At 51.3% G+C, this 70,451-nt stretch overlaps 2 protein-coding genes across 2 annotated transcripts; one reads left to right on the top strand and one right to left on the bottom strand.

Annotated features, from left to right (window-relative positions):
• The first annotated feature begins 9,005 nt into the window (after positions 1-9,005).
• Positions 9,006-17,605, top strand: LOC141936016 (uncharacterized). Its single transcript, XM_074852750.1, has 6 exons — positions 9,006-9,951; positions 10,268-10,338; positions 11,217-11,307; positions 15,455-15,523; positions 15,929-16,869; positions 17,396-17,605. The coding sequence occupies exons 1-6, from the start codon at positions 9,006-9,008 to the stop codon at positions 17,603-17,605; spliced, it is 2,328 nt and encodes a 775-aa protein (XP_074708851.1).
• Positions 17,606-26,642: 9,037 nt separating this feature from the next.
• On the bottom strand, positions 26,643-68,366 carry LOC141936014 (olfactory receptor 14A16-like). Its single transcript, XM_074852749.1, has 4 exons — positions 68,291-68,366; positions 33,687-34,279; positions 33,276-33,278; positions 26,643-26,786 (listed from the first exon to the last, which is right to left on the bottom strand). Exons 1-4 carry the CDS (start codon positions 68,364-68,366, stop codon positions 26,643-26,645), a joined length of 816 nt encoding a protein of 271 aa, XP_074708850.1.
• Between the last annotated feature and the right edge of the window lie 2,085 nt (positions 68,367-70,451).

Here is a 70,451-nt window from a genome sequence, read left to right as displayed (position 1 = left end):
TGCACGTAGAGGAGAGCATTCCCCCATGTTGAGTCAGCGATCACTTTCCACTTTCCTTTTAACCAATGTTTTCTAACAGAGGTCCATGGTCTTCCAAGTCTGCACTGATTACCAGGGCCTAAAATTGTGTCCCTTCCTCCAGCTCTTTAGAGGAGACTTCATCCTCCTGCTATCCTTCATCAGGAGGTTCGTTGATGCTGACCCAGAAGACTGTGCCCTGAAGAGTCAGTGATCCTCATAACAGTAAACCTGAGTAGACCCAGGCCTGGGCTGTGCTCCATGTACAGCCTGGGCTTCAGGCCCTGTTGGGCTGAGTGTATCCCCTGGTCAGAAGTTAAACTTGATTGTAAAAGCGAAGAGTGCAGGAAGCTCCCACCTGCCACTGGCGATCAGGCCATCTGCATGTCCTGACCTTTATACAAGTGCAGCAACAAGTGCCCATGTGAACATCCTCTTTTTGGGGCAGTAGAAGTAAGAAAACACTTGTAAGAGTAACACTGTAATTTGTAACACTGAAAGAGCTCCCAGGAGCAAAATGAAATGATTCAACAGGTGGGATCTGCACGGCTCGCTGCACCAGGATCAAAAACATGTCCTGGTGCAAAACAACATCCAAATCTGCTGCTGGCCTGTGAGGGATTCTGGCAGATGTGACCTCACAGCTGCCTTCACAGCCATGCACCTTCTGCTGGCCCACGAGATCCTGAGGCACAGCTGACCTCATCACAACATTCCACAGCAAATCCTCTTCATGGCCCACGAGGTGATCAGATACAGGTCACCTCACGTTCCTCTTCCAACGCTTCATGGCTGCTCTAGAATCCTGCAGTCCCTGTGCTTCCCCCAAGGGCCAAACAGTCTAAGTCAGGATTAGGAAAGGGGTTCAGCGTGAAGGGGTTAGAGTGTGGGAACAAGGGCTTCAGAGGGTTAAGTGGTAAAACCCAGGCTTTTACTGGGGCACACTGGGATGCCCTGGAGTGTCATGGCCATGGGAATGGAGGGTCTGAGACCAGCAGAACTCGTGGTGTCTGCTTTTTTCAATCCCCCTTCTGAGAGACCATGAGACTTCACTGGTCTCTGGGATGTCCCCAGTACCAGCAAGGGATGGGAGGACCAGTGTGCCTTCCAGTTCCCCAGACTGGATGCCCTCCAAGTCCACCCCACTACTTACCACCACGCCATAACCTGCATTGCTTCAAAGAATGCCTAGGGAAGAAGAGCAAAGGGGTGGTCTGGACTGGGTCTTGGTGGGGCTGGGGGTGAGACTCAGATTTCCCCAGTCCCTGCAGGCCCATGGCTTCCCCCTGGTCTGAGCAGGAAAATCCCTTCTGCTCTGCCTGGCCCCATTCCTCCAAGTGTCACCTGGCATACCTGTCCATGCAAGGACCAGGGGTGGGGATGGAGACAAGGAGAGAGTGAGGAATTCATGTCCTTCAGAGAGGATGGGGTTGAGGTGGGGGGAGACCCAAGACAGGGCACTGGGGTGAATTAGTGGACACCAGGGTACTGGGCTGGGGATATTGCAGGGACAGGACTGTGTCGAAAGCGAGTGACGATTAAAGGAATTCAAGTGGAGGGGACACGGTGACCTCAAGCACAGTGGTTGGTGGGGTCAGAAGGAAGAGGACTGCAGAGGACAAAAATGACAAGATTGGGAGAGTGTTTGGGAGTGGGGGTTCAAGGAAGGGGATCTGGGGACACTGCTGCAGTGGACAGGATGAAAAGCAAAAGACTGAGGGGGAAGACGGAAAGAAAGGCATCGGGAGGGATCAAAGGGAGGGGATTTGGGGACCCCAGATAGGACATGAAAGAGATCCCAGGGATGAGATGTCTGAAGGGACCAAAACAAAGAGATAAGGAGGCATAAAAGGGGTGGAGGTGGGGGCATCAGGACAAGAAATCTGTGGGGATCCTCTCAGGGAGGAGACGGGTCCAACAATTCTAACAGGAACTCACGCTGTGGGCACAAGAACATCAATTGTAGGGGAAGGCGGGGGGAAGAGATGGAATTGTGGAGGGGAGAAAGCTGCATTGCTGGGGGCTGGAGGTGCAGGGGAGCCTGCAGGAGCCCCTGGCTTGGGAAAGGGAGAGGCCAAGGCAAGGGGTTTCGTGCTCATCACTACAACTTCGTTCTGCAGGAGAGCTGATGTCCTGCAGCCAAGACCCATCCCCAGCCTTAAGCCCCTTCCCATGGCATTGGGGACTCCCCTGAGCATCTTCCGGGGTACACAGCAGGATGGGGAAGAGCAGGGACATGGTGAGCACTGCGACCTTCATCTTCTGTGGTGACTGCTGGGTGAAGCTGGAGAAGGTGAGGGCAAGTTTTATCCCTCCCAGGACTCCTCCTTGCATACGCCCAGCACCCGCCTCAAGAGCACCCAGGGCAAAGCCAGGCTTAGCAGAAACACCATCCCTGGCCACAAGCCCAGCCCCGGCACAGAGTCACCCCCACATCCAGCATGGATTCAGCCATTTTCCCTGGCATCAGTCCAGCTTCCTGCATGGGGCAGCTGTACATGGAAGGGCCGAGGCACCTCGGGGTGGTGATGAGGGGTGGACAGAGCACCCCTGACAGCTGGACAAGTTGTGGGGAGCTGTGCCAAAGGTTTACAGAAGCCCAGCTAGACGACATCCATAGCTCTTCCCTTGCCCACTGATGTTGTCACTCCATCTTAAAAGGCCACAAGGTAGGTCAGCCAAGGTGAAGCCACACTGTCTCAAATCACTTCCCTGTCCTCTGAGTGCCTCAGCACAGCTTCTAGGAGGATCTGTTCCATGATCTTCCCAGGCACAGAGCTGAGGCTGACAGGTCGCTAGTTCCAAGAGTCCTCCTTTCTACCCTTTTCAAAAAGGGGTGCAATGGTTCCCTTTTTTCAGGCACCAGGGATTTCCCCTGACTGCCAGGACTTCAGATGTCCTGGAGAGTGGCTTGGTAACTGTATCAGCCAATTCCCTCAGGACTCTGGGATGCATCTTGTCAGGTCCCACAGACTTATATATGTTCAGTTCCCCAGGTGGTCCTGAATCTGACCTTCTCTTACAGTGGGAGGGACTTTGCTCCCCCAGTCCCTGCCTTGTGGTCCATCCACTCGAGAGGTGTGCGAAGAGAGGTTGCAGTGAAGACTGAGGAAAAAGTCTTGTTAAGTACCTCAGCCTTCTCCCTGTCCATTATTTCTAGTTTTCCAGTCTTGTTCACTGAGTTGATACAAGTTTTCTGACCTTCCTTCTCAGGCTGATGTACCTGTAGAAGCCCTTTTTCTTATTCTTTGCATCCTTTGCCAAGTTCAGCTCCAGCTGCACCTTGGCCTTCCTGACCCCATCCCTACATAACCTGTCAGTGTCCCTCTACTCATCCCAGGGTACCTGTCCCTGCTGCCACTGCCTGTGCATTTCCTTCTTGCCCTTTACTTTGACCAGCAGGTCTCCACTCACCATGCCAGTCTCTTGCCTTCCTTCCTGATTTCTTACACCTGGGGACGATAGAGGTTATTCTTCCTGCCAATGCAGGACTGGCCACTCTCTCCTTCTAAAACTTAACCTTTCTGTTGGCCAAAACCCAGAGTTTCTCAAAGGCCTCCTGGACTGAAGCTCCATTTTTCTGGCTGTCAATGTTTGTGTGCAGGTGGCTCACCCTGATTGTGGTGAGGCATCAACACAAGATCACAGGATAAGAAAGTGCAGGACACCACAGATAATAAAAGGAGTTGCTGGTTTTGTACTGACCAAGGGAGGAATCAATAAAAGCCTGTTAGAAACATTCTAGGAGGGCAGGAAACCAGCAAAGCCAGGGGCAGTGTGGAAAGAGCAGAGTTGGGCTGTTTGTAGAGGAATGTAGGAGGATGATCAAAGAGAAGAACTTGGGAGGGAAAAGAAGGAAAAAGAAAAGCAAAGGTTAAGCTCAGACATGATGAAAACTGCATCAGAGGTTCCCTGCCGAGTAGTCAATGACTTCAGTGGGACAAAATTTAGGAGCTGATTGCTACAAATGTATGTCTGCTCCCTTCCATGGTCATGGGGAACGTGAGTGCTCTCCCAATCATCATCAAGGGAAGAGCTGTGGTGGAAGGAAATGCACCGTCACCCATCCTGGAAGGGACCTCGGGAGGTCTGTAGGCCAAGCACAACCACTGTCAGTGGAGAAAGGAGAAACGAGGTTTGGGCTGTTTGTATGCTGGGCTGTGGGAGTGGGAAACATCGGCCTCTATAGACACGTGTCCAGTAGTGATCTCTCCAGGAGCTGATCTTAGACTCTGCACCTGTCCAGTAGCTGGTCCTGGGATCCCGTCATGCCTTCAGTATCCCCTAACACAGACAAACACACACAAACACGCAGACACATGCATAGAAACACAAAAATTTATTTCTCCATCAGAGAGTAATGGAACATCTGAGGCTGGAAGGCAGCCAGATTTGAAATTCTCTGTGCTGCCTCTTCATGCTTATTTTTGTCAGGTGCTCCTTTCTCTTCCATATGCACCTTCTCCAGTGTTGCTTCAATTCTTGCATATCTGGTGGTGCTATTCTGGAGCTTGAAGAGGAGATCCTTGACCATCAAACACCTCTCGCCTCTTCTCTTCAGTGTCATATCCCGTGGGATTCTGCCAAGCAGGTTCCTCAGCAGGCCAAAGCCTGCTCACTGAAGTCCTGCTCTTTGCCGCCTTCTGTTCTCTCAGGAGCCTCAGCTCTACTTTCTCACCCCTGAATGTTACATCCCCGACCAGCACTTCCTTGTTTCTAAGTATGATTGCCTGCAGGACACCTCCCCTCACTGCCTGCTCAGTCACCCTTGTCAGGATGATGTTGTCAATTAACTCCCAAACCCTCCTGGATGACTTTCACTGTGCTGTGTTGCCCCTTCAGCAAATATTGGGAGAGTTTAGGAGTGCCATGAGGTGCAGGGCTTCTTCCAGTTGAATGCAGAAGGCTTCATCTACTTCCTCTTCCTCATCTGGGGGTCCATAGCAGACATCCACCCACCACAGTGTTGTCCATGACCCTTCAGCTCAGCTGACTCATCCTCCATCCCCAGGCAGAGCTCCACACATTCCTGCTGCTCTCTCCCATAAAGGGAATCTTCCCCTCAGGGTCCAGCCCCATGGCCTTATCAGTACCAGACCCCCCAGGACCCCACAGTTTCTCCAGCAGAGGGGATTTGTAGCGCCCTGCAACTCCTCATGCTGTTCTCTTGTGAGAGACACCCCAGTCAAGATAAACCAGCTGCACACAAATATTAAATGCTGAACAAACTTTTCTACATTCCATCGGAACCTTGACAAAACCTGGGATTTCTCAAACTTGAAGTTTTACAAGGAGAAGTGACTAATCCTACATCATTGGGAGCAGGGGGCGAACAGCCTCGTACATCAGGACAGGCTGGGATGTGACCGACTGAGCAGCAACTCTGAGGAGAAGGGCCTGGGCACTACGAGGGATGCCCTACGAGCCAGGAGAGGATGGACACGATGAACAAGGGCAGCTGCCTACGGGGCTGCATTTGGAGGAGCGTGGGCCACCCCGACACCCTGAGTTACCATCCCCCTCCACTCAGCACTGGTGTGGCCCCACACACATGGGTGTGTCCCAGGGTGTGGCTCCCCATTCTGGAGAAGTAGGGAGGACCTGGAGAGTGTTGAGTGAAGGTCTGCCAAGGTGGGGTTTGGGACCTGGTGCCCATGAGCTGTGTGGGGTGGCTGAGGGACCTGGAGTTATTTAGCCAGGGGGTGTGGAGGCTCCAGGCACTATAGGAGTAGCCTGAGAGTCACTGAGGGGGGATTTCAGAGATGATGGAGCTTTACTTTGTTGAAAGATACACCGTGAGAAAGGACTAATGCCACAAAGTGCAGCTGGGGAGGCCCAGAATGGACACAGAGAAATGTCACTCGAAGGGCAGTGCTGTGGTGTAACAAGTCACCCAGAGGGAGACTGGAGCAGCCCCAGGCTTTGTGTTTCAAGGAGCAGCCAGGGAGGATGGAGAGATCTCAGTAAAGGAAGGGAGATGCTGAGGTGAGAGCAAGGTGTGGTAGGAGGGTGGGTGACTACAGCCTGCAGAGAAAGAGGTGCAGGTGTGGGACACGGTGGGACAGCCTGTGGTGGAGATGATAGAGGGATGAAGAAAGTCTGAAAATCCCCCAGCAGAGATGAGCTCTTTCTGCCCTTGGCTCTGGCTGTTGTCTCTGCCACTGATGTCTATCAGGAAGCACCTTCCCCTTCCAGCACTGGGTCTCATGGCCTCCCCTTCCCCACCCAAGAGCCTGGGAGGTGTTGGACCATAGTCCTGCCCTTGGCATTGCCCATCCCTATATCACACTGCCCCAGGAAGAGCCCTGATCTCTGTTTGAGGGACATGTTGCCCTGGGAAGGGAGATCCAAGGACTGAGTATCAGACCTCGGCATTAGTCTTAATGTAAAACATCCATGTTTATTCAGAATTTGTTCCAGCTTGATGTGTCCTTTGTTTACCTGCCATCTCTGCCTCGAGTTTTCTGCTCTAACCAGCCCCTGGGGAGGCTTTGTCAGTAAGGGTCCTCAGTGGGAACAATTAACATTCCAAGGATCTTTTGGTTTGCATCTGACATGGATGTCTTCAGAGGGATCTTCAACTTCCTATGGCTGCCTGAGGTTCATGGACTCAGCACCAAACCCACCTGAGGGGTCATTAAAATGCCTTGGGCTGATCCTCTGCTACAGAGCTGGGCCGGGCTCCTGGAACAGAGGGAGCTCAGGGCAAGTGGTCAGCGCTGCAGAGAGCCAGCTCTGCCCAGGAGCAGCTCCTCTGCAAAGCGCAGCAGGGCTGAGGGCACTGCCTGCAGGCACCGAGGGCAGAGGAGCTGGGCACAGAGAGGGGAAAGGCAGACGGCAGTGGCAGGATGCTGAGAGCTCACTGGAGGAGAAATCTTCGCAGCCCTTGACACAGTAAGTCTGTGGGTGCAGGGCAATGCAGCTGCAGGTGGTGGAGGGATGTGGTGAAGCCGGCACAGCCCCAGGAATATCCCTGGTGTCTGGAGGAGGAGGCCGTGCTCCAGAGCAGGGCTTCCCTGCTGCACTGTCAGAGGGACAGGCCATGGCGGCTGCCTTCTCCCGGGGACGGCTGCAGGGGTGTGCAGGCGGGGGTGCAGCCAGGGGTGCCCAGGGCTGTCCTTGAGAGCAGGGTCCCTGCAGCCCAGGGGCTGTGTGCTGGGGCAGGGACTCTGCCGCCTGCCAGGGTCAGCACTCAGCCTGCCCGGGGAGCTGCCCACAGCGCTGTGGGGAGAAGCTGTGTGGGGAAGGAGAGAGCCCCGGCAGGGCAGTGTCCTTCTGCTGTGGAGAGGGTGCTGTGTGGGTCAGGGCTGCTCACAGCTCCACATCACTCCTAGGACATATAGTGAGAGCCTTTTTGAAGAAGTACATCAAGGCAGTATTTAACTGACAGGGAAAGAGTCTGTGCTTTGTGTTTTCCCCTGTTCATTGCCTGAGTAGACACAAGGAGACGGGAATTTATTTCTCCATTCTGGAGAAGGCACTGAGTCCCCAGTTCTCCTTAGCAGTTGTTTATCCTGCTCCTAAGACTGTGCACACACATAGAGATGTCCCTGGGCAGGGCCCTGCTGCCAGGAGGGGTCTGCAGGGCAGAGCTGAGCACACAACGGGTGGGATGGGGGCTGTGAGCACTGACAGGGAGGAGACTTAGGGACAGACAAACAGGTCCCGGGTGTGACAGCTCCAGGCAGCAGAAACATGGGCAGGATTGTGAGGGAGTTGCTACCAGTAATGCTGTGGGAGGATGATGACTCTTTGCCATCCCCTGCAGTGCAGACACCTTCACTGAGCAACTCCCTGGTCTCCTCTCCCACCCAGCAGAGCCCCCCGCCATTAATGTCACAGGGACATGGTGATGAGCTGCCCTCCCAGCAGCCTGACAACAGAGGAGGAGAAATGCTCGAGTGCCCAGTGTTGTCTCCCTGTCCTGCCTTCCTTGGCATGAGCACTTTGGCGTGTTCCCCTCTTCTCCCTGCTGCCCTTCTTACTGCTGCACTCACTGGTGTGGAGGGGGAGGCCTCAAGCACAGCTCAGACACTGGTGCTGCGGGTTCTCTCATGCCGATGGATCTGAGGAAAAGCATCTCAGTCCCCTGCTTTACTCTGGGGCTCCAGCCACTGTAGTGGGTGGGGTGGGCAATGACCTGATCCCCCTTCATGACATCACAAATTTTGGTTCTTCGCCTCCTTCCCTTGGGGGTCCTCCTTGGCTGCAGGCTGCCCTCCAGAAGGGCGCAGCTGCCCCAAGGCATTCTTTCTCTAGCAACCCCCTGGAGAAGACATCTCAGTGCTAAGGACGTGGAAATGCTGCTGGGATGCATGCGGGCAGCTGTAAAGACACCTCTGTGTCCCTGGCTGGGAGGGGAGAGCTGAGATCCTCTGCTCTCAGCAGGGTCCAGTTTCTTTTGCAGGGAACACCTGAGGGCGATTGTCCTCTGGCTCAGATAGGTGCAGGCACAAGGCAGCTGTGGATAGGACTGATGGACACAGCGGCTGCCCTCACTCTGCATGAAGATACAAGCCCTTTTTCTTTAAGGACTCACAAGATTCCACCATTGAGTGAAGCAGAAATGCCAAGGATCTCTGCCTTAAAAACACTCCTCAGGTGGGATGGGGCCACTAGAACAGACTAAACATAAGAAATCCCTACAGCTCTGCTCTGCAGTTGGGTGAATAGGGGGGATAAATATTAATAAGTCTTTGTTATCAGAAGGGGATTTGATCTGAGATGACCCCATGTTCCTATTTGCCTGCTGTTGTAGCATAGCACTGACTCCTCCAGAGCCCACAGCAGAGACCCCTGCTCCCCTGGGTACCCTCAGCCAGCTGGAACAGAGCTCATGAGGTGGAACTGCCAAAGGTTTTGTGGAAGAGGTGAATCAGTTTTGAAGGTTTCTGCAAGAAGTGGAGTATCTTTTCTTCAGAGAAATCTGACCTAACTTCTCACTGATTTTTCCAACATGTACAGGTCCTGATGTCCACTAGAAACAAATGTCCAACGGCAGCTCCATCACTGAGTTCCTCCTCCTGGCATTCGCAGACACATGGGAGCTGCAGCTCTTGCACTTCTGGCTCTTCCTGGGCATCTACCTGGCTGCCCTCCTGGGCAACGGCCTCATCATCACCGCCATCGCCTGTGACCGCCACCTGCACACCCCCATGTACTTCTTCCTCCTCAACCTCTCCCTCCTCGACCTGGGCTGCATCTCCACCACTCTTCCCAAAGCCATTGCCAGTTCCCTCTGGGATACCAGAGACATCTCCTATGCAGGATGTTCTGCCCAAATCTTTTCCTTTCTCTTCTTCATTGGAGCAGAGTTTTCTCTCCTCACCATCATGTCCTACGACCGCTACGTTGCCATCTGCAAACCCCTGCACTACGGGACCCTCCTGGGCAGCAGAGCTTGTGTCCACATGGCAGCAGCTGCCTGGGGCACTGGGTTCCTCAACTCTCTCCTGCACACGGCCAACACATTTTCACTACCTCTCTGCAAGGGCAATGCTGTGGACCAGTTCTTCTGTGAAATCCCCCAGATCCTCAAGCTCTCCTGCTCACAATCCTACCTCAGAGAAGTTGGGCTTATCATGGTTACTGCCTGTTTAGGTTTTGGATGTTTTGTTTTCATTGTGGTGTCCTATGTGCAGATCTTCAGGGCCGTGCTGAGGATCCCCTCTGAGCAGGGACGGCACAAAGCCTTTTCCACGTGCCTCCCTCACCTGACTGTTATCTCCCTGTTTGTCAGCACTGGAATATTTGTCCACCTGAAGCCCCCCTCCATATTGTCCCCATCCCTGGACCTGGTGGTGTCATTTCTGTACTCAGTGGTTCCTCCCGCAGTGAACCCCCTCATCTACAGCATGAGGAACCAGGACCTCAAAGATGCCCTGAGGAAACTGTTTTCATGGCTGTTCCTCTATAAGCTTCCAATCACTCTTTGCAAATGACTGTCAGGGCATCTTATTGCAAGCCTGTAGTTGCTGTTGTTGCTATTATTATTATTGTATATTCATTAGTATTTTCTTCTCATAATTATCATTATCATCAGTGTCCTTAGAATTTTGTGGTAATCTGTGGTTATTTTGTTTCTACCCAAATGTTTAGATTCAACTCACTACTACTGAGGAATTTATCTCCTCAGTCTCACCTCCTGCCTGTATACATGTTCCTCTAACTCTGGGCCCAGTCTGACTCTCCCACCTCATCTCTGGAATAATACGGTGCAGTGCCCCAGAGTTGGGTTCCTTTCCCAAAGCTGATGCCAAGAACCGCATGAGCAACTGCTCCCCACAAGCTCCTTTTCCTCATGGATCCAGGAGAAAAGAAGTCAGTGATGCCACACTGTGACCTATTTGGCACCAAGGGTTGGATTTAAGACTAACTTGGTTTCTAATGAGTGTAGATTGTGAATGGACCATTCACCATGGGGTGACTCTACCTCAGGTGAATACCTGAGGTCCATATCCAGAGCTGTCCCACACGTGACATGTAGTTGATGTCTTTAAGAAGGGGAGTCTGGAGCTGCCTGGAGATCCCAGGGGATCTGCAGGGACCGTGTGTCCCTGGGGTGGGCAGTGACTAGGACCCCACAAAATGAGAAATCGGGAATAGTCCCCAGACACACCCTTGGCTGGACTCAAACAGCATTTTGTCTGGGAAGCTGACCTAAGGAACAGCCTCATCCCAGCTTCTTTCCATGGTCCGTAAACTGTGACACACACCCTGCAGTACAAGTGGAAGATTTGTGGGTGGGGTTGGCAACTGAAATGACCCACAGTTTATCCTTTGGTCTGGCTCTTGCGATGTTCAGAACCAACTGACTCTGAAGGAAAGTAAATCTGGACTTGGTGATTACAGAAAACACATTTAAAACTCTTTCTTGTTTTGCCAGTTGGAGCAACAAAATTCTTGTTAGTGTTTCCCCGTGTAAAGGCAGTATGGGAAGTGCCTGGAATCAAATATCCATGCAGCTTGAGATAACAAATATGTTCAGGAGGAAAAGGGTGTTACAAAGCTCCACAAGTGAAGTGGTTAAACAAGGGAAATGCCCTTGGAGGTTTCTCTCTTTTAAATTAGCCAATCCCACCTCTCCAGCCTGTGAAGTGTATGTATGTTAGTCATTGCAAACTAGAAAACATAAAAGCCAGCAAAAAAGGAAGCTTGTGATACTGGCACCCTGTGGTTGTGCCTGATATGATTCTCAGGATCTCCTCAGAGAAACAGATGAGAAGGTAAAGAATGTGCAAAAGAACATCCAGAAATTGAAGGAGATGGAATTTACCAAATTAAAGAACCGTCTTAATAAAAAGAGAGGAAGATCTTAGGGTCAACAGACATAGGCTCTGCTTACATATTCAACAAGTAAAGGTGGACATTGAACAAGTACAAGGTTTAGAAAAAGAACTAAAGGTTTTAGAAAATGAGCTCAAGAAAACAGGAACAGCAGAGCAGCATATAGTCACTAACACCAGTGACAATAAATGCAATGCATTCCCTGCAGTCTGGGAACTCAAGGGTAAGTCTTGGTCAAGATCCATAGGTTCTACTGGGAAGGCCCAGGTTCCTGTGGGCTGGCACCATGGATCCTGGTACCCTTGCCAGCAGATTCTTGGGGATGACCCACAGATGAAGAGGCCATTGGGAACCCAAGAAACTTGGCCCTGTTATTAGCAGGCACAAGAGCATCCAAGAACACTCTTGGGTCATCTGGGGTAACCTCAGGCTGAATAATTCTGGAAGAAGCGACCTCATGTGGCTGTGACAGAGCCCATCATCTTGACCCAATTTGTGAAAATGTCACCTTCCAACCAGGGAAATTCAAGGGAGTCATGTGAGAAGACCCATCAGGTCAATCCCCATATTAAGGGAAAGGAATATTTGTTATGCTGTAGATGCAGAGGGCAATAAGCATTGGATTGTGCCTCAGAATATTCAAGGAGAATCTCATCAAGCTCCTCCATGAGCTGAGGCAAACACTCTGAGCAGAGTGAAGGACAGTGAGTGCTGGCCTAACACGAAGAAGGATGGAGATCTCTGGGGTAGGAGCTGTCTGTCTTGTGCTGTGACCAGTGCAGATTACACTGGAGTAAAAGCCCCAGCCCAGCACCAACAGAGTGGAGGCCACAGACACAACACCAGATTGATTTGGTGGGAGCTCTGCCAGTGACAGCTTGAAACACCAAGTGCATCTTGGTAGCAGCAGATCCTTTTAGTGAACGGACAGAAGCCCCCTTGCAAAACCAACATGGTTGCCACCTCTGCAGATCTCCTGTTGAACGCTGTTATTTCTTGCTGGGGTCTGCTCCACAGCACTGAGTCTGATCTCAGCACCGACTTTGTGGCAATAATTCTGCATGAGCACTGCAAAGCCTGAACGCGACACGTCCCACCCTGGCTCTGGCAACCCGTGGGGCAGGGGAGAGGGAAAGTCCAGTGAAGGGGCTGGGTTTGTCTGTTGAACGTAGGGTGCAGCAGCGATGAGGAGTCAAGGGAGTGAATGGAGACAGACAGGCGAAGGCACCACAAATTGTGATGTTGATTGTGAGGCCACTCCTGTTACAGGATCCTGGTTGGCCAGCAGTTGGCCCCAGCAATTTGGTGACAAGACATTCATTACAAAACTGCTCATCCCAGCAGAGACAAGACAGGGACAGAGAGGAAGAGGAGAGGCAGGCTGAAGGGAGCTGGCTGGACTGAAGATGATTATAAGGTCACTGACCTCATAGGTGCTGCCAGGCTGCAATGTGGTGCCCCTCAGCTCTCCCTTGTTGGTTGATGGAAAGCCGACTATAAGCCAGCAACATGCACTTGCAGCCCAGAAAGCCAACCGTGGCCTGGGCTGCATCAAGAGAGTGTGGCCAGCAGGTTGAGGGAGGGGATTCTGTCCCTCTGCTCCACTATTGTGAGACACCACCTGCAGTGCTCTGTCCAATTCTTGGGCTCCCAGCGTAAGAAGGACATAGACCTGCCCAAGCAGGTCCTGAGGAGGCCACGACAGTGATGGGGGGACTGGAGCACCTCCTCTATGAGGACAGGCTGAGAGAGTTAGGGTTGTTCATCCTGGAGAAGAGAAGGACCCAGAGAGGCCTTATAGTGGCCTTCCAGTACTTCAAAGGGGCCTAAAGGATCACAGAGGAGGGACTCTTTATCAGGGACTGAAGGGATACGGTGAGGGATAATGGCTTTAAATGGAAAGAGGGGAGATTAGATTAGATAGAAGGAAGAAATTATTTATTGTGAGGGTGTTTGGACATTAGAACATGTTGACAAGTAAAGTTGTGGATGCTCCCTCCCTGAAATGTCTCTAGGCAACCTATTCCAGTGTCTCAGCACCCTCATCATACAACATTTCTTCCTTATAACAAATCTAAATCTACCCTCTTTCAGTTTAAAACCGTTGCCCCTTGTCCTGCCATTACAGGTGTTGGTAAAAAGTCTCACTTTGTCTTTCCGGGCCTATGACCACTATGTTTTCATCTGCAAAAACCTTGGAGCGTGCCCAGACATCTCCCAAGATGGCATTAAGAGCCCTCAAGAACATGACCAGTATGGAGAGGCTGAACAGCCTAGGCTCACTGGTGTGGAGACTCCAGACAGAATAGGAGTAGCCCGAGAGTGCTTGAAGAGAGGTTTCAGAGATGGTGGAGTTTTTCTCTGTGTGTACAGTCTCCTCTTCCCCAGCTGCACTTTCTGGCATTATTTCCTTCTCCCGCTGTTTTCCACTATGAAGAAAAAGTATTCATTCCAAGGCCAGTGTTGCGGTTTAACACATCACCCAGAAGGAGTCTGGTCAGTGCAAGGCTTTTGGAAGATATCAAAAACCAAAACCCAACACTTCAAGAAAGAGCCAGGGAGAACGGTGAGATATCAGTAAAGGAAGGAAGATGCTCAGGTGAGAGCAAGGTAAGAAAACTGGGTGGATGACTACAGACTGCAGGGGCACAGGTGATGCAACACAGTAGGACAGCCAGCGGTGGAGATGACAGAGGGTTGTGGAAAAGCTGAAAATTCCAAACAGAGTCAACCTCCTCCGGACTTTGGCAACGGCTGGTATTTCTGCCACTGATGCCTATGAGGAGGCACAGTCCCCTGCAGCACTGGGGCCTCATTGCCCCCTTGTCCCTACTCAGGAGCCTGGGAGGTGTATATCTCCATCAACCACTGCCCCAGGAAGAGCCCTGAGCAATGGGTGAGGGACAGGATCTCCCTTCCCAGGGGCTGGGGATAACGGCTTGGCCCTTTGGTTAATGGGCTCAGGGCTTGGCCCTTTGGTTTCATCAAACACATGCAGGTTTCCTCAGCATCAGAGCCACCTTTGCTTTGCTTTTCCCTACCTGCCATCACTGCCTGCACATTTCTGCTCTAAGTGGAGCCTGGGGAGGCTTTGTCAACAGTGTCCCTCAGTGGGACCCATTAAAGCCACAAGAAACTTTGGAGTTTGAATCTAACTTTGACTTCTTCAGAGGTTTCTTCAGCAGCATCTCAGTGTCTGATGTTCAGAGACTCATCACCAAACCCACCTGAGGGGTCATTAAAATGCCTTGGGCTGGTCCTCTGCTGCGGAGCTGGGCCGGGCTCCTGGGACGGAGGGAGCTCAGGGCAAGTGGTCAGCGCTGCAGAGAGACAGCTCTGCCCAGGAGCAGCTCCTCTGCAAAGCGCAGCAGGGCTGAGGACACTGCCTGCAGGCACCGAGGGCAGAGGAGCCGGGCACAGAGAGGGGAAAGGCAGACGGCAGTGGCAGGATGCTGAGAGCTCACTGGAGGAGATATCTTCACAGCCCTTGACACAGTAAGTCTCTGGGTGCAGGGCAATGCAGCTGCAGGTGGTGGAGGGATCTAGTGAAGTCAGGAATGTCCCTGGTGTGTGGAGGAGGAGGACGTGCTCCAGAGCAGGGCTTCCCTGCTGCACTGTCAGAGGGACAGGCCATGGTGGCTGCCTTCTCCCGGGGACGGCTGCAGGGGTGTGCAGGCACGGGTGCAGCCAGGGGTGCCCAGGGCTGTCCTTGAGAGCAGGGTCCCTGCAGCCCAGGGGCTGTGTGCTGGGGCAGGGACTCTGCCGCCTGCCAGGGTCAGCACTCAGTCTGCCTGGGGAGCTGCCCACGGCACTGTGGGGAGAAGCTGTGTGGGGAAGGAGAGACCCCCAGCAGGGCAGGGTCCTTCTGCTGTGGAGAGGGTGCTGCGTGGGTCAGGGCTGCTCACAGCTCCAGATCACTCCTAGGACATTTCTGAGAACACATTATATGGGGAATGTCAAGGCAGGGATTAATCAAAATATAAGGAGCTTTCTGAATTCTGTGATTTCATTTTGATGCTTTTGTGGTATTTGGTGGGAGAAATGGAAAAGGAGTTCTCATGCTTGAGCAGTTTAGCTCAGAAGAAGTCAGAGGGACAGAACAGCTCCCCTTACCCTCCATTAACCTGCAGCCCATCCTCTTCCCTCGCAGGACTTGCTCTGTTCTCCCTGGCTACAGCAGAAATCCTGAGGGATTCTGACATCCAAGAACACTCCCCAAGTGAAATGGGGGGAGCTTCAAAAAGCCCAAAGCTCTCTAACAGCTTTCTGCCATCCTCGTTCCTTAGCACTGGGTGTGCAGATGCTGACAGGCCCTTTTGCATTACAAACACTCACATATAACAAAGTCTAACACCAGCTCTGGCTCCTGATCCCAGCATTTACACAAACCCACTGCTGCAGAGCAGGGCTGACTCGTGGGCAGCCTGCAGGCAGAGGCCCTGCTCTTCATGGTGCTTTAATCCAGCACCAACTGGAGTTCCAGGAACAGAACTGAAGAAAATTTTCCTAGAAAAGGAAAAATGGGAGCGTGGGTGCAGTAGGGAGAGGGGTGTTGTGAAATGACATTGATTTCCCTCAGAAAAGTTTCTAATGAATTGTCACTGTTTATTTCCTCCTCTGATAGTCCCCCATGTCCAGTGGCAGCAGATGTCCAACAGCAGCTCCATCACTGAGTTCCTCCTCCTGCCATTCACAGACACACGGGAGCTGCAGCTCTTGCACTTCTGGCTCTTCCTGGGCATCTACCTGGCTGCCCTCCTGGGCAACGGCCTCATCATCACCGCCATCGCCTGTGACCGCCACCTGCACACCCCCATGTACTTCTTCCTCCTCAACCTCTCCCTCCTCGACCTGGGCTCCATCTCCACCACTCTCCCCAAAGCCATGGACAATTCCCTCTGGGACAACAGGGACATCTCCTACTCAGGATGTGCTGGCCAGGCCTTTCTCTTTCTCTTCTTAGTCATAGCAGAGTTTTATCTCCTCACTGTCATGTCCTATGACCGCTACGTTGCCATCTGCAAACCCCTGCACTACGGGACCCTCCTGGGCAGCAGAGCTTGTGTCCACATGGCAGCAGCTGCCTGGGGCACTGGGTTTCTCTGGGCTGTGCTGCACACGGCCAACACATTTTCAATACCTCTCTGCAAGGGCAATGCTGTGGACCAGTTCTTCTGTGAAATCCCCCAGATCCTCAAGCTCTCCTGCTCAGACTACTATCTCAGGGAGTTTGGGCTTATCATGGTTGGTGTCTCTTTAGAATTTGGGTGTTTTGTTTTCATTGTGGTGTCCTATGTGCAGATCTTGAGGGCCGTGCTGAGGATCCCCTCTGAGCAGGGACGGCACAAAGCCTTTTCCACGTGCCTCCCTCACCTGGTTGTGGTCTCCCTCTTTATCAACACTGGCATGGTTGTTTACCTGAAGCCCCCATCCATCTCGCATTCATCCCTGGACCTGGTGCTGTCATTTCTGTACTCAGTGGTGCCTCCAGCAGTGAACCCCCTCATCTACAGCATGAGGAACCAGGAGATCAAGGATGCCCTGAGGAAACTATATGAATACATAGTATTATAGTATTAATAAGGTGTCCATCCTCATATAAATCCCAGGTATTTTGTAAAATCCCAATTTATCTTTTGTTCGTCTTTTTCTTTAGATTGCATTTGTTTGTTAAACTATATTTATGGTCACCAAGTATTATTCATACAACATCTTCTTAGGTTTAGAAAGATTTTTTTCTGAATTTGCCTCTCCTCCATTCTCTTAGATCTCCTCTGGAGCTGGCATCTAGCCCCAGCAGGCAGAAGGGATTCAGGAGCCAAGGGCCCAGCTGCCCCATAGAGGAGCAGACCAGTGCCCTCAGGGCTGCCCCTCACTGTCTCGGCAGGCACTGCCTCTCTGCTGCCTGTGAGGTCGGGCTGTTGCTTCCCTGGAGCCACGGCCAACGTGAGCGACAGGACGTGGCCTTTTCAGCGCTGGGCTCTCCTTTGTTCAACATTATCCTGCTGTGCCCTTGCATTTGTGTCACCACCAACCTCTTGTGTAGCTTCTGACAGTCCCATTGTGTCCAGTGACACCCCTGTGACTGCAGGCAGGATCAGGCCATGGGAACCAAGGTGTCAGAGCTGGCCTCCATGCCAGCACCACCATCACCAAAGGGGTTCCTCAGGGCAGGGCCAGAAGGCTGGACGACTCTCCCAAAGCTGGTATCGGGAATACATTCAAGAAACTGCTCCGTCAAAAAGACATTTGCTCGTTTGAGGTTCTGGATGGTTTCACAGGGACAAGCGCAGAGACCTAGTGGTATCTGTTTAGGGGCCAAGGGCTGGACCAAGACCTCCCTTCTTGGTTGCACATGTGACAGAATTGCAGAATCACAGAAGCATCTAGGTTGGAAAAGACCTTGAAGCTCCTCCAGTCCAACCATGAACCTCACCCTGACCGTTCCCAACTCCACCAGATCCCTCAGCACTGGGTCAACCCGACTCTTCAACCCCTCTAGGGATGGGGACTCCCCCCCAGCCCTGGGAAGCCCATTCCAATGCCCAACAACCCCTTCTACAAAGAAATACTTCTTAAGAGCCAGTCTGACCCTGCCCTGGCGCAGCTTGAGGCCATTCCCTCTTGTCCTGGTGATGGTTCCTTGGCTCAAGAGACTCATCCCCCCCTCTCTGCACCCTCCTTTCAGGGAGTTGCAGAGGGCAATGAGGTCTCCCCTCAGCCTCCTCTTCTCCAGACTAAACAACCCCAGTTCCCTCAGCCGCTCCCCATCAGACCTGTGCTCCAGACCCTGCACCAGCTTCGTTGCCCTTCTCTGGACACACTTGAGTCATTCAATGTCCTTTTTGGAGTGAGGGGCCCAAAACTGAACACAGTCATCGAGGGGCAGCCTCACCATTGTCGAGTCCAGGGGTAAGATCACTTCCCTGTCCCTGCTGGCCACATTATTGCTGATACAAGCCAGGATACCATTGGCCTTCTTGGTCACCTGGGCACACTGCTGGCTCATGTTCAGCCGGCTGTCAATCAACACCCCCAAGTCCCTCTCTGACTGGCAGCTCTCCAGCCACTCCTCCCCAAACCTGTAGCACTGCTGGGGGTTGTTGTGACCCAAGTGCAGCACCCGGCATTTGGCCTTATTGAAGCTCATACAATTGACCTCAGCCCATCGCTCCAGCCTGTCCAGGTCTCTCTGCAGAGCCTCCCTACCCTCGAGCAGATCAACACTCCCACCCAGCTTGGTGTCATCTGCAAACTGACTGAGGGTGCACTTGATCCCCTCATCTAGATCAGCAATAAAGATGTCAAACAGGAGTGGCCTCAAAACCCAGCCCTGGGGGACACCACTCGTGACCAGCCGCCAACTGGATTTAACTCCGTTCACCACCACTCTTTGGGCCCGGCCATCCAGCCAGTTTTTTACCCAGCAAAGCGTGCGATCATTTAAGCCTCGAGCAGCCAGTTTCGCCAGGAGAATGCTGTGGGAAACCATGTCAAAGGCCTTACTATAGTCAAGGGAGACAACATCCACAGCCTTTCCCTCATCCAATAAGCAGGTCACTCTGTCATAGAAGCAGGTCAGGTTTGTCAAGCAGGACCTGCCTTTCCTAAACCCATGCTGACTGGGCCTGATCATCTGGTTGTCCCGCATGTGTTGTGTGATGGTACTCAGGATGAGCTGCTCCATCAGCTTCCTGGGCACCGACGTCAAGCTGACAGGCCGTAATTTCCTGGATCATCCTTCCGACCCTTTTTATCTGTGGGTGTCACATTGGTCAATTTCCAATCTGTCGGGACCTCCCCGCTCAGCCAGGACTGCTGGGAAATGACAGAAAGCAGCTTGGCGAGCACCCCAGCCAGCTCCTTCAGCACCTCGGGTGTATCCCGTCTGGTCCCATAGACCTGTGTATGTCTATGTGATGCAGTATGTCACTGACTATCTTCTCCTGGACTGTGGGGGGGTCGTTCTCCCAGTCTCTGTCTTCTGGCTGAGGAGGCTGGATTACCACAATACAAGTGGTCTTGTTATTAAATACTGAAGCAAAGAAGGCATTAAGCACCTCAGCCTTTTCCTCACCATTTGTTACCATGTTTCCTCCTGTATCTAGCAGGAGATGGAGGCTCTGCCTGGTCTTTCTTTTGCTACTGACATACTTATAGAAACATTTCTTGTTGTCCTTGATTGCTGAAGCCAGATTAATTTCTAGCTGGGCTTTAGACCTCCAGATTTCTGCCCTGCTTAGTCATTCCAGTAATCTCTGGGACTGGTCCCGCTCTGCTGTGTTGTACTTCCAGCAGATGTCTGGGAAGTTAAAGTCTCCCACAGAACAAGGGCAAGCAATGGTGAGATTTGTCCTAAGTGCCTACAGAATATTTCATCCCCCTCTCTGTCGTGGTTGGGTGGCCTATAGTAGACTCCTACTACAACATCTGCCCTGTTGGTCTTCTCCCTGATTCTAACGCAAAGACACTCCACCCTGTCTTCACAACACTTGTGCTCGAAGCAATCATAAAAGTCCCTAACATACAGCGCCAACCCACCACCTCTCCTTCCTTGTCTATGCCTCCTATAGAGCTTGTAGCCATCAACTGGTACACTCCAGTCATGAGAATCACCCCACCATGTTTCTGCCCATTTCTCAAGGCCCTGTCCAGCCCTGTCCTTGGCCCTTGCGCCATCCAGGGAAGATGGAAAGGGCCTCAGCAGCAGTGAATCCCCTCTGGCTGACTCTGCTTCCTACCCCACCAGCATGGCCAGTGGAGGGTGACCCCATGGCTCCAGGACACCACAGTCCCCTTGATCTGCAGAGCAGCACCGCTGGCTTGGGGCCCTGCAGGAGCACAGAAGAAAGCCAGGACCAGCCAGCCAGGCCAGCTCAGACATGTGAATCTGGGGAAAGGGATGTCCATGGAGAAGATTAAGGCAGCAATTCTATGCCTGCAGGGAAGAAGCATGAGAAAGAGAAACCTCTTCCTGCAGGCACCCACTCAGGGCAGAATGCTGTGTTGCTGGACCTGACTTTTTGTGCTGGCATAGGAGGAGGGTTTCGGTGTCTGTTGCAGTGTCTGTCCACTCTGGCTTGCACAGGCTCCTCTTGCAGTCGACAGTGGGTCTTCAACCTCCTCAACTGTAATTCATCCTTACAGAACTTCTAAATCACTTGCTTTCTTTGTTGTCTGGGTCTCCAGGCATCTGCTCAGCCCTCACACAGCCTGGGTGTTGGCTCACTCCTGGGCACTTCTTTCCAGGTGAGCCCCCTCCAAGTTGCAGTCCCAGGGGTGGTTCTGAGGGGAGATGCTGCTTGGTGTCAGGTCTGCTCCAGAGCAGACAGGGCTGAGCAGGGTGTCCATGAGCAGGGCCTGCCCTCCTGCCTGCTGCAAATGGTCGGGGGGCTGGAACAGAGGTGTCCTCAGAGCCAGCACCCAGACAGGGACCTTTCCCCTGCCTCACGCCTCCCTTTTTGGACACAGGCAGGTGATGACTGACGAGGGCTGCACTCTGATACTCATGAACAAGGCAGAACTGGATGAAGATGTGAATGCTGAGGGCAGCTGTGGCTGCAGTGACCATGGCAGAGGAAAAGGACAAACAGACGAATGACAGCCTTGGCCTGCAGCACAGCTCATTTCACATGGTTCAGCATCTGCTTGGCAGGATCCTGGAGAGCCAAGATCCATGGAGCCCTCTTGGAACTTTGGGGACAACAACATCAAAGCCCAGCAACATCTCAGTGTGATGTTCTGTGAGGTAAACAGGCCCTAGCTGGAGGCTGGTGAGGATGGACAGAGATCTTCTAGCTGAAGTGTTCACACACCAGAACGCATTGCACAGGGGTGGGAGAGGGAACAGGTTGTCTAGGAGCTAGATGCAGACATGGCCTTGGGGTACAGGGGTGGAGGCAGGACAGTGAAAGCTCAGATGGGGCTGAAATCAGATAAAGGCTGAGGAACTCATTGTTTTCCCTTCCTCTTCTCCTGGTAAGATCTGCCCCCAGACCTCCCTGGTCCTTGAGTCTCTGACCAACATCTCTGCAGGCAGGGCTGCACCCATGGCAGAGGAACTTGTGCCTGGGGAGCACTTGCACCACTTGGGCACACACAGGTGCACAGGACCAGAGGGGATGTGCCCAAGGGTGCTGGGAGAGCTGGCTGGGGTCATTGCAAGGCTGCTCCTGGTCACCTTTGAAATGTCAGGGCAAACAGGGTGGGAAATGGCAGACATTGCACCCATTTTCAAGCAGGGCAAGAAGGAGCATCCATGGAACTAAAGGCTGGTCAGTCACATCTCAGTCCCCAAGAAGGTGATGGAGCAAATTCCTTTCAGTAATTCCTTTGCCCACATCCATCAGCTGTTGCTCTCTGAGATGCCCTGGGGTAGCTGAAGTATCCGCAGGATGCTTGGAAGGGTGACAGAGGACCTATGGGAACCCTTCTGGAGCATTCCCTGGTCACCAGGAAAAGGACCTCCAGACACCTCAGTGGAGACAACTCCTTTGTCTCTATTGACTGGGAGGGGAAGTCTAGACAACTTGATTTGACATAGATATCTGTATGGAGGTGTCTGATGTTGGGGGAGACCAGTGTCTTCCCTTTCTTCACCTACAAAGGAGTCACTCTTCATTTACCCTGGAGGGAATAAAAAGGGAGTGTACATGGATGATTCAGGGACCCCTTTGAGCAGACACTGTAACACAGATGTGTTGAGACAAGTGCAAATCTGGCCACCCAAACCCAGGGGGTTTCGCTGCAGGTGGTCACCCAGCTTCCCCGTATCAGGGGAGAGAGCCTGACACTTTAGTGGTGACTCTCTTTGTGCAAGGGGTGAGGAGTGGCAAGGATGCTGCTGGGTGGGGAGAGGCTTTATTGTGCTGGGATCTCTTCAAGACATAGAAATATCTGTCTTTTATGCTGCAGGTCTGAGTATGATAGTAATGTCTAGAAAATGTTAATAAAAATGAAACAATTAAGAGATAAGGGAAGATGAATACCCAAAACATCTTGAACACAGTTTCCAGCTTTTTTACATTCTTTGTGCTCATTTCCTCCTAGTTTAGTTTTGACTTGTTTTGATATACCAGTCTTTGGGGGATTTCATGAACATTTTTTTAATTACTATTTTAAAGACAAAAACAATTCCAGAACCAGGGTGGGATGTAGCTACAGGGACACAGATGCCCTAAATCACAGGGAAAGAGATGCCTGGTGGCAGTGCAGGTGTCCTGGGCCCCTCTGCCCGGCCTCTATCAGCAGCTCCCGAGGGGCTCTGGTCTCCTGCAGGAGACCTCCTGGCCTGGGTGACAGCGGCCAGTCCCAGGCAAATAGGTCAGATACACTGAAGCGTCTGCAAGGGGCACTCGATGTCCATGGTCAGACAGCTGAGCTCTGCCTGCAAAGGGGAAGAACTGCCTGAGACATTGAAAAAAAAAAACCCTGAGCAACTTTTTATCATCTGAGATGACTGAAAACTTTGAATAAAGTCATGAAGTTTTTCCACCATGACCAAAGGGGAATTTCTAGGAAGTGTATGAACTGAAACTGAAGCTCTGAGCTTCAGGGAGTCAGAAGCCTGCCCTTGTCTCTCAGCAGTCTAATTCTCTCTTCAACCACCTCCTTCACTGTGTTCATATCTCTCATTTCCCATGGATCTGTCTGAAACATTGCTAGTGAGGTTCTCCCCTGGGGATGGTGAACCTCAGTGGAGGCAGCTTCCCCTTAGCACACAGCTGAGCAGTGGCGGTTGTTGTTTGTTAAACTCTCCCATGTTTTCCTTCTGTTTGTTTGCAATGAAGAGAAATTCTGCTGTGCCCGTGTGCAGCCAGGTCTGTGAGGGAAGCCAGTGGGAGCTGGTGCAGAGGAGCTGTAACCTCCAGCTGCAGCTGGGCTGGAGAAGTCTGATGTCAGGAGAAGTGCTGCAAGTGCCAGGGGGCCGATGGGAGAAATGGCCCGGCTGGGGAGGTGAGGAATCAGGTTGTCCATGGAGTGTCTGACCTCCAGCAGGAGCTGGTCCTCCTGACAGCAGGAGGAGACCCCCTGCATCAACATCAATCAGAGAATGCTGCCATCACTGCTGCTGTAAACTGAAAAAGTAATACAACACACTTAAAAATAAAATATACTTCAGTATTAAATGCTCAGTGAAATCTCCCCCTTTACGTGCACTCCAGAGACCTCTCTATTTAACAACCCAAGACTTGAAGACTGAAGAAAATAATTGGAAGAGACATGGCTTTTTGCATTTTCATGAGCCCCAGGGTGTCTTTGGTGCTGAGACCATGAGCCTGAGACACTGAGAGGAGCCTGAACCAACGGCTGAAGAAGTCAAGGTCAGAAGCAACACCTACAGTTCCCAGGAGTGTTACTGGGTCCCACTGAGGGCCATCCCCAACAAAGCCTCCCCAGGGGCTGGTTAGAGCAGGAGGGTGAAGGCAGGAATGTGAGGTAGCAAACCCAATGTAAAGGTGGTTCTGATGCTCAGTCTGCCTTCATGTGTTGAAGCCAAAGGGCCAAAGCCTGACCCACAGCCCCTGAGAAGGGAGATCCTGTCCCTCCCACAATGCCCAGGGCTCTTCCTGGGGCAGTGTCATGTGGCAATGTGCGGTGCCAAGGGCAGGACTAAGGTATGGCACTGATGGGTCTGTCCTAGTTGGGGCAAAGAGGCCATGAGGTCTTGGTGCATTAAGGTTTAAGCTTGTCCTGGTAGGCCTTAGCTGCAGAGGCAATAACTATAGGCAAAGGGGGAAAGACCTTGACCCTGTTGGGGGCTCTCAGCTATGCCAGAGCCTTCAGCTGTCTCTATCACAGGCTGTGCTCAGTGTCCCACACCTGCAGCTCTTTCCCTGCAGGCTCTCAACATCATCCTTTCTTCCCCACCTTGCTCTCACCTCAGCATTTCACTGCCCTTCCTGATATGGAATAGAAAATAATAGACTATTTGACTTGGAAGGGACCTACAACAAGCGTCTAGTCCAACTACCTGACCAGTTTGGGACTGACCAAGTTAAAGCTGTTATTAAGGGCATTGTCCAAATTCCTCTCAAACACTGACCAGCTAGAGGTAGTGTCCACCTCTCTAGGAAGCCTGTTCCAGTGATTGTCCACCTTCTTGGTAAAACAAATGCTTCCTCATGTCCAGTCTAAACCTCCCCTGCCGCAGCTGTGAACTGTTCCCACACGTCCTATCACTGGAGCCCAGGGAGAAGAGAGCAGCACCTCCCACTCCATTTCCCCTCCTCAGGAAGCTGCAGAGAACGACGGGGTTGAACGTCAGATTCCTCAAAACTAGACAAACCCAGAGTCCTCGGCTGTTCCCCATGTGACATTCCTTGCAACCCTGTCACCAGCTTTGCTACCCTCCTCTGGGTGCATTCAAGAACCTTCACATCCTTCTTCAGTTGTGGGGCCCAGCACTGCACACAGCACTCAAGGTGAGGCCGCACCAACACTGAATATCTCTCCATCCTCCCTGGCTCTTCCTTGAAACACAAAGCTATGGGATGGTCCAGACTCCCTCTGGGTGACTTGTTGCTCCACAACACGGCCTTTGGGGTGACAGTTCTCTGACTTCTTGACCATTCTCAGCCTACCAAGATTATTTTCATTCCGTTATGTCTTTCTCATGTTGTTTTCCACCACAAAGAAAAGTTCCATCACCTCTGAAAACACCCTTCAAGCACTCTCAGGCTAATGCTTTACTACCTGGAACCTCCCTGCCATTGGCCCAAAGATGGCCATGTCCCTCCGCCTCTACACACAGGTCACGTGCTTGAGGCCCCATACCCCATCTTTGCAGACGTCCCCTTAGCACTCTCCACCTCCTCCCAACTCCTACAAAATAGGAGCTGCACAGAGGGACACATCTGTGTGTGTGGAGCCACACCAGTGCTGAGTTGAAGGGGAAGCCAACTCAGGTTTTCTGGGTTGCCACATTCTTCCTAATGCAACCTCCTGGGCAGCTGGCCTTGTTCCTGTGGAGCATGCACCACCGGCTCGTGTGCCGTCCCTCCTAGTGTCCAGGCCCTTCCCTTAGGGTCACTGCTCAGCTGAGCAAGTACTCGCTGGCCCTGATGCACGGTGTTATTCTTCCTCCCAGTTCAGGACTGGCCACGTCTCCTTGGAAACATCAAGAGGTTTCTGTTGTACAAATCCCTGAGTTTCTCAAGGTCCCCCTGGACTAGAAGCTCCACTTGTTCAGCTGTTAATGTCTGTGTGCTGATGGCTCACCCTGACTGAGGTGTGTCTCACACAGTAACAGCAGAAGGACTCTCAGGGTACTGCAGGAAATAAAAGGAGGTACTAGATCAATTTCTGGCCCAGAGAAGACTTACTGCGACAGCCATCTCTAAAACACCAAAGGAGGGTTCAAAGCAAGGAAACTCATATCCAATAGAGTAAGGGCAAATAAGGGTTGATGTGCTCAGCCGTGTTAGTGGCCTATATGTATACAAAAACAGAATTTTAGAAAATATGGATCCCTCCAGGAGCTGGTCTTAGACCCTCCATTTACCCAGGAGCTGGATACGTTTTCCTGCCCTCTCCTGACTCAGACACTAAAGGAAGCATACAAAAAGTGAAAGCAACAGTACATAACCTGACACAAATAACCAAACATTGTCCAAGCATGCAGGGATGAGGTTAGAGAAGCTAAAGCCCAAATGGAATTGAATCTGGCGAGGGATGTCAATGACAACAAGAAGGTCTTCATGAAATACAAAAGTGTGACAAAAGGAAAATGATGGAAAATGTGGGCCCATGGCTCAATGAGACAGGGGACCTGCTTACTCACACATGGAAAAGGTTGAGTTACTGAATGCCTCCTTTGCCTCGGTCTTTAGTAGCAAGATTGGCCTTGAGGAATCCCAGGACCCTGAGAGCAAGGGAAAATACAAGAGCAAGGAAGACGTAAAGTTGAGGGAACACTGGCCTGATGGGTCAAGGAACACTGACGTGATGGTGAAGCGGCCAAACTGGCTATGGACTGGTGATACAGAAGTCCTTGGGCCCTGATGGGATGCAGCAATGAGTGCAGAGGGAGCTGGCAGATGTCATTTCAAGGAAAACCTCGATGATCTCTGATTATGCATTGTGACTGGGAGAACAGCCTGGAGACTAGAGGAAAGCAAATGTCACTCCTTTCTTATAAAAGGGCAAGAAGGAGGAACTAAGGACCAAAAGGCCAGTCTGCCTCCCCTTGACTGCTGAGAAGGTGATGGCATTTTAAAGAGAAGAAAATAATCAGGAGTAGTCAGCATGACTACATGCTTACCAACTTGATAAACTGCTCCCATGAAGTGGTGGCCTGGCAGATGAAGGGAGAGCAGTCAGTATTGTCTGCCTGGACTTCAGGAAGCTTTCAACACTCTCTGCCACAGGAACCTCACCGAGAACCTGTCGATGTATGGGCAGGATGAGCAGACTAGGTGGTGGGTGGAAAAGGGGCTGAATGGCAGGACCCAGAGGGTCGTGATCAGCTGGGCAAAGTCGAGCTGGAGGCCAGCAGAGAGTGGTGTGCCCCAGGAATCCATACTGGGTGCAGTCCTGTTTAACATTTTCCTTAATGAGGTGGAAGATGGGGCAGAGGAGGGATTGATACACCAGAGCATTGTGCTGCCATCCAGAGGGACCTCGACGGGCTGGAGAAATGGGACAAGAGGAACCTCATGAAGCTCAGCAAGGGGAAGCGCAAAGTCCTGCCCCTGGGGAAGAACAGCCCCATGCACCAGTATATGCTGGGGGCAGCCAACTGGAAAGCAGCTTGGTCAGAAAGGCCTTGGGGGTCCTGGTGGACACCAGGTTGAACCGAAGCCAGTAATGTGCCCTTGGGGCAAATAGGGTGAATGGCATCCTCGGCTGCAGTGGACTAAACATTGCCAGCAGGCACAGAGAGGTGATTGGTCCCTCTTATGCAACACTGGTGAGGCCACACCTGGAGTCTTGAGTCCAGTGTTGGGCTTACCAGTACAAGAGAGACATGGACATACACAAGGGTGATGAAGGGACTGGAGCACCTCACATGTAAGGAAAGGCTGAGAGAGCTGGGACTGTTTAGGCCAGAGAAGAGAAGGCTCAGGGGGGACTTTCTTATAGTCTAGAAACCCCTGAAGGGAGGGTGAGCAGAGGTGGAGCCAGGCTCTTTTCAGTGGTGCTCAGTGACAGGACCAGAGGCAGTGGGCACACGAGGGAACACAGGGGATTCTCTGGGAACATCAGGAAATGCTTTTTCACTGTGGCCAGGCACTGGCACAGGTTACCCAGGGAAGTTCTGGGCTCTGCATCCTGGTTGAGCAGGGTGTTTGGGTCAGATGATCTCAAGTGGTCCCATTCCAACCTCAACCAGTCTGTGATTCTGTGATTCTTTACACCCTCCCTTCAAATATTTGTACACAATGATGAGATCCCCCTTGAGTCTTGTTGTCTTCAGGCTGAACAGTCCCAGCTCTCTCAGGGAACTAGAGAGGTGCTCAAATCACTTAATAATCTTCACTGGCCCTAAGATGGACTTCCTGCAGGAAGTCCATGTCTTTCCCATACTGGGGAGTCCTGCACTGGCCCCAGTACTCCAGAAGTGGTCTCACCAGTGCTGAGTGGAGGGGCAGGATAACTGCCCCCACCCCCAGCAACACTCTTCCTAATGCAGCACAGGAGGCTGGTGGCCACCCTTGCCACAAGCATGCACTGCTGGCACGTGTTCGGCTTGTTGTTCACTTGGACCACAAGGTCCTTCTTCACAAAGCTGCTTCCCAGTCACTCAGAAACCAGCATGTTCTGGTTCATGAGTTTATTTCTCCCCAGGGGAAGGACTTTGCATTTCTCTTTGTTGACCTCTGTGAGGTTCCTCTCATCCCAGTTCACCAGCCTGTCCAGGTCCCTCTCAATGACAGTGACACTACCTGGTGCATTCACCACTCCTCCCTAATGTTGTGTCATCCTCGAGCTTCTGGAGGGTGCACTCAGTCCCATCATCTAGGTCACAGAATGAACAAGTTTAACACTCTTCATTGCTTCCTGGGGCACACCACTAGCAACTGGCCTCTGGATGGACGTTGTGCCCATGACTACAGCCCTCTGGGTTCAGCCACTGAGCCAGTTCTAAATGCACGTCCTTTCCACTTATCTAGCCCAAACTTTGTCAGGAGGAGGCTATGGCAGAAGGTCTGACTGGATCCCCTGGATTCTCCTTCTCACCTTTCTTGGACATGGGTCTGACACTTCTTTCTTCCACACCTCCGGAGTCTCTCCTGATCCCCAAGATCTTTAAATAACCACTAATGGCACTGCAATGAAATCAGCTAGTTTCCTCAGCCCTCATGGGTGAATCCTGTCAGGCCCCAATTGAAGGGAAGTTGATACAAGAAATTGCTAATGTACAGGGACCTGTAAAGTAGGACACTTAGTTTTAACGTTAACCATCACTTGTGTCTTAGTAGCTTTTATTTTTCCCATACTTTACAGCAATGTATGTAATTTCATTTATAGTTTTTCCTAACTACCCTCTGTAGTCATTACCCACTTGTAAGATGTTTTGAAACCTTTAACTCCTTGCCTAGTAAAGATAAGACAGACCTTGGAGAGTCTGAAAAACTCCCTGAGTACATACCTAATAGCAGGAACCTAAAGAAAACAAGTGTCTAAGAAGACGTCAGTGTCAAGATAAGCGACTGGAAGCTGGTCTGAACTGACCTCCTTGGAACAAACAGGAGCTGAAGGACGGATGAGGTCACTCTATGACCATGTATGGACACGAGAAACCTAAAGTTCATTAACGGACAGTGTGAGGAAGACTGTGTGGACCCCTAAGGAGGGGAGGAGACCCTCACTCTATGTTTACTACGCATGCTCAGACTATGTAGATGAAATCTAAGAACCCATTAGCATCAGACTGCCTTTTCTAAGAAATCTGATGCATATGTGTGCTTTTTGTGTATATTAGTCAGTGTTTTGTTAGTAAGTGCGGCACTTGTGGTGGAGCGATCCCCAGTGCTGCCCAGTGCTGCGAAAAAAGAATCCCTGCTGAACAGTTATACTGAGTTCTGACTGTGGAGTGAAGCTCTTTGTTTCCACACTGTAGGACAGCTTGTGGGGGAGACAGCCATGTCCTCTAAGAAGCAACGTCTCTGTGCATAATTTTTATTAATTCTTCAATTCTTGCAAGTAGAGACATTTCCAGAGTGTAGCCTAAAAAAGAATGATTTACATATTAAAGAATGATAAAATATTTCGGTTGCTATTTTCTTCAGTGTTCACCTTCCAGATCAAGAAATACCTGCATTCTCCAATTGATACTGACCCTGTGTGTGCCCTGACGGAGTCTGAAAAATCATGTAGGAAAAGCAAGCTCAGTGAGGTCACACACTCTATGGCCAACCTTTGTCACTATGTCCCCACCACTGAGGTCTCTCTTCTCAGCCCCCTGGGCTTTTCCAGATCCAGTCTTTCTGTCTGTAGCTGAAGGTTGCAGCTCATTTCCACCAATTCCCACCTGCTCTATTTGGAGAAGTGGCTGCACACACACTCACAGGAAGTTGTTTCTTAATAGCCAACAAAGAATAGCAAAAGAAACTTAGTTCAACAGCAACAAAAAAAAAAAAAAAAAAAAGTCTTTTCGCCTCCCCTTTCCACAGTGGGTGACTCTATGGGGTGTATGTGACAAGGGGTTGGTAGCTGGAGGGGCTGCAAGGGTGGCTCTGTGGGACGAGGCCAGGGGTTGCCCTGTGCCAGACAGATCTGTTTCCAGCTCCACAATGGTCTCAAGGCAGGACACAGATCAGCCCATCAGCAAAACTGGTCGTGCCTCTGTGAAAACATGTTCAAGAAAGGGCAGAAAACACCAGACAGGTAGAGGTGGAGGGAACAAACACATTGATAAACAATAGGAGGAACACCAATGTTGGAGAAAGAGTAGGAGGTGTTACATGGTGGAGCAGATCTTCCCTGCAGCCCATGGAGGATTAGTGCCAGAGCAGAGAAAAACTGTGGGAAAGAAGGAGAAGCAGAGAAAAACTGCTATGTACTGGCTGTGACCCCCAATCCCAAATACCCCTGCACTGCTCAGGATGGGGGAGAGGAGCCTGAAGTGAAGGAGTGAAGCTGAGTCTGAGACAGCAGAGAGGAAAGATGTTGTTCTAATATTTGTAATTTTTCAGCAATACATGAATTTGTAATTAAGTCTCTGTTTTAACTGAAAACAACTGAGGTTATTTCCCCAAGTTAAGTCTCACCTGCAGATCTTCCTGTCCTTGTCCCCACCCAGCAGCTTTCTCATTCCCATTCTTTGTATTTTCTCCCCCATCCCACTGGGGTGGGAGAGGCAGTGAGCCAGCAGCTGGGTGGCAGTTTGGTGATTAGCCACGGTTAACCCACCACAGCAATGAGATGCCTCAGCTGGTGGATGAGGGCAGAGCAGGGAAGGTGTTTCACCTCCGTAGCAACAATTCTTTTCACGCTGCATCCCGTCACACCCTGATAGGCGTGAGTGAGGTGGACTGGAAACAGGGTGAATGGCCGGATCCAGAAGGCCATGGCCAAGAGCACAAAGTCCCCTTGGGAGCAGGGCACCAGTGGTGACCCCCAGGGGCCAATGCTGAGTCCAGTCCTGTTTAACAGATGGGTTTGCAGATGGGAATGGGAAGGGATGGGATGCAGATGGGAAGCTCAAGGGAGCTCGTGACTTCAGGGTGTGAGTGTCTGTGAGTGAATATGGACAGAGTCTGGGGCAGGGGGTGCTTTGGGGGTTCCTGGGGTGTCTGCTTGACAAAATAATGTGCTTTCCTTTGGCCTAAATCCATCTCCACTGTGGCAAGTGGCCTTCAGAGGAGGTAAGGTGGACTTAATATACAACAGAGGAGTGTATTTTATATTATATTAAAGCATGCCTTCCGTTGATTTAGATTTTTGGTAATTAAACACCCTCTGTGTCCACATGCAGATCATTTTCCAAGTACAGCAGGTGGGAGTTGGTGTCAAAGGGCTGCAAGATGCAGCTGCAGCATGTTGTGGAGAAAGCTCAGATCTGAACAAAGGTGCTGGAAGTTCCAGGGGGCTGATGAGAGAAATGTGGAGTTGGAGGCAGGGACAAAGATTGCCCACAGAGTGTCTGACATAGAGGGTCTTGGCTTCCCTACATGTTCAGCCTCTATCAGCAGATGCTCAGGATCAATATCCAGTGGAGTTTGCTGATGTCACTTAATGTGTGAGCAGAAACACAAGGAGTGGAAAAGAATGAATTGTTTCTTATTGACGTTTAGGACTGAAAGCTTTTCACTTTGCCTGCACGCCTGAAACCTCTCAAATTAACCACTTCAGAAGTGAGGAATTTAAGTGATGCCCAGAGACTTGGCTTGTCAGGGGGATTTGCATGTTAATGAGCCCTCTGGTGCCGAGTTCCTGAACTGCAGGTCCTGAAAAGGGATTGAAGTGGCCTCTAGAGAAGGGAAAGTCAGCAGCAAACCTCCAAGTTTCTGAGGGTGTCAGTGATCCCCAGCGAGGGCCATCACTGAAGAGGCCAGGGAGGGAATGAGGAGACAAGGTTCCTGTCCCTGGGATCTGGGGAAGCAGGAAGTCAGAGGCACTGCTTACGGGTTGCAAATCAAATGTTCAGGGGACTGTGAAAGGCCTTGATGTGTTTCATCAAGAGGATGTTCAAGCCCTGACGCCCATCCCCTGGGAACGAGGATCCTTTCCCTGCTGGGATGCTCAGGGCTCTTCCTGGGGGCAGTGAGATGCAGGGGGGTGTGATGCCAATGCAGGACAGCAGTAGGACTCCCCCCAGGCTGTGTGGAGGGTGGGGGACGAGGCAATAAAGTTCTGTGGCTGTAGGAACTGGTGTCCTCTCAGGGTCCTCAGTGGAAAAGACAGCAGCCATAGTTGAAAGGATGAGGATTTCAGTTCTGTTGGGGGTCCCAGCCTCAACCAAGGGTCCATCCCCACCACAGGCTGTCCCACACTTTCCTATGCCTGCCCATATCCTTTGCAGATCTTAACCACCACCCCTGCTTCTGCACCTCACTCTGACCTCATGCTGTCCCAGCATTTACTGATGACTCTCTGTTCTCAATATTTCTTCAAACACAAAGCTCATTTTCTGAGATTTGCCAAAGTATGTGAGATCCCCATAACCTGTGCAGCTTCTTCTAAATCCCTGCTAATACTCCTCCATCACCAAAGATGTCCCAGCCCCCAGACTCACTTGAATACTCTGTCCCAGCACTGAACTGCACATTCTCCTCTTTCTTCTCCTGCATCAAAATCAAAACTCAACATATTTCACCTCAGTGTGATGCACTCCCACCCGCTGCTACTTCCCATTTTCTTGCTGCCTTTTACACACACACTGACACACACACACCTCTCTCTCCCTGCAATCCCATGTGTCCCACAAACCCTTCTGTTTCCCCTACAGCAATGGGATCTCAGCCCAGGAGGTTTGTGCTTCCTCCAGGCTCATGGTAGTTTTCTGAGGTCCATCCAAGTGTGGGGAGTAAAGGAAGAAATGAGAGGTGTCTCAGCCTCCCCATCAGCCCCAGGGCTGAGGGCCACCCATGGCATGAGGAGACAGAGGCCAGTGTCTCCCTGTATCCCCTGCTCCTGTCTCCAAGGGATCCTTATTGTCCACTCCCAGCAAGCCCCTCTGTGCCAACCCCTCTCCCTGGGAAAGACTACTGTCCCAGAGGCACTTCAGGCTTCTCCAGTTACCCCAGCAATAGAGAAACTTGCCCCAAGAGAAATAGGTTTTTCTTGGTCATTTATTTCCCCATGGAAGCACTGAGTTTCTTTTTTGCTCTTCTCCAGAGATGTCCGTGCCCCCAGAGAGTCTTTCACCACTGAAATGTTTCCATAGTGACCTGACCTGCCACTCCAACCCTGTCCCTGCTCTGCACAGGGCCCTGAGCTGGTGGTGCTGCTCTGCAGAGTGAGTGGGCTTTGGTGCCTAAAAGCCATGGGGTGACAGTCCCAGGCAGATCCCTGTGATCATTCACCATCTGCGAGGCACCCACAGGGGAAGGCTCAGCCCAGGCCTGTTCCCTAACACATCGCGCCATGCCCTCCTCCCATGGAGAACCTGAGCAAAGCAGCATGGCCTTGTGGGGGCAATTTCTTCAGCCTGACCTCAGCTTTGCAAGAAGAGCCCAATCTCCAGACATTGAGGAAATCCCCTTTTATTTCAGAGATGCCACATGGGAGGCCAGATGTACCATCGTGCCAGACACATGAGAAGAGACCCCCTGGGTCAGACAGGCTGGTTCATGCTTCTGTTGAAGTGAAGTGGGTGCAGACATGGACAAACAATGTTATCAGATATAAAATGGCCAAAGCACAAGAGGTTCCCGTGATGAACGTGAAATCACTTCTGAAGAGACATGGGCAGGTTAATGGTGCTGAGAAAGAGCTGATTGAATCAGCTTCTTCAAAATCTCTTTAAGCTCCTGGTTCCTCATGCTGTAGATGAGGGGGTTCATTGCCGGAGGCACCACCGAGTACAGAAATGACACCACGATGTCCAGGGATGGGGAGGAGAAGGAGGGGGGCTTCACGTAAGCAACCATGCCAGTGCTGATAAAGAGGGAGACCACGGCCAGGTGAGGGAGGCACGTGGAAAAGGCTTTTTGCCATCCCTGCTCAGAGGGGATCCTCAGCACGGCCCTCAAGATCTGCACATAGGACACCACAATGAAAACAAAACATCCAAAAACTAAACAGGTACCAAACATGATAAACCCAACTTCCCTGAGGTAGGAGTCTGAGCAGGAGAGCTTGAGGATCTGGGGGATTTCACAGAAGAACTGGTCCACAGCATTGCCCTTGCAGAGAGGTAGTGAAAATGTGTTAGCCGTGTGCAGCACAGCAGTGAGAAACCCACTGCCCCAGGCAGCTGCTGCCATGTGGACACAAGCTCTGCTGCCCAGGAGGGTCCCGTAGTGCAGGGGTTTGCAGATGGCAACGTAGCGGTCGTAGGACATGATGGTGAGGAGGGAAAGTTCTGCTGAGATAAAAAAGAGAAAGAAAAGGACTTGGCCAGCACATCCCAAGTAGGAGATGGCCCTGTTGTCCCAGAGGGAATTGGCCATGGCTTTGGGGAGAGTGGTGGAGATGGAGCCCAGGTCGAGGAGGGAGAGGTTGAGGAGGAAGAAGTACATGGGGGTGTGCAGGTGGTGGTCACAGGCGATGGCGGTGATGATGAGGCCGTTGCCCAGGAGGGCAGCCAGGTAGATGCCCAGCAAGAGCCAGAAGTGCAAGAGCTGCAGCTCCCGTGTGTCTGCGAATGCCAGGAGGAGGAACTCAGTGATGGAGCTGCTGTTGGACATTTGCTGCCACTGCAAATTAGGGACTGTCCAAGGAGGAAAAGTTAGTGAATGGTTGGGATTGACTTGTTTGGGCAAAACTTGCTTCATTTCTCACAGTACCCCCACCCCTCCCAGCCTCTGTCCTTCCAGAAAGACCTTCCTGCAGCTCCATCCCGGGATTCTGCTGGGGGCTCTGCAGGAGTCAGTCCTGCTGTGCCCCAACAGGCAGAGAGGAACCCACAGTCATCGCTGCTTAACTCCACTCCGGAAATCCAAGAGATTTCAGCCTTGTCCCTCCCAGGGCCCCCGGCTGCAGAGCAGAGCTGTGGGGCTTTGCTCTTCTGCCTTTGGCTCCTGTTGCCCTGTCCTACCTGAGGAGTGCGTTCTGAAGGCAGACAGCCTGGACATTGCTGCTGCGCTACAAGTGCTCCATGGAGAGTGCGGGGGTGCAAACGGGCAGAGCCTTAGTGCAGAGTGAGGAGAGCCAGGCTGTCCACCAGACTTGCTCTCAGCTGCCCTGGGCTTGCACCTCTGGAATCTGCAGGAGGGTCACACCCAGCTGTTCCCTTGACAGGAAATTGGATGCTGCTGAGAGCAGAGGAATCCAGTTGAAAACTCCCCTCCCCAGTAAACATCTCTGAGATTTTTGATTCCTTGCAGAGGGGGTGTCTTGCGAAAAGACCCAGCTTTATCCCCACCCATGGGCAGCATTTCCCAGAGACCCAGAGGCTCGGAGGAGGCTTGGGCACCTTGCTCCCATGGACACATCTGCATGGCAGGACCTGCAGGGCCAGTTGCTGAGCTGCAGCTGAAAGCCCCATCCCCAGAGAGCCTGGAAACAGGAGCAGCAGCAGCAGGGGCAGGTGGAGAACCAAGGAGCAATGCCCCAATGCTTCTGCCAAGGGAGGCCAGGCCAGGGAGGGACAGATGGGCACTGGGGAGAGTCTCCTCTGCTGCAGCTCTGGCTGCACAGGAGGCAGCTCCTGTCCTGGAGCCTGGGGCAGTGAGGGCGGAGGCTCTGCTGGGTGGGGGAGGAGACCAGGGGTGCTTGTTAGGTAAACAGCACTTTCACTGAAGGGCTAATAGGGAGGTGCCCAAATACACCCCCTCCCCCCGCCACCCAACCATTCCTGTCAGCCTGTTTCACTCCCTGCCAATGCCTCTGGTGCCTGCAGCTGTCCCTGCCTGGAGCTGTTTCTCTTTCCCCTTATCTCCTCCCAGTCAGTGCTCACAGCCCCCATCCCACCTGCTGTGTGCTCAGCTCTGCCCTGCAGACCCCTCCTGGCAGCAGGACCCTGCCAAGGGGCATCTCTGTTTCTGCAAGTCTAAGGAGCAGGTCAGGAAAACACTGACGAGATGACTGAGCTTTCTGTAGGCCAATAAATGCTTGAAGGAACTTTCACAAGTTCCTGAAATACCTACTGCTCTGTCAGGGTAATGCTGTAGGAGTGTCCTTGTGTTCTCCAAACCTGACAGCTGCATTACGATACCCCACAACCCCAGCAGGAAACTGAAAGCACAGACTTCAGAAAGCACCTTTCCTTCCAGGTAGCCCCTGCCTTCATGTGCTTCTTGAAATGCTGCCTCTGCCAATGTGCTGGGGGTGATCTGAAGCTGTGAGCAGCCCTGACCCACGCAGCACCCTCTCCACAGCAGAAGGACCCTGCCCTGCCGGGGGTCTCTCCTTCCCCCCACAGCTTCTCCCCACAGCGCCGTGGGCAGCTCCCCGGGCAGGTTGAGTGCTGACCCTGGCAGGCGACAGAGTCCCTGCCCCAGCACACAGCCCCTGGGCTGCAGGGACCCTGCTCTCAAGGACAGCTCTGGGCACCCCTGGCTGCACCCACACCTGCACACCCCTGCAGCCGTCCCCGGGAGAAGGCAGCCGCCATGGCCTGTCCCTCTGACAGTGCAGCAGGGAAGCCCTGCTCTGGAGCACGTCCTCCTCCTCCAGACACCAGGGACATTCCTGGGGCTGTGCCGGCTTCACCAGATCCCTCCACCACCTGCAGCTGCATTGCCCTGCACCCACAGACTTACTGTGTCAAGGGCTGGGAAGATTTCTCCTCCAGTGAGCTCTCAGCATCCTGCCATTGCTGTCTGCCTTTCCCCTTTCTGTGCCCGGCTCCTCTGCCCTCGGTGCCTGCAGGCAGTGCCCTCAGCCCTGCTGCGCTTTGCAGAGGAGCTGCTCCTGGGCAGAGCTGTCTCTCTGCAGCAATGACCACTTGCCCTGAGCTCCCCCTGTCCCAGAAGCCAGACCCAGCTCCGCAGCAGATGACCAGCCCAAGGCTTTTTAATGACTCCTCTGGTGGGTTTGGTGCTGAGTCCATGAACCTCAGACAGTGATAGGATGATGAAGGTGCCTGTCAAGAAGTCAATCTCATATGCAGACTACAAAGTCACTTGACATTTTAGTGGGTCCCTGTGAGGACCATTACTGAGAAAGCCTCTCCAGGGCCTTGTTAGATCAGAAAACTGCAGGCAGAGATGACAGGGATACAAAGGTCATGGAACAAATTCTGAGTGAAACTGGGTGTGTTACATTAAGCAAAAGGGCCAAGGCCTGACCCCCAGACCCTGGGAAGGGAGATCCTGTCCCTCACACATTGCTCAGGGCTCTTCCTGGGACAGTGTGATGTGGGGATGGGCTATGCCAAGGGCAGGACTATGATCCAACACCTCCCAGGCTCTTGGGTGGGGAAGGGGAGGCCATGAGACCCAGTGCTGGAAGGGGAAGGTGCTTCCTCATCGGCATCAGTGGCAGAGACAACAGCCAGAGCCAAGGGCAGAAAGAGCTCATCTCTGCTGGGGGATTTTCAGACTTTCCTCATCCCTCTATCATCTCCACCACAGGCTGTCTCACTGTGTCCCACACCTCCACCTCTTTCTCTGCAGGCTGGAGACATCCACCCGGCTACCACACCTTGCTCTCACCTGCGCATCTCCCTTCCTTTACTGATATCTCTCCATCCTCCCTGGTTGCTCCTTGAAACACAAAGCCTGAGGCTGCTCCAGTCTCCCTCCCTCTGGGTGACTTCTTACACACAGCACTGCCCTTCGAGTGACATTTCTCTGTGTCCAGTCTGGGCCTCCCCAGCTGCTCTTAGTGGTATTAGTTCTTTCTCATGGTGTATCTTTCAACAAAGAAAAGCTCCATCATCTCTGAAATCCCCCCTCAGTCACTCTCAGGCTACTCCTCTAGCGCCTGGAGCCTCCACACCGTTGGGCCAAAGAACACCAGGACCCTTAACCACCCCACACTGGTCATGGGCACTAGGTCTTCAACCCCACCTTGGCAGACCTTCACTCAACACTCTCCAGGTCCTCCCTACTTCTCCAAAATGGGGAACCGCGTCCTCGGACACACCCATGTGTGTAGGGCCACACCAGTGCTGAGTGGAGGGAGATGGTAACTCAGGTTGTCGGGGTGGCCCATGGTTCTCCAAATGCAGACCCGTAGGCAGCTGCCCTTGTTCATTGTGTCCATCCTCTCCTGGCTCGTAGGGCATCCCTCGTAGTGACCAGGCCCTTCTCCTCAGAGCTGCTGCTCAGTCGGTCACGTCCCAAACTGTCCTGATGTATGAGGCTGTTCGCCCCCTGCTCCCAATGATGTAGGATTAGCCACTTTTCCTTGTAAAACTTCAAGTTTGAGAAACCCCAGATTTTGTCAAGGTTCTGATGGACTGTAGAAAAGTTTGTTCAGCATTTAATATTTGTGTGTAGCTGGATTATCTTGACTGGGGTGTCTCTCACTAGAGAAGAATATGAGGAGTTGCAGGGCACTACAAATCCCCTCTCCTGGAAAAACTGTGGGGTCCTGGGGGTCTGGTACTGATAAGGCCATGGGGATGGACCCTGAGGGGAAGATTCCCTTTATGGGAGAGAGCAGCAGGAATGTGTGGAGCTCTGCCTGGAGATGGAGGATGAGTCAGCTGAGCTGCAGGGTCATGGACAACACCGTGGCGGGTGGATGTCTGCTATGGACCCCCAGATGAGGAAGAGGAAGTAGATGAAGACTTCTGCATTCAACTGGAAGAAGCCCTGCACCTCATGGCACTCCTAAACTCTCCCAATATTTGCTGAAGGGGCAACAGAGCACAGTGAAAGCCATCCAGGATGGTTTGGGAGTTAATTGACAACATCATCCTGACAAGGGTGACTGAGGAGCCAGTGAGAGGAGGTGTCCTGCAGGCAATCATACTTAGAAACAAGGAAGAGTTGGTCGGGGATGTAACATTCAGGTGTGAGAAAGTAGAGTTGAGGCTCCTGAGAGAACAGAAGAAGGCAAAGAGCAGGACTTCAGTGAGCAGGCTTTGGCCTGCTGAGGAACCTGCTTGGCAGAATCCCACGGGATATGACACTGAAGAGAAGAGGCGAGAGGTGTTTGATGGTCAAGGATCTCCTCTTCAAGCTCCAGAATAGCACCACCAGATATGCAGGAATTGAAGCAACACTGGAGAAGGCGCATATGGATGAGAAAGGAGCTCCTGACAAAAATAGAAGGAGAAGTGACCAGTCCTTCACTGGGGGGAAAATAACCTCTATCGATCCCCAGGTGTAAGAAATCAGGAAGGAAGGCAAGAGACCAGCATGGCTAAGTGGAGACCTGCTGGTCAAAGTAAAGGGCAAGAAGGAAATGCACAGGCAGTAGCAGCAGGGACAGGTACCCTGGGACAAGTAGAGGAACACTGCCAAATTGTGTAGGGGTGAGGTCAGGAAGGCCAAGGTGCAGCTGGAGCTGAACTTGGCAAAGGATGCAAAGAATAAGAAAAAGGGCTTCTACAGGTACATCAGCCTGAAAAGAAAAGTCAAAAAACTTGTATCAACTCAATGAACAAGTCTGGAAAACTAGAAATAACAGACAGGGAGAAGACTGATGTACTTAACAAGACCTTTTCCTCATTCTTCACTGCAGCTTCTCTTCCAAAACCTCTCGAGTGGATGGACCACAAGGCAGGGACTGGGGGAGCAAAGTCCCTCCCACTGTAAGAGAAGGTCAGGTTTAGGACCACCTGGGGAACATACATAAGTCTGTGGGACCTGACAAGATGCATCCCAGAGTCCTGAGGGAATTGGCTGATACAGTTACCAAGCCACTCTCCAGGATATTTGAAGTCCTGGCATTCAGGGAAAATCCCCGGTGCCTGAAAAAAGGGAACCATTGCACTCCTTTTTGAAAAGAGTATAAAGAAGGACCCTGGGAAGTAGCGACCTGTCAGCCTCACCTCTGTTCCTCGGAAGATCATGGAAATGATCCTCCTAGAAGCTGTGCTGAGGCACTTGGAGGACAGGGAAGTGATTTGAGAAAGCATGGCTTCACCTTGGCTGACCTACCTTGTGGCCTTCTAAGATAGAGTGACAACATCAGTGGGCAAGGGAAGAGCTATGGATGTCGTCTAGCTGAGCTTCTGTAAAACCTGTGACACAGTTCCCCACAACATGTCCAGCTGTCACGGGTGCTCTGTCCACCCCCCATCACCACCCCAAGGTGCCTTGGCCCTTCCATGTACAGCTGCCCCATTCAAGAAGCTGGACTGATGCCGAGGAAGGTGGTTCGATCCATGTCAGATGCAGGGGTGACTCTGCTACCAGGGCTGGTGTCTCTGCCAAGCCTGGCTTTGCCCTGGGGGTTCTAGGCGTGGGTGCTGGGGGTGCGCGAGGAGGAGTCCTGGGAGGGATAAATCTTCCCTTCACCTTTTCCAGTTTCACCCAGCGCTCGCCACACTGCAGAGGAAGATGAAGTTCGCAGTGCTCACCATGGCCCTGCTCTTCCCCGTCCTGCTGTGCACCCTAGAAGATGCTCAATGAGTCCCCAGTGCCACGGGGAGGTGCTCAAGGCTGGGGATGGGTCTTGGCTGCAGGACATCAGCTCTCCTGCAGAACGAAATCACAGTGGGGAGCATGAAACCCTTGCCTTGGCCTCTCCCTTTCCCAAGCCAGGGGCTCCTGCAGGCTCCCCTGCACCTCCAGCCCCCACAATGCAGCTTTCTCCCCTCCACAATTCCATCTGTTCCCCCCCTTCCCCCACAATTAACGTTCTTGTGCCCAGAGCCTCAGTTCCTGTTGGAATGGTTGGACCTGTCTGTTCCCTGGGAGTGCCCACACAGATTTCTTGTCCTGATGACACCACGTCCATCCATTTTGTGCAACCCCATCCCCTTGTTTTGGTCCCTTCAGACATCTCATCCCTGGGATCTCTTTCATGTCCTATCTAGGGTCCCCAGATCCCCTCCCTTTGATCCCTCCCAATGCCTTTCTTTCTGTCTTTACACTCAGTCTCTTGCGTTTCATCCTGTCCACTGCAGCAGTGTCCCCAGATCCCCTTCCTTGAAACCCCACTCCCAAACACTCTCCCAATCCTGTCGTTTTTGTCCTCTGCAGTCCTTTTCCTTCTGACCCCACCAGCCACTGTGCTTGAAGTCACCATGTCCCCTCCACTTGAATTCCTTTAATCCTCACTTGCATTCGACACAATCTTGTCCCAGTCCAGTACCCTGGTGTCCACTAATTCACCCCAGTTCCCTGTCTTTGGGTCTCCCCCCACCTCAACCCCATCTCTGAATCTCATCAATTCTTCACTCTCTCCTTGTCTCCATCCCCACCCCTGGTCCTTGCATGGACAGGTGTTGTAGGTGACACTTGGAGGAATGGGGCCAGGCAGAGCAGAAGGGATTTTCCTGCTCAGACCAGGGGGAAGCCATGGGCCTGTGGGGACTGGGGACACCTGTGTCCCACCCCCAGCCCCACCAAGATCCAGTCCAGACCACCCCTTTGCTCTTCTTCCCTAGGCATCCTTCGAAGCAAGTGCAGGTTTTGGCATGTTGGTAAGAAGTGGGGTGGACTTGGAGGGCATCCAGTCTGGGGAACTGGAAGGCACACTGGTCCTCCCATCCCTTGCTGGTACTGAGGACATCCCAGCAACCATTGATGTCTCGTGGTCTGTCTACAGGGGGGATTGAAAAGGCAGGCACCACAAGTTCTGCTGGACTCAGACCCTCTTCCCATGTCCATGACACTCCAGGGCATCCCAGTGTGCCCCAGTAAAAGCCTGGGTTTTACCACTTAACCCTCTGAAGCCCTTGTTCCCACACTCTAACCCCTTCACGCTGAACCCCTTTCCTAATCCTGACTTAGTCTGTTTGGCTCTTGGGGGCAGCACAGGGACTGCAGGATTCTAGAGCAGCCATGAAGCTTTGGAAGAAGAACCTGAGGTGACCTGTATCCAATCACCTCACGGGCCACGAAGAGGAGTTGTTGTGGAATGCTGTGATGAGGTCAGCTGTGCCTCAGGATCTCGTGGGCCAGCAGAAGGTGCATGGCTGTGAAGGCAGCTGTGAGGTCACATCTGCCAGAATCCCTGACAGGCCAGCAGCAGACTTGGATGTTGTTTTGCACAAGGACATGGTTTTGATCCTGGTGCAGTGAGCCGTGCAGATCCCACCTGTTGAATCATTTCATTTTGCTCCTGTGAGCTCTTTCAGTGTTACAAGTTACAGTATTACTCTTACAAGTGTTTTCTTACTTCTCCTGCCCCAAAAAGAGGATGTTCACATGGGCACTTGTTGCTGCACTTGTATAAAGGTCAGGACATGCAGATGGCCTGATCGCCAGTGGCAGGTGGGAGCTTCCTGCACTCTTCTCTTTTACAATCAAATTTAACTTACGACCAGGGGATATACTCAGCCCAACAGGACCTGAAGCCCAAGTTGTACATGGAGCACAGCCCAGGCCTGGGTCTACTCAGGTTTACTGTTATGAGGATCACTGACTCTTCAGGGCACAGTCTTCTGGGTCAGGATCAATGAACCTCCTGATGAAGGATAGCAGGAGGATGAAGTCTCCTCTAAACAGCTGGAGGAAGGGACACAATTTTAGGCCCTGGTAATCAGTGCAGACTTGGAAGACCATGGACCTCTGTTAGAAAACCTTGGTTGAAAGGAAGGTGGAAAGTGATCGCTGACTCAACATGCGGGAATGCTCTCCTCTATGTGCACATTAACAGCTGGCCCTGGAGCCAGTTTCGTTGCTGGGGGACCCTGAAAATCTCTGGGGTTCAGTCAGTAGAAACCTCATGAAGCTTTACAAGGCCAAGTGGCCAGTCCTGCATTTGGGGACAGAATAACCCCATAGATAGGGGCATGCAGGGACCTGACTGGCAGAGGAGTGACCCCGAGGAGAAGGGCCTGGGCATCACTAGGGATGCCATACAAGGCAGAGGTGCATGTCACCGTGAGTAAGGCCAGCTGCCTGTGGGGCTGCGTTAGGGGGCATGTGGCCAACTCAGACAAGGGAGTGATCATCAGCACTGTGGTGGCCACATCCTGACTAGTGTGTCTGGGTGTGGGGCTCCCTGTTCTGAAGGAATGAGGAGGAACTGGAGAGGCTTCAGAGCAGATCTGCCAGGACGGGGTTTGGGGACTTTGTGGAGAGGCTGAGAAACCTGGGCTTCTTTAGCCTGCTGAGGTGGACCGTCAGGGCACTGTACAGATATCCTGAAAGAGCTTGAAGGGGGGTTTCAGAGATGATGGAGCATTTCTTGGTAGTTGGAAGAGAAGGAAATCTCAACAAAGTGCATCTTGGAAGGTTCAGACGGCATTTGAAGAAGAAGCTATCTCACTCAAATGGTAGCATTGTGGTGCGAGAGATCACCCCGAGGGAGTCAGGATCAGCCCACGGCTTTGTCTTTCAAGGAACAGGCGGTGAGGGTGGAGAGACATCAGTGAAGGTGTGGAAATGCTGAGGTAGGAGCTAGGTGGGAAAGCAAGATGGGTGTCTGCAGCCTGGAGGGAAAGAGGTGCAGGCATGGGACAGTGTGGGACAGCCTGCAGTCGAGATGGCCAAGGGCTCTGGCAAGGCTAAAAGTCCCAACAGGACCAAGTTCTTTCTCCCCTTGGCTATGGCAGTTGCCTCTGCCACTGAGGCCTAACAGGAAAAACTTTATTTTGAGGCTCTGGACTTCATTTACTCTTCACCATTGCTTGGGGAAGCCGGGAGGTGTTGTGCAGTTTTCCTACACTTGGCATTGCTCACCCTCACACCCCACTGCCCCCAGGAAGAGCCCTGAGCCACACATGAGGGGCAGCATCTCCTTCCCAGGGCCTGAGGGTCAGGGCTTGGCCTTTCTGCTTCATAAAACAAACCAAGGGGTTTCTCAGCATTACAGCCACCTGCAGGGTGCCTTTGCCTACCTGCAATCACAGCCTCCAATTATCTGCTCTAACGAGTCCCTGGAGAGGCTTTGTCAGTAGTGGCCCTCAGTGGGGCCAATCAGTGCTTCAAGGTACTTTGAGCTTTGCTGCTGACTTTGACTTCCTGAGTACTTTGCTCAGTCTCCTCTCAGTATCTGAGGTTCATGGACTCAGGGCCAAATACACCATGGGGCTCATTAAAATACAGAAAACCCTAACGAGCTATTGCTCTTCCTTTAGTTTTCTTCAAGTCTTCAGGACTTGTACAGCTCATTGGAGTCATTTCACAGTGTAGTTAAGCAGGAAGATTTCAAAGAGAATCTAATAAAAATTATTTTTTAGTTTAACGGTTATTTTTATTTACCTTTCAGATTAGAGAAGAGGTGATAGAAGCCTTCTGCAATTGATATTGACCCAGAGGGTCTCCTCAGGAGCTCTGCACAGGTAGCAGAAGCAGCCCCTTGAGGTCTGGCACTGTCTGGACAACCTTGCTCCTCACCTCCCCAGCCTCACCATTTCTGTCATTGGCCAGCTGGGATTTACATCCCTTTTCCTTACATCCGACTTCTCCACTGCAGTCTGCAGCAGGAGGTTACAGCTCCATTGCACCATCTCCCACCTGCTCTCCTGAGAGAACTGGTTGCACACAGGCACAGAAGAAATTTTCCTATTTGCAAGCAAAAAAAAAGTGAAGCATGATCAAGTTTCATAAACAATAAAACACACTCCTCAACCATATACTAAGTACATGATATCTCTAATGAGGTCATCTTTTGACAAGGGATAATATTGTGAGAAATGTTTTAGTTACATAGATACAAAAAGGTAGATATAAACATAATGAAAGATTTGGCTAAAGAGACAATTAGACTATTGAGAGACAGGCAAGGTTTGAGTCCCTGAAGCTCAAAGCAGCAGCACAGGTGAGAGGTGTCTGAATGAACAAAGAGTAATGGAAGGAGAAAACTGCAGTTCTGGGCCCCACAATTTCAGGAGGGTGTTAAAGTCCTTGAATGAATCCAGAGGGGGGCAACAAAACCACTGAAAGGGCTGGAAGGAATGTCCTGTGAGGAGCAGCTGAGGACTTGGTGTTTGTCTAGTTTGGAGAAAAGGATGTTTAGGGGTGACCTCATGGCTCTGTGCACCTTCCTGAGGAGGGGATGTGGAGATGGAGGTGCTGAGCTCTTGTCATGGTATCCAGTGACAGCACGTGTGGGAATGGTTCAAAGCTGCATCAGGGGAGGTACAAACTTGGCATCAGGAAACATTTCTTTACCAAGAGGGCAGTGGAGCACTGGAACAGGCTTCCTAGAGAGGTGGTCGACACCCCAAGCCTGTCAGTGTTTAAGAGGCATTTGGACAATGCCCTTAATAACAGGATTTATCGTCAGACCTGAAGTGGTCAGGTATTTGGAGTAGATGGTCATTGTAGGTCCCTTCCAACTATTCTATTCTATTCTATTCTATTCTATTCTATTCTATTCTATTCTATTCTATTCTATTCTATTCTATTCTATTCTATTCTATTCTATTCTATTCTATTCTATTCTATTCTATTCTATTCTATTCTATTCTATTCTATTCTATTCTATTCTATTCTATTCTATTCTATTCTATTCTATTCTATCCTATATTCCTGTACAAGGTGGATCCCTCCAGCAGCTGGGCTCGGACACTCACTCTCCTCAGCAGCTGCAACTGGATACCAGCCTCCCCAGTTGCAGGCACCTGGACATACAAGCCCTCGAGGCCGCAGCCCCGTTCCAGATGCTGGTACAAACCACCCCAGTCACACACAGACTCTTAAGTTCAGTCATTCCAGTCTCTCAGTTGCTGGCACTAATGACATATGGGCTGTCTGACTCCCTGCTCCTGCTCCAGTTGCTGCACTCACACCCCCATGCTCACATGTTCACGCAGAAGAGAGATTCCCTCACACAGGAAAGACTTAGAAATTAAGTTTAATGAGAAGACAGGACAGGCTGCCCTGCTTGGGGTCTTCCCTTAAATATCCCATAATAAGCCCTGTTCAATCCAAAAATGCTCTTCCCCTGCATCCCATCATGTGTCCCACACCCCTAGGCAACAATCCCCTCAGTCCAAATGCTGACCCAGAGCTGCTCTCAGTAGCTCATCCTGACGGGTTTCACCCCTGGACAAGGGGGCTGGTGGCTCTCCCAGGGCAGCCCTGGAAGGAGCTGGGACAAGACGTTCATTCCTCAGGAGCCTGTAAATTGGGATCCCACCTGCCCCTGTGCCTCGGGGCTCTTCTCGGTTTGTGGAGATGGGCTCCTGATGAGCTGGTGGCTCTGCTGTGATGGGCCTGGGAGCAGCTGGGGCAGGGTGTTAACTGAGTTACTCCTCCTGCCATTGTTGGTGCTGCCTTTGTGTGTGCAGATGAGCTTCTTCTCACTTCACCTGACACAGTCCAACAAGAACAGAAATCTCCTGAGGCATCTGTATTTGGAGGTGACACACCTGTGCACTGGTGTTATTTAACAGATGGGAGCAGATCACTGGAATTGCTGTCCAGAAATGCACCATGATTAGGGGAAAAGCTGTAGTGTCGCACGGGCAATGGCTTCGTTCAGGGCCAGGATCACCGTCTTGTTTCTAAGTCTGTAGATGAGCGGATTTAAGAATGGGTACAGGGCAGTGTTCAGCAAAGCTACAGATCTGTTTGTCTCCAAGGAAACATCTTCTGAAGGCCGCACGTAGAGAGCAATGCAGCTCCCATATGCAATGGCCAAGGTGGTGAGATGGGAAGAACACGTAGGAAAAGCTTTTTTCCTCGCAGAGGCTGCTGGAAGGTGTAGAATACAGAAAAGGATGCGCATGTAAAATGCCAGAGTTAAACATAAGGGAGCCAGTCGGCCAACTGATATTAAACCAGAGTCTATTTTCCACAGCAGGCTGCTGTCAGAGCAGGACAACTTGAATAAGGGGCAGTTGTCACAAAGGAAATGGTGGATCTTGTTGGAGCCACAGCAAGTCAGCTGGTAGAGGAGGAGCAGACGGTAACTCGAGAGTGTGATGCCCATGACCCAGCAGCAGCAGCCAGGTGGATGCAGAGCTGAGGCTTCATGATGGCGATGTAATGCAAAGGCTGGCAGAGAGCAACGTAGCGGTCAAAGGACATGACAGCAAGGAGAAATAAACTCTGTACAGCCCAGGGCAAAATAGAAATAGGATTGGGCAAAGCACCTCCTTTGCTGCTGCTGAATCTGTTCCATGATGTTTCCAGGAATAGAGGGGAGGCTGACAGGCTGCTAGTTCCCAGGGTCCTTCTTTCTACCTTTTTAAAAAATGGGTAAAATAGTTCCCTTTTTCCAGGCACCAGATATTTCCCCTGACTGCCAAAACTTTTCAAATATCCTGGAGAGTGGCTTGGCAACTACATCAGCCAATTCCGTCAGGACTCTGGGATGGAGCTCGTCATGTCCCACAAACTTATGTATGTTCAATTCCCCAAGTGGTCCTGAACCTGATGTTCTCTTACAGTGGGAGGGACTTTGCTCCCCCAGTCCCTGCCTTGTGGCCCATCCACTTGAGAGGTGTGGGAAGAGATGTTGCAGTGAAGACTTAGAAAATAATGTTGTTGAGTACCTCAGACTTCTCCTTCTCCACTGTTACTAGTTTGCCAGTTTTGTTCATCAGGAGGATGCAGTTTCTTTGATCTTCCTTTTCAGGCTGATGTACCTGTAGAAGCCCTTTTTCTTATTCTTTGCATCCTTTGCCAAGTTCAGCTCCAGCTGTGTCTTGACTTTCCTGACCCCATCCCTACACAACCCAGCAGCATCTCTGTGCTCATCCCAGGGTACCTGTCCCTGCTGCCACTGCCTGTGCGTTTCCTTCTTGCCCTTTACTTTAACCAGCAGGTCTCCACTCAACCATACCGGTCTCTTGCCTTCCTTTCATGATTACTTGTACCTGGGGATCGTTAGAGGTTATTCTTCCTGCCAATGCAGGACTGGTCACTTCTTGATAAACTTTAGAAGTTTCTGTTGGCCAAGTCCCAGAGTTTCTCAAAGGATCCTGGACTGAAGCTCCATCTTGCGAGGTGTTCATGTTTGTGTGCAGGTGGCTCACCCTGATTGTGGTGAGCCATCAACACAAGATCACAGGATAAGAAACTGCAGGACACCACAGCTAATAAAAGGAGTTGCTGGGTTTGTACCGACCAAGGCAGGAATCAACAGGACAACCCTCTTAGGAACACTCTAGGAGGGCAGGAAGCCAGCAAAGCCAGGGGCAGTGGGGAAAGAGCAGAGTTGGCCTGTTTGTAGAGGAATGTAGGAGGGTGATCAAAGAGAAGAACATGGGAGGGAAAAGAAGGAAAAAGAAAAGCAAAGGTTAAGCTCAGACATGATGATGCCTGCATCAGAGGTTCCCTGCCGAGCAGCCCTGTGTCAGTGACTTCAATGGGACAAAAAGCCACGTCTGATCACTCCAAACTTATGTCTGCTCCCTTCCATGGTCATGGGGAACGTGAGCGCTCTCCCAATCATCATCAAGGGAAGAGCTGTGGTGGAAGGAAATGCACCATCACTCATCCTGGAAGGGACCTCGGGAGGTCTGTAGGCCAAGCACAACCACTGTCAGTGGAGAAAGGAGAAACGAGGTTTGGGCTGTTTGTATGCTGGGCTGTGGCAGTGGAAAACATCAGCCTCTATAGACACGTGTCCAGTAGTGATGTCTCCAGGAGCTGATCTTAGACTCTCCAACTGTCCAGGAGCTGGCTCTGGGTTCTCCTCATCCCTCCAGTACCCGCCTGCCCCCCGCCCCCCCCCCCCCCCAAAAACACACACAGACAAACACAAGCACACACACATCAATGTCTCTCTCCAGCACAGTCACAGAACCACTGAGGCTGGAAGGCAGCCAGCTTACACCTTCTATATGTTGCCTCTTCATGCTTCATTTTTGTCAAGGTCTTCATCCTCTTCCAAAGCAGACGCCTGCCATGTTGCTTGACTTCCTGCATGTATGGATGGACTTTTCTGCAGCTTGAAGAGGAGACCCTTGACCATCAAACAGCTCTCCCCTCTTCTCTTCAGTGTCGTATCCCCTGGGAATCTTCCAAGCAGCTTCCTCAGCAGGCCAGAGCCTGCTCTCCTGAAGTCCTGCTCTTGGTCTTCTTCCCTTCTCTCAGGAGCCTCAGCTCTACTTTCTCACACCTGACTGTTACATCCCTGACCAGCTCCTCCTTGTTTCTAAGTATGATTTCCTGCAGGACACCTCCCCTCACTGCCTCCTCAGTCACCCTTGTCAGGAAGATGTTGTCAATAAACTCCAAAAACCTCCTGGATGACTTTCACTTTTCTACATTGCCCCTTCAGCAAATATTGAGATAGTTTAGGTCTCCCATGAGAACCAGGGCTCATTCCCACTGAATGAAGCTTCTTCATCTACTTCCTCTTCCTCATCAGGGGGTCCACAGCAGACATCCACCCACCACAGTGTTGTTGCCGTAAAGCTGGAATGAGAAAACCTTCTAAGACTCAATGTGAGTTTCAGAAAGCAGCACTCTTTATTTCAGCACAGAGTGCACAGGGGAGAGCTCCTCCTGAATTGTGGGAGACCATTGTCTCCAAAGCAAAAATGTATATAGTAGCCAATCATCCGTATTCAACATTATTCTGAGAAATTGTTAACATATTCAACACTTTTCCTGGAACTCATTAATATATGTAAATGTCCTTCTTGCATGCGCACTTAAGTTCTTAGGTGGTCTTCAGGGGTCCTCTGGTGGTCTCCGATAGTCATCACGGTGCTCGCTGGTTGACCCTTTTCCTTGCACATGCTCGATTTCTACTTGGCTAATTCCCATCTTCTTGCTTAACTCGTACCAGTTCTGTCCAGAACAATTCTTTCTTCTCGCAGGTCACCTGAGCCAGTACCTGCCACTAAGATTTATTTTTCTCTTCTCTTCTTAACCTCCGAGTTAATCTGTTACAAGTATTTCATAAATTAAATTTACCACTAACTACTACATATATAAGATGATTAAATTACAATTTTTACTTTAAAAATTTTTTATAAAGACCTTTTATTTTACTGTATTGATTACTGATTTGATTTTATATATATATTTATCAATATCTATCTTCATTACTGTCATTAATCACATTTATTCATTTGATTTCTTGATGCCTAAATCAGGATAGTGAAGGTAAGGGGATTTCAAGCAGCACTGTTGGTGCATAACAAGTTTCCTTAGTTACATAAGACCTAAACAAATATTATAACTAACACATATGGTTCCTAAAGCTCATCTAGTTTCTATGATTGAGTTTCACATCACACAACCTTCTAACACTCTATTTCTACTACATTTAAACCTAGTGCTTTTTATATCAGTCTTGCCCATGACCCTTCAGCTCTCAGCTGACTCATCCTCCATCCCCAGGCAGAGCTCCACACGTTCCTGCTGCTCTCTTCCAAAAAGGGCAACTTCCTGTCCAGGTCCATCCCCATGGCCTTATCAGTACCAGACCCCCAGAACCCCACAGTTTCTCCAGCAGAGGGGATTTAGCACCCTGCAATGCCTTATGCTGTTCTCTTGTGAGGAAGACTTCAGGATGTTCTATTAAAAGCTTAGGTAGCGCAAGCACTTTCTATCTACTAAATTCTGTTAATCTCGCAAAACACCTGTGTTGAGTCAATTAATCATCCTTTGTTCAGTCTGTGTCTATGTGATTAGCTTGACTGGGTTTTAAACCAGTTTTGGGTTGGGACTATACAAGAAGCAGGCTAAGAACACTTTTCAGGCCTGTGGAGCAGCATTCTGGTTACATTGGTAATATTACAAGATCGCTAAGTCCTGAACACATTTCACTAGGCCTTAAAATCTATTTCAGATATACCAGAGGTTATATTTAAAATTCTTCTACAATGGTGACACTCAATGGGTTGCAGTCAGTGGCTCAATGTCCAAGGATCACCACTTGGACTTAACGTCTTTGTTGGCGACATGGACAGTGGGATCGAGTGCACCCTCAGCGAGTTGCCGACAACACCAAGCTGTGTGGTGTTGTCGACACACTGGAGGGAAGGGATGTGCCATCCAGAGGGACCTGGACAGGCTGGAGAGCTGGGCCTGTGCAAACCTCACGGAGTTCAACAAGGGCAAGTGCAAGGTACTGCACATGGATCAGGGTAATCTTAAGCACAAATAGAGACTGGGCAAAGAGTGGTTTGAGAGCCCTGTGCAGAAGGACTTGGGGGTGTTGGAGGATAGAAAACTGGCTGTGAGCCAGCAACGTGCACTTGCAGCCCAGAAAGCCAACTGTGCCCTGGGCTGCATCAAGAGAAGTGTGGCCAGCAGGTCGAGGGAGGGGATTCTGCCAATCTGCTCCACTCTGGTGAGACCCCACCTCGTGCACTGTGTCCAGCTCTGGGGCCCCCAATGTCAGAAGGACATGGACCTCCTCGAACAGGTCCAGAGGAGGCCACAAGGATAATCAGGGGGCTGGAGCACCTCCCTTACGAGGACAGGCTGAGAGATTTGGGGTTGTTCATCCTGTAGAAGAGAAGGCTCCAGGGAGACCTTCTAGCAGCCTTCAAGCACTTAAAGAAGGCCTGCAGAAAAGATGTGGAGGGACTCTTTATCAGATGTTGTAGGGATGGTATGAGGGGTAAGGGTTTTAAATGGAAAGATCGTGGATTTAGATTAGATATAAGGAAGAAATTCTGCGAGTGTGGAGAGACACTGGAACACGTTGCCCAGTAAAGTTGTGGATGCCCCCTCTCTGGAAGTTCTCCAGGCAACCTGTTCCAGTCTCTCAGCACCCTCATCGTAAAACATTTCTTCCTTATAACAAAACTAAATCTACCCTCTTTCAGTTTAAAACTGTTGCCCCTTGTCCTGCCATAATAGGCACATGTAGAAACTGTCTGACTTTCCTGGCCTATGATCAATAAGTTTTCATCTGCAAACACCTTGGAGGGTTCCCAGACATCTCCCAAGATGGTGTTTGGAGGCCTCAAGCACATAACCAGTATAGAGAGGCTGAACGCTCTGGGCTTACTGGTGTGGAGACTCCAGACAGAATAGGAGTAGCCCAAGAGTGCTTGAAGAGAGGTTTCAGAGATGGTGGAGTTTTTCTTCATAGTGGAAAACAGCGTGAGAATGAAATAACACAAGAAAGGGCAGCTGGGGAAGTCCAGGTTGTACACAGGGACAAGAAGTATTCACTCCAAGAGCAGTGCTGCAGTGTAACAGATCACCCAGAAGGAGTCTGGATCAGTGGAAGGCTTTTGGAAGATTTCAAAAACCAAAACCAAACATTTTAAGAAAGAGCCAGGGAGGACAGTGAGATATCAGTAGATGAAATAAGATGCTTGTGTGAGAGCAAGGTGGGACAACTGGGTGGGTGAGTACAGCCTGCAGGGAAAGAGGTGCAGGTGATGCAACACCATAGGACAGCATGTGGAGGAGGAGAGAGAGGGTTGTGGAAAAACTGAAAGCCCACAAAGAAGCCATCCTCTTCCTGACTTTGGCCATGGCTGGTGTTTCTGCCACTGATGCCTATGAGGAGGCACAGTCCCCTGCAGCACTGGGGCCTCACTGCCCCCTTGTCCCTACTCAGGAGCCTGGCAGGTGCACATCTCCATCGCCCACTGCCCCAGGAAGAGCCCTGAGCAATGGGTGAGGGACAGGATCTCCCTTCCCAGGGGCTGGGGGTCACGGCTTGGCCCTTTGGTTAATGGGCTCAGGGCTTGGCGCTTTGGTTTCATGAAACACATGCAGGTTTCCTCAGCATCAGAGCCACCTTTGCTTTGCTTTTCCCTACCTGCCATCACTGCCTGCACATTTCTGCTCTAAGTGGAGCCTGGGGAGGCTTTGTCAACAGTGTCCCTCAGTGGGACCCATTAAAGCCACAAGAAACTTTGCAGTTTGAATCTAAATTGGACTTCCTCAGAGGTTTCTTCAGCAGCTTCTCAGTGTTGGGCTCATGGACTCATCACCAAACCCACCTGAGGGGTCATTAAAATGTCACCTTAGGCTGGTCCTGTGCTGCATGGGTGGGCTGGGCTCCTGGGACGGAGGGAGCTCAGGGCAAGTGGTCAGCGCTGCAGAGAGACAGCTCTGCCCAGGAGCAGCTCCTCTGCAAAGCGCAGCAGGGCTGAGGGCACTGCCTGCAGGCACCGAAGGCAGAGGAGCCGGGCACAGAGAGGGGAAAGGCAGACGGCAGTGGCAGGATGCTGAGAGCTCAGAGAAATCTTCACAACACAGTAAGTGTCCTCCTGTTTTGCTGGGTGGGCAGTGGGAGATGGGAATCTATTTCTCCTTTCTGGAGCAGGCACTAAGACCTCACCTCCCGTTATAACTTGTCTGAGCCTCTCCTGAGCCCCCGCACACACACAGAGATGCCCTTGGAGAGGATCCTGCTTCCAGGAGGGGTCTGCAGGGCAGAGCTGGGCACACAGCGGGTGGGATGGGGTCTGTGAGCACTGACAGGGAGGAGACACTGGGAGAGAGAAGCAGCTCCTGGCTGTGACAGCTCCAGGCAGCAGAGACATGGGCAGAGAGTAGAACGGAGCTGCTGCTGGAAACACCTTGGGAGGAGGAATTCAGGCACCTCCCTGCCATCCCCTGCAGTGCAGACACCTACTCCAGAGGAACCCCCTGGTCTCCTCTCCCACCCAGCAGAGCCTGACCCTCTGTCCCTGTCCTGCCTCCTCACAGCAGCTCTGTGGCATTTGTCCATATTTCCCCTTCTGCCTCTGCTCCCCGTGTTGGTATCACCGGACTTTCTGGGATGGGGTGGGGTTCAGCTGTGAGCAATACCTGTGGGCATTGCAATGCAGATGTTTCCATGGGAGTGAAATGTCCAAGTGCCCTCACAATCTGCAGGCTCAGGATGATACCAATGATCCAGTTCACCCTTCAAGACACCCTGTCCTTAGGACATTTGACTCTTTCCCAGTGGGGTCCTGCTGGGCTGCAGCCTGTCCTCCAGAAGGGCACAGCTCTCCCAGGGCATCTCTGTGTTATCCAGCAGCCCCATGAGAAACTAAATAGAGAGAAATGAGAAATCTGTCCTAACTTATTGATGCTCTTTCCTCTGTGAACAGGCCCTCGTACCATGAGGGACCAAATGTCCAACGGCAGCTCCATCACTGAGTTCCTCCTCCTGCCATTCGCAGACACACGGGAGCTGCAGCTCTTGCACTTCTGGCTCTTCCTGGGCACCTACCTGGCTGCACTCCTGGGCAACGGCCTCATCATCACCGCCATCACCTGTGACCACCACCTGCACACCCCCATGTACTTCTTCCTCCTCAACCTCTCCCTCCTCGACCTGGGCTCCATCTCCACCACTCTCCCCAAAGCCATGGACAATTCCCTCTGGGACAACAGGGACATCTCCTACTTGGGATGTGCTGCCCAGGTCTTTATGTTTGCTTTCTTGATCTCAGCAGAGTTTTCTCTCCTCACCATCATGGCCTATGACCGCTACGTTGCCATCTGCAAACCCCTGCACTACGGGACCCTCCTGGGCAGCAGAGCTTGTGTCCACATGGCAGCAGCTGCCTGGGGCACTGCATTCCTCATTTCTCTATTGAATACAGCCAACACATTTTCACTACCCCTCTGCCAAGATAATGTCGTGGATCAGTTCTTCTGTGAAATCCCACACATCCTCAAGCTCTCCTGCTCACACTCCCCCATCAGGGAAGTTGGGCTTATTATGGTCGGGGTCTGTTTAGCATTTGGGTGTTTTGTTTTCATTGTGGTGTCCTATGTGCAGATCTTCAGGGTGGTGCTGAGGGTCCCCTCTGAGCAGGGACGGCACAAAGCCTTTTCCACGTGCCTCCCTCACCTGGCCGTGGTCTCCCTCTTTGTCAGCACTGGCATGTTTGCCTACCTGAAACCCCTCTCTGTCTCCTCCCCATCCATGGACCTGGTGGTGTCATTTCTGTACTCAGTGGTGCCTCCAGCAGTGAACCCCCTCATCTACAGCATGAGGAACCAGGAGCTTAAAGAGACATTGAAGAAGCTGATTCAATACTGTTTCTCAGCACCATTAACCTGCCCGTGTCTCTTCAGAAGTGATTTCACATTCATCTTGGGAATCTTCTGCCCTTTGGGCATTTTCTCTCTGATAACCATGTTTGTCCACATCTGCATCCACTCCACTTCCCCAGAGGCATGAACCAGCCTGTCTGACCCAGAGGTCTCTTCTCATGTGTCTGGCACGATGGTACAGCTGGCCTCCCATGTGGCATCTCTGTAATAAAAGGGGATTTCCTCAATGTCTGGAGGTTGGGCTCTTCTTCCAAAGCTGAGGTCAGGCTGAAGAAATTGCCCCCACAAGGGGCTTGGGTTCTCCATAGGAGGAGGGCATGGGGCAATGTGTTAGGGAATGGGCTTGGGCTGAGCCTTCACCCTTATTTGTCCAGTTCCCCTGGAGATGGAGAATGATCACAGGGGTCTGCCTGGGACTGTCACCCCATGGCTTTCAGGCACCACAGCCCACTCGTTCTGCAGATCAGCACCACCAGCTCAGGGCCCTGTGGAGAGCATGGGACAGGGAGGGGGTGACAGGTCAGTTCAGCATGGAAACATTTCATTGGTGAAAGGCTCTATGGGGGCAGGGACATTCCCCAAGAAGAGCAAAGGACCAGTACTGTTCTTCCAGGGGGGAAGAAATAACCAAGAGAAACCTATTTCTGAATGCACCAGCTTGGGGTAAGTTCCTCTATTGCTGGGGCAGCTGGAGAAGCCTGAGGTGCCTCTGGGACAGGATTCTTTTCCTGTGAGGGGGGCTGGCACAGAGGGGCACAATAAGGATGCCTTGGAGACAGGAACAGGGGACACACGGAGACACTGGCCTCCATCTCCTCATGCCATGGCTGGCCCTCAGCCCTGGGGCTGATGGGGACGCTGAGACACCTCTCATTTCTTCCTTCACTCCTACATTTGGATGGACCACAGGAAACATCTATGAGCCTGGAGGATGCACAAATGTCCTGTCACTTTTGGGGAAGCAGAAGGGTTTGTGGACACATGGAAGTTCAGGGAGAGGTGTGTGTGGCAGTGTGTGTGTAAGAGACAGGAAGAAGATGGGAAGTAACAGGGGGGTGGGAGTGCATAATCCTGAGAGGAAATAGCTTGAGTTTTGATTTTGAGGCAGCAGAAGAAGGAGGATATGCAGTTCAGTGCTGGGACAGGGGGCGAAGTAGAGGACTCAAGGGAGGCTGGGTGCTGGGACATCTTTAGCAACTGAAGAGCATTAGCATGGATTTGGAAGAAGCTGCACAGGTTATGGGGATATAACAGCCATTGTCAGACCACAGAAAATGACAGTATTGTGTTTGAAGAAATAGTGAGGACAGAGGGTCATCAGTAAATGTTGAGACAGCATGAGGTCAGAGTGAGGGGGGAGCAGGGGTGGTGGTTAAAATCTGCAGAGAAACAGGCAGAGGCACAAGAAACTATGGGACAGCCAGTGGTGGGGATGGACCCTTGGTTGAGGCTGGGGACCCCCAACAGAACTGAAAACCATGTCTTTTCAACTATGGCTGTTGTTGCCTCCACTGAGGACCCTGAGAGGACACCAGTTCCTACAGCCACAGCACTTTGGTGCCTCCTCCTCCACCCTCCACAGAGCCTGGGGGGAGTCCTACTGCTGTCCTACATCGGCATCACACCCCCCTGCATCTCACTGCCCCCAGGAAGAGCCCTGAGCATCCCAGGAGGGAAAGGATCCTCGTTCCCAGGGGATGGGTGTCAGGGCTTGAACATCCTCTTGATGAAACCCATCAAGGCCTTTCACAGTCCCCTGAACATTTGATTTTCAACCCGTAAACAGTGCCTCTGACTTCCTGCTTCCCCAGCCCCCAGGGACAGGAACCTTGTCTCCCCATTCCCTCCCTGGCCTCTTCAGTGATGACCCTCACTGGGGATCACTGACACCCTCAGAAACTTGGAGGTTTGCTGCTGACTTTCCCTTCTCTAGAGGCCACTTCAATCCCTTTTTCTGGACCTGCAGTTCAGGAACTTGGCACCAGAGGGCTCATTAACACGCAAATCCCCCTGACAAGCCAAGTCTCTGGGCATCACTTAATTCCTCACTTCTGAAATATTAATTTGAGAGCTTTCAGGTGTGCAGTGAACGTGAAAAGCTTTCAGCACTAAATGTCAATGAGAAACAATTTATTCTTTTTCCACTACTCCTTGTTTTTCTGCTCACACATGAAGTGACATCAGCAAACTCCAATGGATATTGATCCTGAGCATCTCCTGATAGAGGCTGAACATGTCGGGAAGTCCAGACCCTCTATGTCAGACACTCTGTGGGCAATCTTTGTCCCTGCCTCCAACTCCACATTTCTCTCATCAGTCCCCCGGGACTTCCAGCACCTTTGTTCAAATCTGAGCTTTCTCCACAGCAGCCTGTAGCTGCATCTTTCAGACCTTTGTCACCAACTCCCACCTGCTGTACTTAGAGAAGGACCTGCACGGAGACACAGAATGAAATTTAATTGCCAAAAATCTAAATCAGCGGAAGGCATGGTTCAATGAAAAATAAAATACAATCCTCTGCTGTAATATTAAGTCCACCTTACCTCCTCTGATGGCCACTTTCCACAGTGGAGATGGCCTTAGACCAAAGGAAAACACACTTGCCAAGCAGAGACCCCAAGAACCCCCAAAGCATCCCCTGCCCCAGACTCTGTCCATATTCACTCACAGACACTCACACCCTGAAGTCACGAGCTCCCTTGAGCTTCCCATCTGCATCCCATCCCTTCCCATTCCCATCTGCAAACCCATCTGTTAAACAGGACTGGACTCAGCATTGGCCCCTGGGGGTCACCACTGGTGCCCTGCTCCCAAGGGGACTTTGTGCTCTTGGCCATGGCCTTCTGGATCCGGCCATTCACCCTGTTTCCAGTCCACCTCACTCACGCCTATCAGGGTGTGACGGGATGCAGCGTGAAAAGAATTGTTGCTACGGAGGTGAAACACCTTCCCTGCTCTCCCCTCATCCACCAGCTGAGGCATCTCATTGCTGTGGTGGGTTAACCGTGGCTAATCACCAAACTGCCACCCAGCTGCTGGCTCACTGCCTCTCCCACCCCAGTGGGATGGGGGAGAAAATAGGAAGAATGGGAATGAGAAAGCTGCTGTGTGGGGACAAGGAGAGGGAGATCACTTCCCAGTTCCCATTGCAGGCAAGACTTGACTGGGGGAAATTAACTCAATTTATTTTTAAGTAGAACAGATATATAGTTATGAATTCAGGTCATAAGGGAAAAAGGAAAAACATTAAAACACATTTCCTATTTCACTGAGCTTCATTCCTTCACTCCAGGCTCCTCTCCCCCATCCCGATCAGTGCAGGGGTATTTGGGATTGGGGGTCACAACCAGTACATAACAGTATTTCTCTGCTTCTCCTTCTTTCCCACAGTTTTTCTCTGCTCTGGCACTAATCCTCCATGGGCTGCAGGGAAGATCTGCTCCACCATGGAGCACCTCCACCTCTTTCTCCAAACTTGATGTTCCCTCCGTGGTTTCTCAATGTGTTTGTCCCTCCACCTCTACTGATCTGGTGCTTTCTGCCCTTTCTTGAATGTATCTTCACAGAGGCACAACCAGTTTTGCTGATGGGCTGATCTGTGTCCTGCCTTGAGACCATTGTGGAGCTGGAAACAGATCTGTCTGGCACAGGGCAACCCCTGGCCTCGTCCCACAGAGCCACCCTTGCAGCCCTCCAGCTACCAACCCCTTGTCACATACACCCCATACAGTCACCCACTGTGGAAAGGGCAGGTGCAAAAGACTTTTTTTTTTTTTTTTTTTTTTTTTTGCTGTTGAACTAAGTTTCTTTTGCTATTCTTTGTTGGCAATTGAGAAACAACTTCCTGTGAGTGTGTGTGCAGCCAGTTCTCCAAATAGAGCAGGTGGGAATTGGTGCAAATGAGCTGCAACCTTCAGTTACAGACAGAAAGACTGGATCTGAAGAAGCCCAGGGGGCTGAGAAGAGAGACCTCAGTGGTGGGGACATAGTGACAAAGGTTGGCCATAGAGTGTGTGACCTCACTGACCTTGCTTTTCCTACATGATTTTTCAGACTCCGTCAGGGCACACACAGGGTCAGTATCAATTGGAGAATGCAGGTATTTCTTGATCTGGAAGGTGAACACTGAAGAAAATAGCAACCGAAATATTTTATCATTCTTTAATATGTAAATCATTCTTTTTTAGGCTACACTCTGGAAATGTCTCTACTTGCAAGAATTGAAGAATTAATAAAAATTATGCACAGAGACATTGCTTCTTAGAGGACATGGCTGTCTCCCCCACAAGCTGTCCTACAGTGTGGAAACAAAGAGCTTCACTCCACAGTCAGAACTCAGTATAACTGTTCAGCAGGGATTCTTTATTCGCAGCGCTGGGCAGCACTGGGGATCGCTCCACCACAAGTGCCGCACTTACTAACAAAACACTGACTAATATACACAAAAAGCACACATATGCATCAGATTTCTTAGAAAAGGCAGTCTGATGTTAATGGGTTCTTAGAATTCATCTACATAGTCTTAGCATGCGTAGTAAACATAGAGTGAGGGTCTCCTCCCCTCCTTAGGGATCCACAGAGTCTTCCTCACACTGTCCGTTAATGAACCTTAGGTTTCTTGTGTCCGTATCTGGTCATAGAGTGACCTCATCCGTCCTTCAGCTCCTGTTTGTTCCAAGGAGGTCAGTTCAGACCAGCTTCCAGTCGCTTCTCTTGACACTGACGTCTTCTTAGACACTTGATTTCTTTAGGTTCCTGCTATCAGGGATGTACTCAGGGAGTTTTTCAGACTGTCCAAGGTCTGTCTTATCTTTACTAGGCAAGGAGTTAAAGGTTTCAAAACATCTTACAAGTGGGTAATGACTACAGAGGGTAGTTAGGAAAAACTATAAATGAAATTACATACATTGCTGTAAAGTATGGGAAAAATAAAAGCTACTAAGACACAAGTGATGGTTAACGTTAAAACTAAGTGTCCTACTTTACAGGTCCCTGTACATTAGCAATTTCTTGTATCAACTTCCCTTCAATAAGGGCCTGACAGGATTCACCCATGAGGGCTGAGGAAACTAGCTGATTTCATTGCAGTGCCATTAGTGGTTATTTAAAGATCTTGGGGATCAGGAGAGACTCCAGAGGTGTGGAAGAAAGAAGTGTCAGACCCATGTCCAAGAAAGGTGAGAAGGAGAATCCAGGGGATCCAGTCAGTCCTTCTGCCATAGCCTCCTCCTGACAAAGTTTGGGCTAGATAAGTGGAAAGGACGTGCATTTAGAACTGGCTCAGTGGCTGAACCCAGAGGGCTGTGGTCATGGGCACAAAGTCCATTCAGAGGCCAGTTGCTAGTGGTGTGCCCCAGGAAGCAATGAAGAGTGTTAAACTTGTTCATTCTGTGACCTAGATGATGGGTTGGAGTGCAACCTCCAGAAGCTTGAGGATGACACAACATTAGGGAGGAGTGGTGAATGCACCAGGTAGTGTCACTGTCACTGAGAGGGACCTGGACAGGCTGGTGAACAGGGATGAGAGGAACCTCACAGAGGTCAACAAAGAGAAATGCAAAGTCCTTCCCCTGGGGAGAAATAAACTCATGAACCAGAACATGCTGGTTTCTGAGTGACTGGGAAGCAGCTTTGTGAAGAAGGACCTTGTGGTCCAAGTGAACAACAAGCCGAACACGTGCCAGCAGTGCATGCTTGTGGCAAGGGTGGCCACCAGCCTCCTGTGCTGCATTAGGAAGAGTGTTGCTGGGGGTGGGGGCAGTTATCCTGCCCCTCCACTCAGCACTGGTGAGACCACTTCTGGAGTACTGGGGCCAGTGCAGGACTCCCCAGTATGGGAAAGACATGGACTTCCTGCAGGAAGTCCATCTTAGGGCCAGTGAAGATTATTAAGTGATTTGAGCACCTCTCTAGTTCCCTGAGAGAGCTGGGACTGTTCAGCCTGAAGACAACAAGACTCAAGGGGGATCTCATCATTGTGTACAAATATTTGAAGGGAGGGTGTAAAGAATCACAGAATCACAGACTGGTTGAGGTTGGAATGGGACCACTTGAGATCATCTGACCCAAACACCCTGCTCAACCAGGATGCAGAGCCCAGAACTTCCCTGGGTAACCTGTGCCAGTGCCTGGCCACAGTGAAAAAGCATTTCCTGATGTTCCCAGAGAATCCCCTGTGTTCCCTCGTGTGCCCACTGCCTCTGGTCCTGTCACTGAGCACCACTGAAAAGAGCCTGGCTCCACCTCTGCTCACCCTCCCTTCAGGGGTTTCTAGACTATAAGAAAGTCCCCCCTGAGCCTTCTCTTCTCTGGCCTAAACAGTCCCAGCTCTCTCAGCCTTTCCCCACATGTGAGGTGCTCCAGTCCCTTCATCATCCTTGTGTATGTCCCTGTCTCTCTTGTACTGGGAAGCCCAACACTGGACTCAAGGCTTTTCCAACCTAAATGATTCTTTGATTCTGTAACTCCGTAACTCCTTTCACCACAACTCTTTGGGCCCGGCCATCCAGCCAGTTTTTTGACCCACCGTATCATGTGCCCATCCAAGCCACAAGCAGCCAGTTTCACCAGGAGAATGCTGTGGCAAACGGTGTCAAAGGCCTTATTAAGTCAAGGTAGACAACATCCACAGCCTTTCCCTCATCCAATAAGCAGGTCACCCTGTTGTACAAGGAGATCAGGTTTGTCAAGCAGGACCTGCCTTTCCTAAACCCATGCTGACTGGGCCTGATCATCTGGTTGTCATGCATGTGTTGGGTGATGGTAAATATAACTGACTCTGGTTTGAGCAGAGGGTCTACAAGGTCTACACTGAACCTCAATGATCTTATCCTATGATCTCTTACCCAGTAATTGCAGATGTTTATGGGGCACAGATCCTCCCGTATTTTATGCAACCAGCTAAGATAAATCTGATGAACACGTATTCCACGGAACTGACTGCAAGGGGAGCCTGGGAGGCACTGCCTCTGACAGCTCTACATTACCCCTGTACCTCACTGCATCCAGCTTTAACACCCCTAAAGGCCATGGTCTGCACACTGAAGCTCGTACTCATAGGTCTTGGGAGTCAGAGAATGCGAATGCCAGCTCTGAGTTAAATACATTCCCGATGTTCATGGACAGCAAGGAGTTTCTCCTTCTGGTGCATTCCCATGCCACGTGGACTCCACCTGGGATTAGTCTCCCCTTATTTGAGACAACCGCTGTGTGGGTGTCTGTCCACTCTTGCTCATACAAGCTTCTCTTGCAGTTGACGGTGGGTCTTCAACCTCCTCCACTGTAATTCATTCCATACAGATTTTAAATCACTTGGTTCCTTGGTAGTCTTGGCCTCCAGGCACCTGCTCAGCCCTCACACAGCCTGGGTGTTGGCTCACTCCTGGGCACTTCTTTCCAGGTGAGCCCCCTCCAAGTTGCAGTCCCAGGGGTGGTTCTGAGGGGAGATGCTGCCTGGTGTCAGGTCTGCTCCAGAGCAGACAGGGCTGAGCAGGGTGTCCATGAGCGGGGCCTGCCCTCCTGCCTGCTGCACCTGGTCGGGGGGCTGGAACAGAGGGGTCCTCAGAGCCAGCACCCAGACAGGGACCTTTCCCCTCACCCACCCCTCCCTTTTTGGACACAGGCAGGTGATGACTGACTAGGGCTGCACTCTGATACTCATGAACAAGGCAGAACTGGAGGAGGATGTGAATGTTGAGGGCAGCCATGGCTGCAGTGACCATGGCAGAGGAAAAAGACAAAGAGCAGAATGACAGCCTTGGCCTGCAGCACAGCACATTTCACATGGTTCAGCATCTGCTTGTGGGGATCTTGGAGAGCCAAGATCAATGGAACCATCTTGGATTTTTGGGGACAACAATATCAAAGCCCAGCAACACCTCAGTCTGTTGTACTGTTAGTTGAGCAGGGCCTAGGTGGAGGCTGGTGGGGACGGACAGCAATCTTCTGGCAGAAGCATTCACACACCAGAAAGCATTGCAGAGGGTGGGAGAGGGAACAGCTTGTCCAGGAGGCAGATACACACATGGCCTTGGGGTACAGGGGTGGAGGCAGGAAAAGCAAAGTTCATCTGATTTGGAAACCTGGAAAAGGCTGAGAAACTCATTGCTTTCCCATATGCTTTTCCTTTTAAAATTTACCCTCAGACCTCCCTGGTCCTTGAGTCTCTGACCAACATCTCTGCAGGCAGGGCTGCACCCATGGCAGAGGAAGGTGTGTCTGGGGATCACTTGCACCACCTGGGCACACACAGCTCCATGGGAGCAGAGGGGATGTGCCCAAGGGTGCTGGGAGAGCTGGCTGGGGTCATTGCAAGGGTGCTCCTGGTCACCTTTGAAATGTCAGGGCAAACAGGGTGGGAAATGGCAGACACTGCACCCATTTTCAAGCAGGGCAAGAAGGAGCATCCATGGAACTACAGGCTGGTCAGTCACATCTCAGTCCCTGAGAAGGTGATGGAGCAAATTCATTTGAGTAATTCCTTTGCCCACATCCATCAGCTGTTTCTCTCTGAGATGCCCTGGGGTAGCTGAAGTACCCACAGGGTGCTTGGAAAGGTGACCCAGGACCTATGGGAACCCTTTTGGAGCATTCCCTGGTCACCAGGAAAAGGACCTCCAGACACCTCAGTGGAGACAACTCCTTTGTCTCTATTGACTGGGAAGGGAAGTCCAGAAAACTTGATTTGACATAGACATCTGCCCAGAGGTGTCTGATGTTGGGGGAGAGCAGTCTTCTCCATTTCTTTACCTACAAAGGAGTCACTCTTCATTTACCCTGGAGGGAATAAAAAAGGAGTGTTCATGGATGATCCAGAGACCCCTTTGAGTAGACACTAACACAGATGTGTTGAGACAAGTGCAAATCTGGCCACCCAAACCCAGGGTGTTTCACTGCAGGTGGTCACCCAGCTTCCCCGTATCAGGGGAGAGAGCCTGACACTTTAGTGGTGACTCTCTTTGTGCAAGGGGTGAGGAGTGGCAAGGATGCTGCTGGGTGGGGAGGGGTTTTAGTGTGCTGGAATTCCTGCAAGACATAGAAATATCTTTCTTCTATGCTGCAGGCCTGAGTATGTTAGAAATGTTTAGGAAATGTGAATAAAAATAAAACAAAAGCAATGAGGAAAGAAGAAAAGCAAAGAATATATTTAATAAAGCTTTCAGCTTTTTTTCCATTTCACAGAACCACAGAATCAACTAGGTTGGAAAGGACCTTGAAGATCATCTAGTCCAACCATTAACCTAACACTGCCAGTTCCCATCTACACCATATCTCTCAGCGATATATCGACCCTACTCTTAAACACCTCCAGGGATGGGGACTCCACCACCTCCCTGGGCAATCCATTCCACTGCCTAATAACCCGTTCTGTAAAGAAATACTTCCTGACATCTAGTCTAAACCTTCCCTGGTGCAACTTGAGGCCATTCCCTCTTGTCCTATCACTTGTTACTTGGTTAAAGAGACTCATCCCCAGTTCTCTGCAACCTCCTTTCAGGTAGTTGTAGAGGGTGATGAGGTCTCCCCTCAGCCTCCTCTTCTCCAGACTAAACAACCCCAGTTCCCTCAGCCGCTCCTCGTACGACATGTGCTCCAGACCCTTCACCAGCTTCGTTGCCCTTCTTTGGACACGCTCGAGTAATTCAATGTCCTTTTTGTAGTGAGGGGCCCAAAACTGAACACAGTAATCGAGGTGCGGCCTCACCAGTGCCGAGTACAGGGGTAAGATCACTTCCCTGTCCCTGCTGGCCACGGTATTTCTGACACAGGCCAGGATGCCATTGGCCTTCTTGGCCACCTGGGCACACTGCTGGCTCCTGTTCAGCCGGCTGTCAATCAACACCCCCAGGTCCCTCTCTGACTGGCAGCTCTCCAGCCACTCCTCCCCAAGCCTGTAGCGCTGCTGCGGGTTGTTGTGGCCCAAGTGCAGCACCCAGCATTTGACCTTATTGAACTTCATACAGTTGGCCTTGGCCCATCGCTCCAGCCTGGCCAGATCTCTCTGCAGAGCCTCCCTACCCTCGAGCATATCAACACTCCCACCCAGCTTGGTGTCGTCTGCAAACTTACTGAGGGTGCACTCGATCCCCTTGTCTAGATCATCAATAAAGATGTTGAACAGGAGTGGCCCCAAAACCGAGCCCTGGGGGACACCACTCGTGACCGGCCTCCAACCGGATTTTATTCCGTTCACCACCACTCTCTGGGCCCGGCCATCCAGCCAGTTTTTTACCCAGCAAAGCGTGCGATCATCTAAGCCTCGAGCAGCCAGTTTCGCCAGAAGAATGTTGTGGGAAACGGTGTCAAAGGCCTTGCTAAAGTCAAGGTAAACTACATCCACAGCCTTTCCCTCATCCAATAAGTAGGTCACTTTGTCGTAGAAGGAGATCAGGTTTGTCAAGCAGGACCTGCCTTTCATAAACCCATGCTGACTGGGCCTGATCCCCTGGTTGTCCTGCATGTGTTGTAAGATGGTACTCTGGATGAGCTGCTCCATCAGCTTCCCGGGTATTGAATTCAAGCTGACAGGCCTGTAATTTCCTGGATCATCCTTCCGACCCTTCTTATAGATGGGCGTCACATTGGCCAGTTTCCAATCTGTCGGGACTTCCCCGGTCAGCCAGGACTGCTGGGAAATGATGGAAAGCGGCTTGGCGAGCACCCCAGCCAGCTCCTTCAGCACCCTCGGGTGTATCCCATCAGGTCCCATAGACTTGTGTGTGTCTATGTGATGTAGCAGGTCACTGACTCTCTCCTGGATTGCTGGGGGGTCGTTCTCCCAGTCTCTGTCCTCTGGCTGAGGGGGCTGGATTTCCTCAATACAGCTAGTCTTGTTATTAAAGACTGAGGCAAAGAAGGCATTTAGTACCTCAGCCTTCCCCCCATCACTTGCTACCAAGTTTCTTTCAGCATCCAGCAGGGGGTGGAGACTGTCCCTGGTCTTCTTTTGCTGTTGACATACTTATAGAAACATTTCTTGTTATCTTTGATTGCTGAAGCCAGATTAATTTCCAGCTGGGCTTTGGACCTCCCGATTTCCGCCCTGCATAGCCTCACAGCCTCTTTGTAATCACTGTGAGTGGCCAGTCCCTTCCTCCAAAGGCTGTAGATGTTTATTTCATCAACATTTGTTGATGTTTATTTCATCTTTAATTTACTTTGCTTTGTTTTGATATATCACTCTTTGGGCGATATCATGAACATTTTTTTAATTATGATTTTGAAAGACAAAAATATTTCCAGACCCAGGGTGGGATGTAGCTACAGGGACACCGATGTTCTATGTCACAGGGAAAGAGATGCCTGGTGACAGTGCAGGTGTCCTGGGCCCCTCTGCCTGGCCTCTACCGATGTCCATGGTCAGACAGCTGAGCTCTGCCTGGAAAGGGGAAGAACTGCCTGACACTTCTAAAAAACACCTGAGCACCTTTTCATCAGCTGAGGTGATTGAAAACTTTGAATAAAGTGATGATGTTTTTCCACCATGACCACATGGGAATTTCTAGGAAGTGTATGAACTGAAACTGAAGCTCTGAGCTTCAGGGAGTCAGAAGCCTGCCCTTGTCTCTCAGCAGTCTAATTCTCTCTTCAGCCACCTCCTTCACTGTGTTCATATCTCTCATTTCCCATGGATCTGTCTGAAACATTGCTAGTGAGGTTCTCCCCTGGGGATGGTGAACCTCAGTGGAGGCAGCTTCCCCTTAGCACACAGCTGAGCAGTGGTGGTTGCTGTTTGTTAAACTCTCCCATGTTTTCCTTCTGTTTGTTTGCAATGAAGAGAAATTCTGCTGTGCCCGTGTGCAGCCAGGTCTCTGAGGGAAGCCAGTGGGAGCTGGTGCAGAGGAGCTGTAACCTCCAGCTGCAGCTGGGGTGGAGAAGTCTGATGTCAGGAGAAGTGCTGCAAGTGCCAGGGGGCCGATGGGAGAAATGGCCGGGCTGGGGAGGTGAGGAATCAGGTTGTCCATGGAGTGTCTGACCTCCAGGAGGAGCTGGTCCTACCCCTCCTGACAGCAGGAGGAGACCCCCTGCATCAACATCAATTAGAGAATGCTGCCATCACTGCTGCTGTTAAATGAAAAAGTAATACAAGACACTTAAAAATAAACAATACTTCTGTATTAAATACTCAGAGAAATCTTCCACAGCATGTAGACTCCAGAGATGTCTCCAGTAAGCTACCCAAGAGTTAAAGACTGAAGAAAATAATTGGAAGAGACATGGCTTTTTGCATTTTCATGAGCCCCATGGTGTCTTTGGTGCTGAGACCATGAGCCTGAGACACTGAGAGGAGCCTGAACCAACGGCTGAAGAAGTCAATGTCAGAAGCAACACCTACAGTTCCCAGGAGTGTTACTGGGTCCCACTGAGGGCCATCCCCAACAAAGCCTCCCCAGGGGCTGGTTAGAGCACAAAGGTGGAGGCAGGAATGAGAGGTAGCAAGCCCAATGTAAAGGTGGTTCTGATGCTCAGTCTGCCTTCATGTGTTGAAGCCAAAGGGCCAAAGCCTGACCCGCAGCCCCTGGGAAGGGAGATCCTGTCCCTCCCACATTGCCCAGGGCTCTTCCTGGGGCAGTGTCATGTGGCAATGTGTGGTGCCAAGGCCGGACTAGGGTATGGCACTGATGGGTCTGTCCTGGGTGGGGCAAGGAGGCCATGAGCTCCTGGTGCCATAAGGCTGAGGTTTGTCCTGGTAGGCCTTAGCTGCAGAGGCAACAACCATAGGCAAGGAGAAAAGTCCTTGGCCCTGTTGGGGGATCTCAGCTATGCCAGAGCCTTCAGCTGTCTCTATCACAGGCTGTGCTCAGCATCCCACACCTGCAGCTCTTTCCCTGCAGGCTCTCAACATCATCCTTTCTTCCCCACCTTGCTCTCACCTCAGCATTTCCCTGCTCTTCCTGATATAGAATAGGAAAGAATAAATAGACTACGTCTGTTGGAAGGGACCTGCAACGATCATCTAGTCCAACAACCTGACCAATGCAGGGCTGGCCAAGTTAAGGCTGTTATTAAGGGCATTGTCCAAATGCCTCTCAAACACTGACCAGCTTGGGTCATCGACCACCTCTCTAGGAAGCCTGTCCCAATGTTTGTCCACTGTCTTGGTAAAACCAATGCTTCATCATGTCCAGGCTGAACCTCCCCTGCCACAGCTTTGAACCATTCCCACACATCCTATCACTGGATCCCAGGGAGAAGAGAGCAGCACCTCCCACTCCATTTCCCCTCCTCAGGAAGCTGCAGAGAGCAATGGGGTCGCACCTCAGCATCTTCTTCTCAAAGCTAGACAAACCCAGAGTCCTCAGCTCTTCCCCATGTGACATTCCTTCCAGCCCTGTCACCAGCTTTGTTGCCCTCCTCTGGGTGCATTCAAGGACCTTCACCTCCTTCTTCAGTTGTGGGGCCCAGCACTGCACACAGTACTCAAGGTGAGGCCACACCAACACTGAATATCTCTCCATCCTCCCTGGCTCTTCCTTGAAACACAAACCTACGGGATGTTCCAGACTCCTTCTCCATGTCTTGTTGCCTCACAACATTGCCCTTGGGGTGACAATTCTTTAACGTCATGACCATTTGCAACCTCCCAAGGTACACTTTGTTCCATTATGTCTTTCTCATGCTGTTTTCCACCACGAAGAGAAGCCCCATCACCTCTGAAACCACCCTTCAAGCACTCTCAGGCTAATCCTTTACTGCCTGCAACCTCCCTCCCATTGCCCCAAAGATGCCCTTGTCCCTCCGCCTCTACACACAGGTCATGTGCTTGAGGCCCCATACCCCATCTTTGCAGACATCCCCTTAGCACTCTCCACCTCCTCCCAACTCCTACAAAATAGGAGCTGCACAGAGGGACACATCTGTGTGTGTGGAGCCACACCAGTGCTGAGGTGAAGGGGAAGCCAACTCAGGTTTTCTGGGTTGCCACATTCTTCCTAATGCAACCTCCTAGGCAGCTGGCCTTTTTCCTGGGGAGCATGCACCACCGGCTCGTGTGCCGTCCCTCCTAGTGCCCAGGCCCTTCCCTTAGGGTCACTGCTCAGCTGGGCAAGTCCTTGCTGGCCCTGATGCACGGGGTTATTCTTCCTCCCAATGAAGGTCTGGCCACGTCTCCTTGGAAATGTCAAGAGGTTTTTATTTTATTTTTATTTTTTATTTCCTCAAGGTCCTCCTGGACTAGAAGCTCCACTTGTTCAGCTGTTAATGTCTGTGTGCTGATGGCTCACCCTGACTGAGGTGTGTCTCACACAATAACAGCAAGAGGAGTCTCAGGATAATACAGGAAATAAAAGGAGGTACTAGTTCAATTTCTGGCCCAGAGAAGAATTACTGTGACAACCATCCCTAAAACACCAAAGGAGGGTTCAAAGCAAACAAACTCACATCCAAGAGAGTAAAGGCAAATAAGTGTTGTTGTGCGAGGCCATGTTAGTGGCCTATATGTATATGTCTACAGAATTTTATACAAGATGGAGCCTTCCAGGAGTTGGTCTTAGACCCTCCATTTACCCAGCAGTTGCCCCACATTCTTCTGCCATCTCCTGCTGACCCCTCAGCTCTCTCTTGAATCAGACACTAAAGGAATCATACAGAAGGTGAAATTACAGATGCATGACCTGGGAGAAATAACTAAACACTGTCCAAGCATGCAGGGATGAGGTTAGAAAAGCTGAAGCCCAAACAGAATTGAATCTGGCCGGGGATGTCAATGGTAACAAGGGCTTCATGAAGCACAGAGGTGACAAAAGAAAGACAAGGGAAAACACGGGCCCATGGCTCAGTGAGACAGGGGACCTGCCTACACACACATGGAAAAGGCTGAGGTACTGAATGCTTCCTTTGCCTCGGACTTTACGAGCAAGACGGGCCTTCAGGAATACCAGGTGCCAGAGAGCAGGGGGAAAGGATGGAGCAAGGAAGATGTACCCTTGATGGAAGAGTATCAGGTTAGGGAACACTCCCTCCCACATTGCCCAGGGCTCTTCCTGGGGCAGTGTCATGTGGCAATGTGCGGTGCCAAGGGCAGGACTATGGTATGGCACTGATAGGTCTGTCCTGGGTGGAGCAAGGAGGCCATGAGCTCCTGGTGCCTTAAGGCTGAGGTTTGTCCTGGTAGGCCTTAGCTGCAGAGGCAACAACCATAGGCAAGGCGGAAAAGTCCTTGGCCTTGTTGGGGGCTCTCAGCTATGCCAGAGCCTTCAACTCCCTTTACCACAGTCTGTGCTCAGTGTCCCACACCTGCAGCTCTTTCCCTGCAGGCTCTCAGCATCATCCTGATTGTCTACAGCTGATCCTATAGTAGACCACGTAGCTCTTCCCACTCATCCATTTCTTCTCAGCTGACACATCACCTCTTCCCAGGCAGAGCTCCATGCATTCCCACTCCTCTCGCATGTGAAGGGCAACTCCCCTCCCTCGCCTTTTCAGCGTGTCCTAAAACATCAGCATCCTTCCATTGCAGCTCTCCAGTGGTGTCAGCAAAGCCCCACATCTTTGTTATCCCAATGAGACTAGAGCTCTGTGACTGCACATGGACATCTAATTCCCCTTGTTTGCTCTCCATGCTGTGAGAATTACTGTGCCAGCTCTCAAAAGAGGTGTCCAGTCATGCTGATCTCCCAGAAAGGGCAGGAGAGCATTTCCATCCTGCTGTCC

Source organism: Strix uralensis, chromosome 31, assembly GCF_047716275.1.
Source record: "Strix uralensis isolate ZFMK-TIS-50842 chromosome 31, bStrUra1, whole genome shotgun sequence".
NCBI lineage: Eukaryota > Metazoa > Chordata > Aves > Strigiformes > Strigidae > Strix > Strix uralensis.
This window is presented reverse-complemented; position numbering and strand designations above follow the sequence as displayed.

What these genes read in the sequence shown, in the direction of transcription:
- LOC141936016 (XM_074852750.1), top strand. Translation starts at nt 9,006, where the DNA reads ATGTCCAACGGCAGCTCCATCACTGAGTTCCTCCTCCTGGCATTCGCA. An exon ending in TAAGCTTCCAATCACTCTTT is followed by an intron (nt 9,952 to 10,267) that starts GCAAATGACTGT and finishes CCTTTCCCAAAG; the next exon opens with CTGATGCCAAGAACCGCATG. An exon ending in CATCCAAGAACACTCCCCAA is followed by an intron (nt 15,524 to 15,928) that starts GTGAAATGGGGG and finishes CTCCTCTGATAG; the next exon opens with TCCCCCATGTCCAGTGGCAG.
- LOC141936014 (XM_074852749.1), bottom strand. Translation starts at nt 68,366, where the DNA reads ATGACGTTAAAGAATTGTCACCCCAAGGGCAATGTTGTGAGGCAACAA. An exon ending in GAAGGAGTCTGGAACATCCC is followed by an intron (nt 34,280 to 68,290) that starts GTAGGTTTGTGT and finishes TTTTTATCTCAG; the next exon opens with CAGAACTTTCCCTCCTCACC.